Source organism: Staurois parvus, unplaced genomic scaffold (assembly GCF_062004578.1).
Source record: "Staurois parvus isolate SC_StPar_1 unplaced genomic scaffold, SC_StPar_1.0 ptg000056l, whole genome shotgun sequence".
Taxonomy (NCBI): domain Eukaryota; kingdom Metazoa; phylum Chordata; class Amphibia; order Anura; family Ranidae; genus Staurois; species Staurois parvus.
Window position 1 is genome coordinate 2660871 of NW_028317852.1, and position 72089 is coordinate 2732959.

A 72089-nucleotide genomic window follows, 5' to 3' on the forward strand; every position below is an offset into this window, starting at 1 on the left:
GAGCTTCAACTTTTTTAGTAATTTGAGCTACAGTAGCTCTTTTATTGGATTACACTTCGTGGACCACATTTTCCCTCCCCATGCATCAATGAACCTTGGTCTCCTATTACCCATTTGCTGGTTTACTGGTTTTCCTTCCTTGGACCACTTTTGGTAGGTCCTGAGCACTGTAGAACGGGAACATCCCACAAGTGCTGCAGTTTCGGAGTTGCTCTGACTTAGTCATCTAGCCATTACAATTAGGCCCTTGTCAAAGTTGCACAGATACTTAAACTTTTATCTGCCTTCAATACATCAACATAACTAATAGATCTCACTCACTTTCAGATGCCACTGTAACAGAATAATCAATCTTATACCTGTCAAGGTCATAATGTTATGGCTGATCGGTGTATGTAGATAGTCTACTCTTCCCATTTGTCTTCAGGAGACCTACCAGTATATGCTACCACACTGAACATCTGTGCTCAGGTCCTCCTTCTGCTCAGGATATAGACAGTTCACTGGACCAGTGATATTTGATGTCTAATGATGATATAATTTTATATTGGCCATGTTGTCACATCATTATTTTATTTTTCACATTTCACTCCACATTCTTATGTGACAGGATCACTCATATAACACAAAGATAAAGCATTCTTGAATTTGATTTAATGATTTGACATATATACACAAAGGCATATAAACAAAGATTTATTTTTTTTTGCATGCATAAAGTTACTGATATATTACATACCTATAGTCAGTAAAATGTGTTTATAACCTTTTACACTTTTTATCTTTGTTATTACAAAATAGAGCAGTAAAAATCAAAAAATCATAAGACAGCTTTTTTACTACTTACCTTAGCTACAGTATTATCATGGCTATTAACTGATTCATGTCACTATCTACTCAGTTTTGGATACACTATCTACAGTCCCTGAACAGCAGAACTTCAGTTCTGGATCGCCCCACAATTACCCTCACTGTTAGCTATAGATCAGAATGTACTGTCTGCCTAAAGCTGGCCATAAATGGGTAGAATTTCAAATGAAAATTCTTAGGAAAAGGAGGTTCTAAGAAAGTTTGTTCATTTTTCTAATCATCAGTTGACATTTGTTTTCAACTGCAGTGAGAAGAAAATTCAAAGGGGCAGGATGGAAAGTTTTTCTCAAACAAATTTCTAACAGTGTATGTGGTTTACATTCGGCAAAGTCGATTCATTCCAAAATCAAATATTAACAGCAAGCAAAATCTTTTGAACGATATTTGAATGTTCTGAGAATTTTCATATAGCTTTTTCTAAGAATTTCCGTACAAAATTCTATCCCATCTATATCCAGCTTAACACAGGCTACAAAAGAAGCCAAAGTTTTAGAAAGTCACCATACAAAATCATCTGCACCTAAAAAGATATACTTTTTTTTCAGAAAATAGGTAGTTATATATATTTTTTGTAGTTTGACTGTACTGCTAAGAGATGAGATTTTAGTGTTTGAAAGGAAAACCTATCTTGGGAAAAACAGAATGGCTGCCATTGTTGACCTCTCTTCCTAAAATACTAGTTGCTAGGCTTTTTCAAGGGATCAGAAATTACAGTCTCCACATTTATTTCATGGAAGTTGTACTTTGAAGTTTATCTCTTTAGAATAGATTATTACAATGTGCCTGGCCTAAAATGTTTCCAGGATAACACAAACATGCTCCACTAGTTTAGGCCAGGCTAGGTTCACATCAATTGGGTTTATATTTGATTAAAAATTAAAAATGCCCAGCTTTGGAGGTTGTTCAAATAGATCTCTCCAATCTGCTGACAGCAGATTAAAGATGCCCAGAACTTTTGGAACTATTTAGCTCTATTAGTGCGCTCCTCCCTCATGCCACAAAACATTGTTCCAGAGCAGCACATCACTTTTACAGGGTAAAAACAGCTTTACTGTACAACACATGCACAGACACTCCACTCAGAGACTTCTCCCTAACACGTGTCATCCCCTACTGTGGCTTGATCATAGAGCACTATCATTTATTGGCAGTAGGGGTTGAAACGCATAAGAAAGAGGTCTCTGAGTAGAGTGCCTGTGCACATGCTGTACAATAAAGCTGATTTTATCATTCAGAAATGATGTTCAACTATGGTGTCATATATTTTTTTCCTTCCAAAATTGGTTCTAGACTGCATGTGGCTGTGACTGTCAATGATATATTGCATGAAAAAAAATTGATACATGAATTTACATGCACTTACATGAATTTTTCATCGTTTTCTGTGAAGGTTTATAGTGAATGTCAGTCAATGCAATGTATAAATTAAAGAACTTGTTTTGTCATGTGGGTACTATTTTAGCCAGCATTGTTTATGTCATGACAGCTTGGCTTAAACATTTGAAGTGACAATGACCCTTACATCCATAACTGCTCTGGTACATTTATCCAAAACCCAGATTTACAGGTGTTATAGAACAGCTGGTCAAGTAGATGCTGAAATTCTAAGGCTTCAGTGCTAATGTTCTGATTTTGGCATTCTTCTAGAAGTTTTCAAATTCACAGTCAAATTCCGTCAGTCTGCAAATAATATACTTCCACTGACGATCCCTGAAAATATAAAAATGTAAAAAGTCATTTGTACTAAACTCTTTAGGAAAAAAAGAAATAATGGTCGTCTAGAAATAAAAATAAGGGCATTTTTACACTAATCCATTTTTGATGGGTTTTGGGGGTACAAAAAAAGAAGAAAAATGCATGAAAATGTATCTCTTTAAATCCTATGGAAATCTTCACACCAAGGCCCTGTGGGTGCAGTACATTTTTAAATACCCTGCATTTTTTCAAAAGTGCACCAAGAATGTATCTTCCATTGATTCATATAGAAAACGCACCAAAAATACATAAAAAATGCACCTGTGGTGCATTTTTGGAGTTACATGTCAACAGGTGTTTGATTGGAGTCAGGAGTTCAGAAAATGCAGCAAAAACATAAAATAACATAATAAACTCTCACATATTTGTTTACTTATCAATGTGCCTTAGGCCATTTGCACAAGGACATAACAATGTACTGATGTGTATACTCAGGATCCTTTTGACAGAAAGATCCTGAGTGAAATGTTCCATAAAGACCTTGTGTAAATGCGCATAAAAGTGCATATGGGTACACAATGGGAATAGAAAAGAATTACTCCCCTTAAAATAATCACATTTTGTTGCTTTGCAGCTCGAAATGGAGGCAGACACAGTTTTTGTTGTATCCGGCTGTATTTACTCAGTGCAACTTAAAACATCCAAGTGAAATATATAACACAAACATGTCAGAAATAAATAAGAACATTCAAAAACAGAATCAGTGAGTTGAAAAAAGTATCACCCCCTTGTGCCAGTATTTTGTTGAACCACCTTTTGCTTTAATTACAACCTTTAGATTGTTGGGATATGTCTGTACTAACTTTTTACATCTGAAATTTGCAATGTTGGCCCACTCCTCTTTGCAGGCTCAAGTTCAGTTAAATTTGATGGTGACCCATTGTGGACTGCAGTCTTAAAGTCATTCCACAGATGTTCAATGGGTTTAAGTCTGGGCTCTGACTAGGCCACCAAGGACATTCACCCTTTTCTCCTTCAACCACTGTGTGGACATTCTTGCTGTGTGCTTTGGGTCATTGTCATGTCAAGAATTTGACAGTATTTTGCCCCATCCATTTTTCCTTCAATGCTCCTATAAAAGCCACACTTATGGAGAATTTGTGATATTGTTGTCATATGCACACAATGACCACTCTTTGTCATAAATTCCTGCAACTGCTTTGAAGACCTACCTTAGAAGGAAGCCCTCCAGTGTGCACTGTCAATGCTGACAGGGCTTCCAACTTCACCCGGTCTTCCATTGGATTTACGGGCTGCAGCTGTTTAAATGGCCAAGCCGCGATGACGTCAGTCCCACGCCAATGCAGGGGAATCATGGCCACGGCACAGCTCTCTCAATGGATGGCACTGGCTTCTAATATAGTAAATATCTCCTAAATGGTGCATGTTTAGCAGATATTTACTTTACCTAAAGGTAAGCCTTATTATATGCATACAGTCAGGTCCATAAATATTGGGACATCGACACAATTCTAACATTTTTGGCTCTATACACCACCACAATAGATTTTAAATGAAACAAACAAGATGTGCTTTAACTGCAGACTGTCAGCTTTAATTTGAGGGTATTTACATCCAAATCAGGTGAACGGTGTAGGAATTACAACAGTTTGCATATGTGCCTCCCACATGTTAAGGGACCAAAAGTAATGGGACAGAATAATCATAAATCAAACTTTCACTTTTTAATACTTGGTTGCAAATCCTTTGCAGTCAATTACAGCCTGAAGTCTAGAACGCATAGACATCACCAGACGCTGGGTTTCATCCCTGGTGATGCTCTGCCAGGCCTCTACTGCAACTGTCTTCAGTTCCTGTTTGTTCTTAGGGAATTTTCCCTTCAGTTTTGTCTTCAGCAAGTGAAATGCATGCTCAATCGGATTCAGGTCAGGTGATTGACTTGACCATTGCATAACATTCCACTTCTTTCCCTTAAAGTCTGCAGTTAAAGCAAATCTTGTTCGTTTCATTTAAAATCCATTGTGGTGGTGTATAGAGCCAAAAATGTTAGAATTGTGTCGATGTCCCAATATTTATGGACCTGACTGTATCTGTAGGTAAAAGTAAACAAGGGGGGGTGGATTTGCTACCACTTTAGGCTTTTCTAATGCCAGTGTTTGTGTGTGTGAAATATGTCAGCTTGCACACCGCCCTATAGCAGAAATACCACGGGTGCGCAAAAAATATATATATACATGATTTTGCAGTTCCAGGTAGGGGGCGCATGTGCACCGCGTGCCCTACCCACGTCGCCATTCACGGCCTCGTCTGTAAATCACCGGGTCCCGGCCGGTGATTCCCCGCCTGCACCCAGTGATCACAGAGTATCACAGACGGGGTAGAGACCTGTGTACAAACAACACACATCTCTCCCCTGTCAGCTCATGCACACCGCTTTGCATGGCTCTGCATAGCAGAGCCATACAAAGCAGTGTGCTTACAGTGAAACACACACAGCCCACATAGTAAAACATCACAAAGTTAACTCTTTGAGCACCCCACGTGTTAACCTCTTCCTGCCCAGTGCCATTAGTACAGTGTCAGTGCTTTTTATTAGCACTGATCACTGTATTGGTGTCACTGGGGATGTCAGTGACACCAAGTCAGTTCCCCCCAGTGTCAGAATGACCACTGCAGTCCCACAGTCTCGCTATAAGTCGCTGATCGCTGCCATTACTATTAAAAAAACAAAACAATTCCAATATAAATACCGCCATTTGTAGACGCTATAACTTTCACGTAAACCAATTAATTTAAACGTATTGGGATTTTTTTGTAGCAAACACATGTAGCAGAATACATTTTGGCCTAAATTTATGACGAAATTAGATTTTTAAAAATTTTTTTACTTGACATGTTTAATAGCAAAATTTAAAAAATATAGGGGTTTTTTTTTCAAAATTGTCGGTCATGTTTTGTTTATAGTGCAAAACATAACCGCAGAGGCGTTCAAATACCACCAAAAGAAAGCTCTACTTGTGGGGAAAAAAGGGTGTAAATTTCATCTGGGTGCAGAATTGCATGATCACGCAAATGTCAGTTAAAATAACGTAGTGCCATATAGCAAAAAATGGCCTGGTCAGGAAGGGGGTAAATCCTCTGGAGGGAACGTGCCTAATTCTTACAGAGAAGGTTTTCAGTTTCTTTACTGATTCCAAAGACAGATTATAAATTGTCATTGAAATTAGAATTTCTCTAAAGTGTACAGAAGGTAAAAACAACATTTTATTGAATCCCTAGATAAGCATAAGCAGAAGAAGGAATCCATTTTATTCTCTGATTCAATATACAGTATATGACATCCTGTAACCTCTTATCTATGTTAATATTGATGTAACTAACATTTCCCTGAAATAATAACACATTCGATTATGTCACACTGTCTATTAAGACTTTTTAAGCCTTTTTAAAGGAAATCCCCACTTTTGCTTGAATAAAGAAATAACAAATATAAGTGCTACCAATTGCATAAGTGATAATAGAATTTGTAGGCTGTTTTGCAATAAAATATTATTAAAAATTACCTTTACTATGTTTAAATACTTTCTGTGCTCATTTGATTGGTTCACTACATTTTTCTTTAATTTTCTTCTTGTTGAAACTCTGGGGTTGATCATATACTGTACACTGCTCAAAGTTAAAAATTATAAATTAAAGGAACACTTTTTAATCAGAGTATAGCATCAAATAAATTAAACTCCTGGGATATTAATCTGGTCAGTTAAGTAGCAGAGGGGGTTGTTAATCAGTGTCAGCTGCATTGGTGTTAATGAAATTAACAACAGGTACACTAAGTGGGCAACAATGAGACGACCCCCAAAACAGGAATGGTTTTAAAGGTGGAGGCCACTGACATTTTTTTCCCTACTCATCTTTTCTGACTGTTTTTCACTTTCATTTGGCTAGGGTCAGTGTCACTACTGGTAACATGAGGCAATACCTGGACTCTACAGAGGTTGCACAGGCAGTCCAACTCCTCCAGGATGGCTCATCAGTACGTGCCATTGCCAGAATGTTTGCTGTCTCCCAGCACAGTCTCAAGATCATGGAGGAGATTCCAGGAGACAGGTAGTTACTCTAGGAGAGCTGGACAGGGCCATAGAAGGTCCCTAACCTATCAGCACGGCCAGTATCTGCTCCTTAGTGCAAGGAGGAACAGGAGGAGCCCTGCCAGACCTCCAGCAGGTCACTGGTGTGAATGTTTTTGACCAAACAATCAGAAACAGACTTCATGAGAGTGGCCTGAGCGCCCAACATCCTCTAGTGGGCCCTGTGCTCACTGCCCGGCATTATAAAACTCAACTGGCATTTGCCGTTAAACACCAAAATTGGCAGGTCCGACAGTGGTACCCTGTGCTTTTCACAGATGAGAGCAAGTTCACCCTGAGCACATGTGACAGACGTGAAAGGGTCTGGAGAAGCCGTGGAAAATGTTATGCTGCCTGTAACATCGTTCAGCATGACCGTTTTGGTGGTCGGTCAGTGATGGTCTGGGGAAGTATATCTATGGAGGGCAGCACAGACCTCTACAGGCTAGACAATGGCACCCTGACTGCAATTAGGTATCGGACCCTTGTCAGACCCTACACTGGTGCAGTGGATACTGGGTTCCTTCTGGTGCGTGACAATGCTCGGCCTCATGTGGCGAGAGTATTCAGGCAGTTTCCAGAGGATGAAGGAATTAATACCATTGAATGGACCCCACGCTCGCCTGACCTAAATCCAATAGAACACCTCTAGGATATCATGTTTTGGTCCATCCGATGCTGCCAGGTTGCACCTCAGACTCTCCAGGAGCTCAGTGGTGCCCTGGCCCAGATTTGGGCGTAAATACCCCAGGACACCATTCATCATTTCATTAGGAGCATGCCCCGATGTTGTCAGGCATGCATACAAGCACATGGGGCCATACAAACTACTGAGTAACATTTTGAGTTGCTGCAATGAAATTTCAGCAAAGTGGACTAACCTGCTGCATATTTTTTACACTTTGTTTGCCGGTGTGTCTTTGAATTCAGTCCTCTGTAGGTTGATAATTTTCATTTCCATCAAACGAATGATGGGGCATCCTTACGTTCCTAACACATTTTTTTGAGTAGTGTGTATATATATATATATATATATATATATATATATATATGGGCAAAGGTTTGTGGACACTTGAGATGAGAAAATCCACCTAGGTTTGATTTACAGCCAGTTTCGCAAAGTGCACTCAAAATTGGGAGAATCCAAAATTTCACCAAAGCCCATTGAAATCTCTGAAGGTAATAAACAAACTATTCCTTTTGTGGGCTAATAAAATAAAAATAAAAAAGAGGCATAGGATGCAGTGGACCAATGGGAAAAAAACAGCAAAGAGAGGGCCTTTTGATGTGGCTTTGAGGTTAGAGTTGAAGATACACAGATCTCTTAAATTACAGGTGTGTGGGATGTGTTAAATATGTACATGGTTTCATGGAACCACATAATGTTCATTGACAGTCCTAGAGAAAGCATAGTTTGGTGGTGCATGTTTGGCTGTAGACTTGAAGACTTTTTATTGTAGTTTTATCAGCAACGTTGTCCTTCAGCTGCTCACCCCAGATATGTCTGGGCTTGGGGAAAGTTTAAAAAGCTTCCTAAATGCCAAGCCTTTTTCCTCCCCTCCAGCCCCCGCGACCTTCCTCTTCCTGTAGCCAATAATGGTGGCACAGCACTAGCACACATGCAGAAGCCATGTTCTCTCCAAACTGGGTCCCCACAGCTCAGCAGTGTTGGCCTTTTTCAATCTATGTGCTGCCGACAGTACCCTTCTAAACAGCAGTCTCTGCTTGCAAGCAAATAAGCTTTTGCTGTAGATTTTATTTACTTTTAAATGATGGATGGCCTTAAAAAAAATGAGATAGGACAACACACTTTTAGACTAAATAGGCCTCAAATTCAGAGACCCATGGCTTGAGGTTTGCTGCAATAAAATGGATAGCTTTGCACCTGTGACACAGCTACTAAAAAAATCCCAGTGAAAGGACTTTTAGATTGAATAGACTTCAAAGACATGTGGTAGGTGTTTCCCTGCAAAAATGTATATAATTTTGCAGCCTAAACATAGCTACAAAAATTCCTAGTGCGAGAACAACTCACTTTTTACTAAATGGGCCTCAAGTTTATAAACACAAGAAGAATGAGGAGCAGGAGCTGGTCATGGTGGCAGCAATTGAATTGCATTTTTAGTAGGATTGGAAAAAATGTCAGTGGGTATTTTGAAGTCTCATGTAATTGAGGCCTGATGTACAGTATTTTTTTTTTTTTATAAAACTCTGCTAGTCAATGCTGTCTTGGAAAAATGCAGAAGCACTTTTCTGTAATAAGTCCTCCTCTTGTACAGAATGGACATCATACTTGCAGCAGGCCAGGCAAGTATCTCCAGAGCACATTGGGAAAGCTCTGGATAGTTTTGTATCCTTAACACCTAATATTCATGGGATCCTCCATGCTTTTTTATTATATTGATATCAGCCCTGGAACCAATATAGTTAGCGATCATGGGATTCAGACATACACTATGATTGGCCCTCGTAGCCAGTTCTGGCCTCTGTGGCTTGAAAAAATCTGTGCCATGGTGAGGCTGCTGTGCTTGCCAATCTTTGATGTTAACAGCAGTGGAATGTTGGCCACCAGAGGGATCACTACCCCCATCAGGAAACGCAGCAAAGATACATTGTTGAAACATTCTTTCAGTAGTGACAAGAGATCAGCCACTTTGGCCTGTATCAGGGATCCAACAGACTGGACACCCAATTGTAGTCCCTCTCCTTGGTCACCCAATCGTGTGAATCCTTGTTTAGATGCTGGAGAATGAAGGACTTCATATGCCACAAATGTCCAGCGTTTGAGGACCTGGTGTCCTCCTCGTCACCGAGGACAATATTGTTCTCTAACTGCCCACCCCAACCATAATGCCTGAAGTTTGTGAAGTGTAAAAAGCCTGTCTGACTTTCTGTAATCTCCCAAGCCTCTCCCTTGGCTTCCTGATGCCTCTGCATTACCAATATGGAAACTGTGGACAGAGGTTTCTGAAGGCCCTGGAATATTATTATTTTATTATTATACAGTATTTATAAAGCGCCAATAGTTCGCTCAGCGCTGTACATTACAAAGGGGGACAGAACATGTGACAGAACAATAGTGCACGGTCTATCAGTCCACACCGTCTGTGCTTACGGAGGGACACTATAGGGTTGGTGTGGCTTATTTCCACCTGATCACTGCTCACCACTTCAGCTGCCTCCTCAGAGAAGGCCAAAACAGTGCAGGCATCTTTGATGAGCAGCCACTGCAGTGAAAAATCTCCAAACTTATTATCCTATACACATAGATACTGGGTGATTGCTTGCTGCTGCTGTAGTCTCTGAAGCCTACTTAGGGTGCAATTCCTGTCTGTGGGGGTGTCATATATAATTTTTTTGGCAGGCAGCTAGTGTTGGCGCTGTGCTTTTGCCAGGAGAGACATGGCCAATTAAGAGGAAAGTGTGTGAAAACCCTATTGGCATCATGAAACATGTCTTGGAATCCAGGGTATTTTAGGAAGAATTGCACTGCAAAGTTTAGTATATGAACCAGGCAAGGCACATGTGTGAGGTTCCCCAGGAGAGGGACAGACAGCAGGTTTGTTCCATTATCACAATACGACTTTGATGCTTTATAACTGGCATGGGGGTAGAGATCACGGAGCTCCCACTAGTTCCCATCAAACAGTGAGTTTGCATCACAAAGTTTAGTGGCATAGCCCATGCTGTATCTATCCCACTCCCAGGTACTCCAAGTTCAACTCAGTGGCTGTTTCCACCAGTTTGTATAGGAGCAATGCCTAACTGTCATGGAGATGCAAGGCATACTCTGCAACATATTTTTCTTCTGCAACAGGATGGGAAACTTGAGGAGCACATCTTGTTTTGGTCACTACTTCCACTGATCTTCCTGTTGCTGAGTCATGTGTTTGTGCACCACAGTAGTATCCGAGCAGGTGTAAGGGTTTCTGCAACACATGTGATTCTCGCAGAGGCTGCAGTTCACAACGCCACAGATGACAGTACACACAGTCAAAAAGGGCCAATCTGCAGAGGAGATTGGACTGACCTTAGGGGTAACAGTGACCTTTGCCGTGTAGCAATGCCACCAGAAATATTTGGAAGGATGTTGCCTGCTGTTCAACAACTTTTTCCCTCAGTGATCTTTTTGCCTCTCTCCTCCTCTCCACGCTATAGCATCCACATGTGGTCTGCCACCTTATCACCCAACACCTTTTCTTCACTGGAGATTACTTCACATTAAGCTTCAACTGCTGCATATTCTCCATTTGTAGCTGCTCCCTGCCTGTTGTTTCCTGCCTCTAGCTTGACTGAGCCACCTTCTTCTTTTGTGTTCATTCCACTAAACTGTGAGATCCAGCTTAAACATAAGATGGCTCCAAACCTAAATTAGACCTATTAGACACCTGACCATCAGACCTACACTTTATGGTCAAAAATATGTGGACACAGCTTCAAATTATTGAGTTCAGATGTTTCTAGTTTAAAGTACTGTTTATGCTACAGCATACAAAGGCATTTAAAACCTTGTGCAGCAGTTTAAGGAAGACCCCTTTCTGTGCTAGCATGATTGTGGCCCTTTGCACAAAACCAAGTACATAAAGATATGGTTTGGTGGGAAAGAACTTGAGTTGCACAGAGCACTGACCTTAATCATAGTTAGCACCTTTTGCATGAAATGGTATGCGAACTGCAATATCAGACCTTGTTCAAGATCAGTGCCTGACCTCTCATATGCTTCTTTGGCTGAATTGGCACAAATTCCCACAGACACTTTGCTGAAAGCCTTCCCAAAAGAAAGGAGGCTGGCTTGGCTGCAAAGACGGTTTGGGAATTACATGTTCAACAAGCTCAAAAAAGTGTGATGGGTAGGTGTATACAACTTTTGACCATATACCAGGGAATTCATAAAGAGTGTCTAAGATAGGCCAGGGATGTAGTAAACTGTGAGTCAGTAACTGTATTCCCTGACTGTGTCTGCCTTAAAGTGATGAATATGTTCAGATTAGTTGTAGTACCCATTTTATCCCTGCTCCTTGCACTGTCTTAGTAAATATCTGGACAGTATGCTTGCTCAATAGCTAGTTTTGTTTTAGAATACTATTTTGAAAATTACAAATAAGGTATTATTGGAATAGCCGCTGTGTGTAAGAGACTGATCTAACCTCTCCACTCCAGAAAAGGTTGTGGTTGCCCCTCTGATGTAGTAGCCATGAGAATACAGAACCATGTCCACCTCTTCTCCATAATGTCCAGGATAGTCTTGGGTTAACCTGTAAACATAAAATATTATTTAAATATATTATTTTTTATTAAAAAATATGAAAATGTGTAGTGTTTTTTTTACTATATACTTTCTTCAGTTATTTATGTTGTTCAGACCTATAAAAAACATTGTTTAAAATTTTTTATTTTTAATCCAGGTAATTATAAAATGTTGCAAATATATATAATTTATGAATTGAAGCCAGCAAGTGGTGAGCTCCAAGCAACACCTCCAATTTTCTGGGCCTCTTTTTAAGTGTTTTTATTGTCATAATTTAAAGTCATTTATCCATTTTCACATTGAATTTAAATTATTTATAGCCTGCTCCTCTTAATTTGAATAATCTTGAAGTTATTTAAAAAAAACTTGCTTTTTGAAGAATCATATACATTTACTTTCTTGAAATCACTATGTCCTATGAGTAGGTACTGCTGTGTCACATATTTCGCAAGCTCGCCTTAGATCTTCCTCCCAGCACAGGAAGTGGGAAGCAGCAGAAGAACTTTAGCTTGCCTCAGCAGCCAGGGTAGAATATGATTGGCTGGCGGGAGTTAGGACCACCCACCAGAATCAAAGAGCAGGGGAGAGCCACCAGTCAGAGAGTGAGACTGGGAGATGCATTGTGTAGGTTGTGCATTGGGGAGAAGGGTAGAATAGGAGCTGAGCAGTGCAATGTGCCATGAAGGGAGAGTTTGTGGAATTTCCCGGACACTAGCCAGAGGAAAGTACAGGCTTGAGAAGAAGGCCTAGAACATTGCAGGCTTGGATTGCTGAGGCCATTAGTAACAGAGTGGTCTATTCTTCATCTGCCTCCATCCTATCTGGAGGAGCAGCCATTTGAGGCCAGACTGCACCCAGAATGAAAGATGTTGGAGTGATGAGCAGTCTTTGGCCTCCCGGTCTGTGAGATAAATTGTGCATTCACCTGCTAGGAACATTACTGCATGTGAAAGTGGTGGAGCTAATTTAAAAGGGGTTGCTTCATCCATTATTGTAACTACTTTTGGAAACGTTAGAAGATACCCTTTTTCTCAACCTGCTTTAAAAGGTATGTGCTATGTTGATTCCTCTTATTGCTTTTTGCAGTGTCCATCTTCACTCTCCCACTGTACTTTGACAAGGCCCTTTAGTGGCTATAAAGGAGAATGAACACCAACATAATTTACCTCTTTGTGTTATTGTGTTGTATCTCCAATGTTCAATTACTGTATTTGAGTATTTTCAACCACTTCTTTTCCTCAATGCTTGTTGGCAGTTTTAATAAAGCCCATTTATCACCACTGGTGTGTTGGTGTGTTATTGGGTTTGTCCAAAAGGTGGGTCATAACTAGAAACAGTAGAAGAACCCAGGGCCAAAACTTGGGGTGGTGGTGGGGGGGCAGTTGCCCCATGCACCGCATTGAGAGGAACACCACTGCTGACAGTAGTAGTGACAGTGGCATCACTACTCCTGTCAGCAAAGCACTTGGAGCAAGGAGGAGAGAGCCGGGAGGAGGTGCAGACTGTGCGTAGTTGCCAACAGTATCACTTGTTAGCTGCTCGGCCCTGGATTTTTTAAGGCACAGACTGTTACAGCTGCCAACTACTTTCCCCTTCCTCCCTCTTCACCTCTGTGCTTGAGTAAAAGGCTCTGCATGGAGAACACAGCTGCTGGGGAGAATGGTGGGGCATTCTTCCCTGCCAGAGAGAGAGAGGCATGGGCTGTGCCTGCATGGGAGGATGAGTTGAATGGGTGGCTGCTGTCTGGAGCACAGTTTGTTAGTGCAGAGGAGAATCCAGTGTGATCACAGACATCTCTACAGGTCTGATTTTAAATAGTCTGATTTTTAAAAATAGAATTTAAAAACGTGTTGGTTCGAATCCCAACCACGGCACCACCTGCCTGGAGTTTGCCTGTTCTCCCTGTGCCTGTTTGGGTTTCCTCTGAGTACTCCGGTTTCCTCCCACACTACAAAGACATGCTGTTAGGTTAATTAGATCTTGTCTAATTTCCCCTATTATGTGTATGTATGAATGTACGTTAGGGACTTGTACACCCCTTGAGGGTTAGGGACTGATGTGAATGTACAATATACTGTATATGTAAAGCACTGCGTAATTTGACGGCGCTATATAAGTACCTGTTATAAATACAAATAAATAAAGCCTAATTGTGATTTCTTGTCAACATTTAGGTGTTTTTAAATAGTAGTGCAGTGATGAAGGTAGATCATGATGAAATCAATGATTATCATTGTCACTAGGACATTAGGTTGCTATTAGAGATGTCATACGGTCATTATAATGTGTATGAAGATGTGGAAAGTTGCTAAAGTGACATATGCACTGTGAATGTGCCTTTATATACTGTATATTTGTTGGTAATATGAACATGTGGATATTTATTTGGGTTTAATAATATAGTTTATAATAGCTATAATAATTCATCCAAATAAATATGCACATGTTCACATTACCAACAAATAAATATAAAAGTACATTCACAATGCATATGGTCACTTTAGCAACTTTCCATGTCTTCATATGCATTATGATGTTATCTCCAATAGCAACCAGGTTTCCTAATGACAGTAATAATAGATACATGCAGTAGCATTCCCTGAATCCCTTGTAGTTGTCCCAGATCCCTGGTGCTACGATCATTGACATCACAGCAGCATCTCTCCCCAACACTTGTCACCTGTCTCAACAATTAGTACATTTCAGAGCCAAGGAATACTAACCCCATAATTGCCAAGTGTCCCAGATCACCTGGGACAGTCCCATTTTCTAGACAGCTGTCCCACAGCAGCTTTGTCCTGACCTATGTCCCAGAATCCAAGCCATGGAGATGGCTGCAGTACTGTACACCCCTTGGCAATTTAAAGAATAATTCCAAGCATGGCTATATTAAACAAAGTTATATTGTTCCAGCTTGGACCAGAGTAACTTTGTATACTATACATACAGTATAAGCAGCTGATGCCCCAGAGGTTGCAGAGAAAGGGACTAAGAGACTGGGGAATCTGTTCTCAGTCCTTTTCTGTCTCAAAAATGAGGCATCCTAAGGGTTCAAAAACTTTTTTCCCTACCTATATTCATCTTTAAGCATAGGCTCAGACATACTGTATATTTATTAGAAAAACACACGGAAGTATGAGATCTTATCCAGAAAACCAAAATCAGTTTAAGGATCTCATCAACTTCCTTATATTTCCTTCATCTGATATATTGTATTTTGAATTTTGTATGAGGATACTGATTAACTTTTATTGAACATAAATTTGTTTCAGTGACCTCTTGAAATAGCATGTTTTTTTCTAGCAGGAACATATTTTTTTTACAAGTTAACATTCTTAATTTTTATGAGAATTGAGCCCCAGCACATAATAGGACTAGACTCTGTTCCCCTTGCCATTCCTCACTAAGCTTTGGTTCACACTGTACACCGCATGTGAATCGCACAGGAACTGCACCGCATTTCTGGGCAGTTCACATGCAATTCAGTGCAGTGTGATTTGAGCCCTGCATTGCACCAAAGACTGCGCATGCACCTTTTTCACAGTCGTACCGCAATCAGCATGGTTGTTTTGTACCATGCGATCTGGTGCAGGCAAACGCACTGCGTTTGTGACCTGCTTTTGAGGTGTCACTAGCTTTGTATTGACACCTGCAGCAGTTTGCAAGGGAAGTGTTTTGGTATGCAGTATGCACACGGATTGTGGTATTTCCTGCACCACATTAGTGAACCTAGGCTATGAATTAAAAACAGGAAAGCAGTCAACTGGTGAAACCGCAAGAAGCGCATTTACATTCGCAGTCACATTTTATTCCTTTTGGGAAGGTCCTTGGGTGGACCTTGGATGTTTTTTTCCAAATGGTCGATCTCTGTTTCCAGGTATGGACTTTCCAGCTATTAAGTATGTGTTGGAGAAGAGCCACTTCAAAATAAGATGCCTCTTTATAAACTGACAAAGAGAAACAAGGGGTGATTATTAATTTGAAAAAGGACATTGAGTATTTGTATTCAAAGCTTGTCTGAATGTAAGAGGGTCAGCTTGTCAAATTAGGTGTAAGCTCACTAACAGAGCTTGACGTATACTTTTTTCCTCTTAACCCTTTCGCTGCCAGACCCTGTGCTCCACTTTTAAACTCAGGTGGCTGGACCATTTTTGCAATTTTTCCATTGCTTTTTTTATTTTTCCCTTTACAGCTTTCAGAGTTTGTAAAATACCTTCCAAATCATATATTTTCTGAAAGCACATGACCTGTAGAATAAAAATAAGGTGCTACGGATTTTTAAGGCACGGCGATATATATGCGCAAATGTTTATCAAAGCAAAATTTTCTCTAAAAATACACAAAAATCATTATTAGCAGATAAAAACACAGTAGATTTTACAAAATTTCTGGTAAATATAAAAGCTTAAATTGTATTAAGATAATAAATAACAAATATTTGCACATTTTAAATTGTGCCTTTTTGCAAAATGGTGAAAATCACACATGGAAATGTAAAGATTCGAATTTCTCAAAAAATTTGGAGGTTTCCTTGTTCACTTACAGCTTTTAGAGTTTGTAAAATACCCCCCAAATTATATATTTTCTGAAAGCACATGACCAGTGGAATAAAAAGAAGATGCTACAGATTTTTAAGGACCTGCAATATTTGCGCAAATCTTTAACAAAAAATAATTTTGCTAAAAATACACTAAAATCATTGTTAGCAGATAAAACCACAGCAAATTTTACAAAATTCCTGCTAAATTCCTACTAAATGTAAAAGCTTAACCTGTATTGAGTTAATAACAAATATTTGTAAATTTTAAGTTGTGCCTTTTTGCAAAAAGGTAAAAATCGAGTGTACGCACAAATGTAAATATCCAAATTTCTAAAAAAATCTGAAGGTTTTCATTTTTCACTTACAGCTTTCAGGGTTTGTAAAAGATCCTCAAACCACATATTTTCTGGCATCACACCGCTACAACCACTTGCAGTACAATGACGTACTAGGTATTTGATTGTGTGGAAAGGGGTTAAATGCTGTGGCCGTGATGTTTTGCTGCGCGCCCGCAGTAGAGTTGACATGATTTGTAGCAATGCCACTTTACACATTCAAATCTGAGGAAGCGCCGCAAAGGCCCTGTAACTGCGTGCAATGCATATGGTTTCGATGCATTTGTCAGCAAAAATGAAGTTAAAACAGGCTGCTTCCTCAATGCCTATCAGTAGCCTCAGGAGCATGATCCAAATGTGAATCAGGCTTCAGCAGCAAGGCAGATTTAGATGCAAGTTTTTTATTTTTACTATTTTTTACTATTGTATTTTATATTTTTTTAAATATTTTTACTTTTTTTTGGGGGGGGGTTGAAAGGAAATCGGGGGTAACTCATTCGTACACTTCTGCGTAGAAACCAAACAGTTTAAAGGCTGGGGTTAGAAACTGATTGCTTACCATGCACTGGTGCACGAGATTCTGAGTGTACCAGTTTTAGTAAAAAAAAAACCCCAGTGTGCCTCCAAGCAAAGGAAAGGAAGAGCCAAGATTGCCAGTGGGGGAGGGAAAAGAGGAGGATCAGGGCCGCTCTGTGCAATACTACTACACAGAGCAGGTGAGTATAGCATGTTTGTTTTAATTTTTTTTTTAATTACTTTAGTATACACCTGTATATTCAGGCCCTGGAGAATCCTATAAGCAACATTTTGTTGCCTAATTGCTAGTTTGTATTCCCCAGATAAAAAAAAATGTGGTGTTTCAGCTGGATCTGTTCAATCTACAATCTTCAACAGTGCCTCCAAAAACACAAATGTATAGCAGCACTTTGTGCCCTGTCTGTTTTTGTTCTCATTAAACAGGTCTCACTGACCTAAAAAATCTGAATCTCTCTCTGCTCTCAGCAAGTCTACAGTGTATTAAATGGTTCAGAAAAGAAGATTTCTAAATTTCTATGTACTTACCAGCAGCCATATGAGCATCTTTTACTGTAACGGCAGCAGTAAAATTGCCATTCCCTGTCCAGTACTGATTCAAAGTACTGACTCTGAATTCCTGCCACCAAGCCATTGTTAGAACATGTCTGATACCTGAAAATGAAAAATAACAGGATAATAAATACAGGGTCATTTTTCACTTTTTTTCGTGTCACATGGTATGAATGTTATAATGCTATCCCTAATGCTTCACAATTCCAAAGCAGCCATTCAGTACTCCATTTTTATGGAAGACAGACAGTGGAAGCTTTCAGTAATGAGCATAGAAATACTTGTTAATAAAGCTCTCAGTTTGTGTATGATTGTCAGGAATCAACAGCAGGGATGGCCAGATCTGTGTGGCTACACTCAGGAAACATGGAACCAGACTGTGTGTGCTTTAAAGTGAGATTTATTTACAGTGAAACAAAATCAAACCAAATACCAACACACAGCAAAAATATATAAGTGAACAGTGCCAGAATACCTGACTAATAACTAACAAACAGAAAGCCTAACTAAAAACTAAATATATATTTAACACCCTGCCGTGATACTGCTTGCAGGATATTAAATGGACACAAGATGGCAGTGTCCTGCAGCCCAATTGTACAAATCCTGTTGCAAAGCTTTGTGGGATTTGTAGGCTGACTGCAGGGCTCTGCTGTTTGACAGTGGACTAACAAACATTTCCCAGCAGAGCTGGCGTGTGGTCAGAGGCAAATAAATACAAAAGCTCGGGAACCCAGGACAAGAAGTGAGGGGTGAGAGCTGGAGAACAGATGTGGAGAAGTACATGTGGGATATCGGAGGACAGGGGCAGGCTAGTGAAGGGAGAAGGAGCAATTGGTGACCACTGACACCGCTGATGAGTCTGGTGAGCTCTCCTGCGGACCAGTGGTCCAGAGTCGTGCTGTCCGGAGTGATTTCTGAAGGAGGCACTGAAGGAACTCTGGGGGCCCCCATCTGCAGAGAGACCATCAACTACCTGACCAATTCCATGGATCGGGTGAGTCTATTTTATGGTTGCAGCCAGAGGGTTCCTCTGACTACAGCTTTAAGGTGGTGTCAGCAGGGGCTGGGCTTTCAGAGTGGGGCCAGGTAAGACAGGGAACCCAAAAATATATTCATAAATGGCCAAATCTAGAATTAGATCGATCACAATCCACTAGACAATATGATCATGAGCTTGTAGCGGTTTAGTGTGGAACTCGATATAGTTGAATTGATCTATACCTAATAACCTACTAATCAGCATAAAGTAAAAGCATTAATGGGTAGTATTGCAATACCTTTCCTGTGTACTATACTGCCAGAGTGCACCCTAATAATGACTATGCTAAGACCTTGCTCAGTCTTTACAGTGGTGCACATAAACACAGTCCCAGAAAAGTCTGCATGTAGTGGTAAAGGCTGCTAGTCAAATGTCCAGTCCCTGGGTGCTCAGTCTGTACTAGCAACAGGTCAATGGCATAAATGCCCTCTTAACATGTCCCAGTGATGCAGCCACAATTTTCTGACTGTTCAAACATTCTCTGGACCTGCTTGAAGTAGCTCTGGTACTCAGCCCACCGGTATACAATGCTCTGGTCTCTCTGCAACAAGAGTCTGTGTCCTGTCAGTAGCGCAGTCATCAACTTTTGTGCAGTCATATTTGTGCTCTCTGGTCCTCAGCACACAGGACCCTGATCATGTGAGTGTAGACCCAGGTAGGCAGATGTGCTCACTCTGGTCCCCTTGTGGTAAAGATTAAGCTCCTTGGTCTGCAGCACAGGAAATACAACCTTCCCTTTTCATTCTTACTGTCTCCTTGTGGGTACTGTAATTCAATGGTCCATAGTATTCCACAGCATGGCTCCCATTCTGGACTACAACTCCCACAATCCAATGCGGATACATACAAGTCTATGGAGCTCCCTTGGCTTGTCTGCTCCTCCTGCTGGTGGGAGGCAGACAGTGTTGCTAGATCCAGCATGCCAGTTCAGTAAGGGCATAAAGAGCAGCTGCAGCATTATGTTCTAATTTGCTCTCTATTTAGCCAAGCATCTGGTTACATTAAAATTTGCTGTGTAAGAAAAACTTTATGCACATGAGGTGTATGCCAGGTTTGTTGCCCTTCCTTTACTATTTACATTGGCCAAACTATCATTTATCTGCTCCTCCTCTCTCCTTGTCCATTTACAGAGCATATTGCATTCTGTTAACCATTCGCAAAATAACAATCATCTGTAAATGGAAAATTGGAGTAGAGGGGTGGATAAATGGGTGAGCAGCTCTCATAATCACAGAACTGGAAGTATGGCATAAGTTATACTATCTGGCATGAATTAAAAATTACATAGCAGCAGGGGCTGACTGACAACTCATGGGGCCCCTGGGCAATAGTGGATCATGGAGCCCCTTTGTCCTTGCCCAAACTCAAAAAAGCCTATGAAAAAGGTACCAGGGGCATCTCATGGGGCCCCCTACTGACCCCAGGCCCAAGTTTCCAAATGGTCAGTCCACCCCTGGTTAGCAGCAATCCTGAAAGTGGCACACTCCTTATTTTTTTACTACAAGTACTTATATAGCGCTGTCAATTTATGCAGTGCTTTACATATATATTGTACATTCACATCAGTCCCTAACCCTCAAGGGGTGTACAATCTAAGATCCCTAACTCACATCCATACATACACATATTAGGGCCAATTTAGACAGGAGCCAATTAACCTACCAGCATGTCTTTGGAGAGTGGGAGGAAACCGGAGTACCCAGATGAAACCCACGCAGGCACAGGGAGAACATGCAAACTCCGGGCAGGTGGTGCCACCATTGGGATTTGAACCAGTGATCCTAGTACTGCCAGGCGGAAGTGCTAACCATTTAGCCACTGTGCTGTGAGTACACTTTTTTTATACAGCTGATTTTAAGAAAAAAATAGTTGTGTGGAATAGTTGTGTGGAATTCCTCTTTAAAGTTAAGGCAAAGGGTTAGGTATTTAAGGTATGATAATTGTGGAGGGTTAAGTTTCAGGGGTAATATAAAAAGAAACCATAATAGTTTTTGGTCATTTCTCATTTATAATTTATATATTGTATATCTTTATATTTATTCTTTATTATCTGTAAGCAATTTTGATTTAAAAAAATAAAAATGTAATACATTACAAAGGGTTTTCAGATCACTTGGATTATCCAAAGCTGAACAGCTTGCTTTGCAGCTCTCTTTGTTTGATAGAAACCTCAGACTAATTTCTCTGATAAAACCCACATTTTTGGACTGATTTCAGTTTTGTAAACATAGCTAGAAATATAATCATGCAAAGGATGTGGAAATGAGGCTAGAGCTCTACCTATTGGCTGATCAGAACACTTTATAATATGGCTATGCAATCTCATATTTGCCACACTGAAATGAAGATTTAAACAAATTGAATCTCTTAGTCCTGGCTGTGGTACAAAACCACTATACATTTCCTTTAAGTGGTATCTATCGGTTTCCAATCAGAATATCAATCAAATAAAGAGCCAGCAAAACATTTGGTTCTGAGGGGGTTATTAGAGCTGAGGGACCTATCATGTGCACTAATCACAAGTGCCTGACTATGCCCTCCCTTTCTGCCCACCTCCTCCATTCATAGAAACTGTACTATAGGTTCTATGAATGGAACAGGATCAATGAATAGAGGAGACAGACCTTTCATTCATCCATCTGCCAACCATTCATGGAAGTTATAGTACAGCTTCTATGAATGGAGGTGGTGGATGTAAAGGACGGGCATAGCTGGCACGCTTGATGAGTGCATATGACAGGTCCATAAGTTCAATTAACCCCTGCTGCACCAGAAGATAATGGCAGCGGGGGGGGATCAGATAGTATTTTCTTTCACACATACATATATTTGCCAGCTCTTTATTTGAATAATATAATGATTGAAAACGCACAGGTTACACTTAAAGGGATTGCATATTGGTTTTGTACATGTTTTTTTCTTTGTTTATTACAGTCAGGACTAAATAGTTGCATTTTTACAAATATTTATTTTAGTGTGGTAAATATTAACGTGGTGGTGAACACTGCTTCCTCACTTGTATGGAAAGGTAAGCTTATACTAAAGCTCACCTTTAGGTACAAGGAATATCTCCTAAATGTGCACTGTTTAGGAAATATTCACTACTTCTGCAGTCTATGACTGCATGCCATCCCTTCAGAGAGCTGTGCCACGGCCATGGCTCCTGTGCTAATGAGTTGGAGTGATGTCATCATGACTCGGCCATTCAAATGGCTGGAGCCCACAAACCTGGAAAGAAGACTGGGTGAAAATTGAAGCCCTATCAGCATTAGTATTTGGCTGCATGTTCCAGTCGAACGTAAGTTCAACTCGAACATGGGCCGTTTGTGTGTCCGTACAGTTCAGCGGGCTGTTTGCCCACTGTGCCCCACAATGCACTGCACCCTGACAGTGCATTGTGATTGGCCAAAGCCTTGCACTTGACAACAGGTCAGGTGCAAGACTTTGGCCAATCACAGGGAATAATGATGTCACAAGGGGGCAGGGGTGATCCTGCCTGCTTGTGACGTCATAACCCTATTTCGGAACTGTCATCATGGCACAGCTGTCAGACGGCGGGAGCCAGCGTTCAGGACAGAGCTGATTTTTTTTTTTTTTTTTCAAGTTGGCGGTGGCAGCGGGCATGGTGATTGACATTGGATCTACTTTGGGGGACATTTTTAACATTTTTATTGTTAATAAAGGGCTTGTCAAAGACTGTCTCCTGTCTTTTTCTACATTAAACTTTTTTTGTGAAAGGGGTACTGCATACTCATTCACATGGGGGGGGCAGGATCTGGGAGCCCCCTTGTTAAAGGGTCTTCAAGACTCCAATAAGTCCCCCCGCAGACCCCACAATCACCAGCCAGAGTTGTGGGGAAGAGTCCCTTGTCCCCATCAACATAGGGGCAAAGTGCTTTGGGGGGCCCCCTGCCCCAAAGCACCTCCCATGTAGGCTGGAATGGTTCAGGGGGGCGCTCGCTCACCCCCCCCCTTTCCTGACCCGCCAGGCTGCATGCTCAGATAACTGTCTGGTATGAATTTTGCCCCCTCACCATTTTTTTTTTAATTTTGGCTTGGGGGTTCCCCTCAAAATCCGTACTAGACCTGAAGGGCTTAGTATGGATGGGGAGGGGGTGGGCTCACACCTTTTTAAAAAGGTTCTTTTGACATTTAGCTGTCAGCAGAAAACCCCTCTGACAGCTGAAACATCAATGAATATTTCACTACTAAAATACTGCATGACTTAATAATATAACAGTATTTTAGTAACTGAGCAGAATCTTACCGTATACTCAGATGCAGTAAGATACCACTCAGTAAATTGTCCCTGTTCAAAGTTTGCGGTTGAACTTTCGGTAGGTTTGAATGTTCGATCGTGATCCAAACAGGGGGTGTTCAGCCCATCACTAGTCAGCAGTGACAGTATGCCACTAGAGGGTTTCATTTTATGATGCATACTAGCACTTTATACCATTACCTTGCAGGGGAAAAAAATTTTTTGCAACTTTGCTACCACTTTAAATATTGCATATTCGTATTATGCAGTCTTCTGATCAGTAACTTACACTTTAGGTTTTAGGGGAGAAATGTGAACCTCTAACAAGTGTTTAAACATAGATCTAATTGCAAAACTGAAAAATGAAGGAAAGCAGAAAACTATTGCAAACCTTCTTAATTAGACTGGAAATAACTGTATTAGTATTGCTTTAAGCAATTTCTCTCTCTACCGCTAGATGGCAGTAATGGATTAAATGTCTCTTTAATCAGATTACATTTCATAAAGGGTCAAAGCTCCATTCAGAGGAAGTAAGTTAAAACAATTTAATTGCTTAATTAGTAACTGCTCTGGTGCATGGACAGATCATAATTCCCAGGAAGTTGTCCATTCATTTATTATGAAATTACTGTTCTGAATTAATTTGGCCCTGAGAAGAAGGAAAACCATACTTCAGCCGTGTTCTGATTCAGGGGTGGACTGACAACTCATGGGGCCCCCGGGCAATAGGGGATCATGGGGCCCCTGTGTCCTTGCCCAAAGTCAAAAAGCCTATGAAAAAGGTACCAGGGGCATCTCATGGGGCCCCCTACTGACCCCGGGCCCTCCGGGCAGTGCCCTAGTTTCCAAATGGTCAGTCCGCCCCTGTTCTGATTTATACCAATAAAATATTGCTGCGACTGTAAAGTATGTACTTCTCACCTTATACCTGTGCTTATATGGGAGTGAAGTTGCTAATGCAGAGTATCAGGTTCTTTCCTCCTATGGAAGGTCACCTTGATACCAAGTGTCTCTACTTATTGCTTGTAACTACAGCCCAATAATTCGATTCAGACTTTCCACTTTTCTTTTTCTTTTATCCACCTTTTAATGCAATCTATTATTCCACTTTACTGAATCACAAAAGAGTTTTTCGTCAAATTAGCAAAAGAAAAGACTGTGCTCTTGATGAGCCATTAAAACCATGCTGGGAGGATCTATATTCTTTGCAATTATCTTTTCTCCATCTTCAAATGTCTTGCCTGTTCTCAAAAAATTGAAACACTACTGTCATTAAAAACCAATCATTACTTACACTAAACTTCAGAAAGATATAAAAGACTCAGATTAATGTGGCTCTGATTTTATTAATAACTCACTAAAGTAGTATTAAACCCTCAGTTTTTTTTTCTTTTCTTAACACACTGAACACAAAAAAAAAAACAATCCCTAGTAAACTATTGCCTAATTAGTGTACTCCAGCAAACTTGCAATTTACAACTGTCAAAGCTATTGGCTGTTACTCGATTCTTCTTCCCTTAACTTCCAGTCTTCATAGGAAAGAATAAGGGCTAGTTCACTAAATGCAGTTCAGTGCGCTTTTTTTCTTCATCAAAAATGCATGCAGTGTTTTCCATGTATTCCAATGGCCCTAACTCAAACTAGTGCAGTCAGTTCCAGTCAGTTTCCAGTGCAGAAAAAAAGTAGAGCATACTGCATTTTTTCTGCACAGAACCATACTGAAACATAGCAAACTGCATCAAAACTGCACCGGAACTGCGTGTGGTGTGAACTGTAAGCAAAAACATATCTGTAATGCATCCAGAGAACATTTTTTTTGTGTGAACCGGCCCTTAAAGTATGTGTGAACCCTCACCTTGTAAAACAACCCATTCAGTTTAAAATAAAAAGGCAAGGCTATATATATATACTGTATATACATTACAAATACCTTTTTTCTTTTATTTTTATACTTGATCACATGACCCCTGTTCTCAGCCACATAAGGTGCTTAGATAGCTGGGGTTGGAGACTGCAGGGGCCATTTCAGCAGGAAGCAGAGAAACAGTGGTACACTAACCTTCCCAGTGATTAGCTGTGTAGAGGGAGTGTGTCAATACAACTCTGATTATTACAGGTAGGCTCCCGTATGGAAGAAAAAAATATATTTGAAATATATTTTAAACATATTCTTCCCAAATATATTGCCATATATTTGAAATGCTACAATTTTGGTCATATTCAATATATTTCAACATATATTTCAATATATATATATACTGCATGTTGAAATGCGTTTTTATTACAAAGTATATAAAAATATTTTTAAAAATACATTTCAAATATACTGTATGTCTTTAAAAATACAAATCTACATTTTTGGAGTGCATTTACAAATATATGTAAAAATATATGTTAAAATTACTTTTTTTATATTTTAAAAAAAATCTGAAGAATATATTTTTCATAAATTTTTGTAATATATAAAAACGCATTACAACATGCAGTATCCGTGTTGCGATTGATGCGTTTTTCCTACGCGTTTTTGAACATGCATTTTTATGCACTATTGATGCGTTTGCAGGGATTTTTACTTTGGATGGGCGTGGCTTTGATGCGACTTCGGATGGGTATGACTTTGATGCGACTTGAGTGCCAGAGAGTGTAAATGTACAATCCAAACACACACGTTCCTGTGTTAAAAATGGCTGTGTGTATAAGTGGGTCAGGCAGCGACCGTCGGCTGGAACCGAACAAAATCAGCAAGGGAGAATGTCACCAGCCCAACGAGGATCACCAATATGGGTCCAAAAGTTCCTGAAGAGACTCTGAAACATTGCCTTGCTGTAACTGTGTAAATGTGATCGTTCATTAAAACTTTTGGACCCATATTGATGATCCTCGGTGTGCTGGTGACATTCTCCCTTCCAGACAGTATAAAGTCGCATCAAAGTCACACTAATTCAAAGTAGAATCAAAGTCACATCAAAGTTGCACCCATTCAAAGTTGCATCAACTCAATACTTTCCTAATGGCCCATAAAAAAGTCCCTGACCCATTCCACAAAATGCAGTGGCTGAAAACGCATATACGCATAGGAAACTATGTTAAATGGGCTGCAGTGCATTTCTGCAAACCAACAAATGCACTGAAAACCCCTTAAGTGTGAACCTAGGCTGCTTAACCCCTTCGCCTCCCGGCCCTTTAAGGGTTTCAGAAACTGGGAGGGGCGGGGTTTAGGGTCATGTGACCGCCGTGACACACTGTCACAGCGGTCACATGATCGGGAAAAGTCTTGATCGAAAGAGGAGATCGGGACCTTTCCGTCAGTACCGGACATGTGTGCTGGGATCGCACAGGGCACGCACTCTCAGCACATATGTTCTTTTTTAATAGAACGCCAATGTGCGGCCGCTCGGCGTCTAGGCCCAGATGCCGGGAGGCCGCACATTTGCGTTCGGCCGGCGTGAAGAAATTAAAAACCTGGGAGTTTTGGCTGATCACCTCCAGAATGGGATTTTGTGTGCAAGGAATCATACTCATCGCAATTGTGGGCTGTCATCTCTGATCTTGTTGTGTATAGTATTTTATTACCTGATTCTAATAAATTGAAGCTTTGCTTTACTGGCTCTGGTTTCCTCCTCTGGATCTCTTTGATATAAATGAATACAAATTATTTTTGTTTGACACTTGACAGAATGTAATGCTTATAGGTGCCTTAAATCGGGCACTATATACTCAGTCAACAGATTTTCTGGTATGATATGTAATAAATTGTGTAGTGCAAGGCATATGCTTTTTGATTAGAGGAATGATTAGTCTATGATCAGATTGTTTGCCAATAAGGTTCAATGCACCCTTTATATTACCATTTTAGACTATTATAATTCATTAAAGTGGACCTATAAAAATATTTTAATTAAACTGCATTTTGTATTAGTCACCCCCTCTGCTCAAATCTCTCCAAAATATGCCCCTGCTAGTGCTAAGAACTTGTCATGTCTTCATTTGAGACATTTCTGAATGGCAGTTGCAAGCAGCACTGATGCAGCAATAATTGCTTCTGGACTCATTATACAGTGAGGAAGTATTTGAACACCCTGCGATTTTGCAAGTTCTCCCACTTAGAAATTATGGAGGGGTCTGAAATTCACATTTGTAGGTGCATTCCACTCTGAGAGACAGAATTTGAAAAAAATTTCAGGAAATCGCATTGTATGATTTTTAAAGAATTTGTCTTGCACTGCTGAACATAAGTATTTGAACACCTGAGAAAATCAGTGTTAATATTTGGTACAGAAGCCTTTGTTTGCAATTACAGAGGTCAAACGTATCCTGTAGTTCTTGACCAGGTTTGCACACACTGCAACAGGGATTTTGGCCCACTCCTCCACACAGATCTCCTCTAGATCTGTCAGGTTTCGGGGCTGTCGCTGAGCAACACGGAGTTTCAGCTCCCTCGAAAGATGTTCTATTGGATTTAGGTCTGGAGACTGGCTAGGCCACTCCAGAACCTTGATATGCTTCTTACGGAGCCACTCCTTGGTTATCCTGGCTGTGTGCTTCGGGTCGTTGTCATGTTGGAAGACCCAGCCATGACCCATCTTCAATGCTCTGACTGAGGGAAGGAGGTTGTTGCTCAAAATCTCACAATAAATGTCCCCATTCATTCTCTCCTTAATACAGTGCAGTTGTCCTGTCCCCTTCGCAGAAAAGCACCCCCAAAGCATGATGTTACCACCCACTGGACATGTGATGACTTGAGCAGGGAAACGTTCCGTGCAATGGATGATTTGAAACCATGACGGCGTAGTGTTCTACCAACAGTGACCTTTGAAACTGTGGTCCCAGCTCTCTTCATGTCATTGACCAGCTCTTCCCTTGTAGTTCTGGGCTGATTCCTCACCTTTTTTATCATCAGTGATACCCCACAAGGTGAGATCTTGCATGGAGCCCCAGTCCGAGGGAAACTGACAGTCGTCTTTAGCCTCTTCCATTTTCTAACAATTGCTCCAACAGTTGATCTATTTTCACCAAGCTGCTTGGCAATTGCCCCGTAGCCCTTTCCAGCCTTGTGGAGGTCCACATTTTTGTCTCTGGTGTCTTTTGACAGCTCTTTGGTCTTGCCCATGGTAGTAGTTGGCGTCTGACTGACTGTGGGGTGGACAGGTGTCTTTAAAGAGCTCACACAGGTGCTACTAAGTTAGATTAATGAGTGGAGTAGAGGTGGACTCTTTAAAGGCACAGTAACAGGTCTTTGAGAGCCAGAATTCTTGCTGTTTCTTAGGTGTTCAAATACTTATGTTCAGCAGTGCAAGACAAATAAATTCTTTAAAAATCATACAATGTGATTTCCTGAATTTTTTTTTTAATTCTGTCTCTCAGAGTGGGAATGCACCTACCTGCAAAATCGCAGGGTGTTCAAATACTTCTGTTCCTCACTGTATGTCAAGCACATAGGACAGCTGCAAGTCTTCAGGCAGATATTTTACAAGGTACATTGCTACCCACTCACTTCCTATTGAGCAATGCAGTAATGTGCCATAAAGCATACACATGAAGCAGGTACACGGTGCATTGGGGTTGATTTACTAAAACTGGAGACTGCAAATTCTGGTAGAAACCAATCAGCTTCCAGGTTTTTTTTGTCAATACCAAATTGAACACAATGAAGTTAGAAGCAGACTGGCATTCATGCACAGCTGCACCAGAGTTTGCACTCTCCAGTTTTAGTAAATCAACCCCATTGTGTTGTAGTGATATTCTAAATGAAAGGAAAACACAGATACAGTAGCTGCCAATACACTGAGTGTCGTGGTACGCTTTTTTGCCAAAAATGCTTCAGGTGCAGTTTGTGCAATTTGGTGCCTTGCCAGCCCAGCTTTAAAGTGACACTAAACTTTGGTTAAACAAAAAATATTCAAGTATGAATTCTCTCAACCTCCTACAAATCTCCAAATTCCATCTTTTTATTGTTGTGATCCAACATTTATTCTCCATAATTCCACTGCATGTAGGAATGTAGCCACTCTCTCTTGATTGCTCCCAAGATGGATTAGGGACCATGGACTATGGGATTGCAGTGTGCAAATATTTTTACTAAACTGTGTTTTGTAGAAGTTACTCCCTCTGCCCAAATCTCCCCAAAATATGTGCTGTGCACATGACCGCAACTAATATGTACTGTTTGTTCTAAACAAATGGAAGTGAACAGGACAAGAAGAGGTCCAGAAGTTCAAGAGGATGCTACATAAGGAAAAAAAACAGAGTAAAAAAACCATTTCATGAAGAGTATATTACAGGGCCATTAGGTAGTGGATGTGTATTGATTATTATTTTTGGATAATAAGGATACTGTTTAGTGTCACTTCAAAGTAGCACACCATAATTCACTGCTTCCACACCACCCTATAGCATAAATACTGCTACAGGGCAGCACGGGTGCGCAAAATCATGTATATATAAATGTGATTTTGCATCTCCTGGTAGGACACCATTTGTGGCTGCGGCTGTCAAGCATCGGGTCCCGCCCGCTGATTGCCGAGCATCTTCAATGGGGAGGTGAACTGTTTGTAAACAATACAGTTCTCCCTGACAGCTCATGCACATTGCTTTGCATGGCTGTTATCAGTTCCCCTCAGTGTCAGAATGCCTGCAGTCCTGCTATATGTCGCTGATCGCCGTCATTACTAGTAAAAAGAAATAATTAAAAAATCCCAGTTTATATACCGCCATTTGTAAACGCTATAACTTTCACATAAACCAATTAATTTACACGTATTGGGATTTTGTTTTTAGCAAAGACATGTAGCAGAATACATTTTGACCTAAATTTATGATGAAATTTGATTTTTTTTATTTTTTCACTATGTTTAATATCAAAAAGTCATCCTCATTGTATATCAACAGTATGAGATCATCTAAGGCAGATCTTTCCCACAACTGCCTCTAATGACTGCTCTTCTCATGTTTAATGATGTCACCACTGTGCTGCTCATTATTTTTCTCAAGCCCAGATGGAGAGTAATCTGTACCTGAGGACCTGCAGTGCAAGAATCCCCTGCTTCTGTTTTATTCGTTCTGTGGATTTACCCCAACCAGACATCAGAGAGGCAAGTCTGACATCAGGAGGTAAAGCTGCGCTAGATGGAATGAAATAAGAGATGCTGGACTGGAAGCTTGAATTTCTTGAATAAATATCAGCCGCTCGGAAAACATGGGGGGAATGTTCCACAGGAGTGGAATACACCCATTTGAGAAGTATAGGTGAACAGAAAAAACAAACGCCAAACTTTATTCCTGACTGTAAAGTCTCAACCAGTGGAAAAACGATATCCGATGTGTTTTGGGGGCCAAAGAATCTCCCTTGTAGCAACGCTATTATGCAGTCATTGAGCTCTGCATATTCAGCCTTGTTTAAAATATCCATCCATTACAGTCCAAACCAGAACTCTAGTAACCAAACCCGAGCTATGATGAAAAGGGATTCTTTGGCCCCCTAATGCATTGGATACATTTTTTTTTTACTGGTAGTGACTTCACTGTCAAGAATAGAAGATATATGAATATTTAAACTGAGTGTTTGGTGCTTGCTTCCTTCTAATTCTGTATCAAGATGGACACCTGCACATGTGGACAGCGTAGAACAAAGCATGATAAGTGGGTTCTAGAGAGAAGAGCACCTTCACTGTCAAGAATAGAAGATATATGAACATTTAAAGTGAGTGGTGCTTGCTTTCTTCTAGTACTGTATCAAGATGGACACCTGCACATGCGGACAGCGAGGAATAAAGCATGATAAGTGGGTTCTAGAGAGAAGAGCGCCTTCAAAAATGCTACTGCCATGACCACCAATGTGGGATGGGGGGTCAACTTTCACTGTCTTGACCACCAATGCAGGGGGAGTTAACTTTCGCTGCAAATTACCACCAATGCAGGGGGGTGGGAGATTAAATGTTACTGCCGGTGACCACCAGTTTGTGTGTGTGGGGGGAAAGGGGGTTAATATTACTGACACCAATGTGGGGCTATTATTGCAGCCACTGACACATTCTTTTGCAATGGGCTGCCTAACGTGACGCAATGCATTTCAGTGCAAGAAAATGCATTGCTATTGTGTGGCCCTCTGGAAGTGTTGTGAGCCACACTAACACTAACTAAACCCTCTATAACTTCTAAGTTGACCAACACGCCTCTAGAGTGGTAGAGCCACATTCTACACAACACCCAGTGTTTGATTGGCTTAAATGCAATCAATCAAATTCTGTGAGCTGGTTGGCAGTACACTGCAAATATTAGCAACATTATCTTTTTGTCAGTGCATTTTTTTAGGAGTAGAAATTTTTGTACAGGTGTTTCTGTGTTTCAAGTTTTCTGGAGGCTGATATCCTATAACATATAACAATAACCATGTCCATTAACTGTTGCAGCACCTGAAGTTCAAAGCTAGTAGGATGGAGCATCCCTGCAATGAAGATTTCAACATGGGACATGCTTCATTATAGGTAACTGATAAGACCAAAGATGCAGACATATTTTTTAGCTAAACTTCAAATTTTCTTGAGTCTGAGCCTAGCCTCTATATACACTGCACCCATATGTGGAACTCCAAGTATCAACAAAATACTCACTTACTGAACCACAAATGACAGTCTCAAAGACACACATAAATTTTAAAACAAAGGATCATCTTAAAAAAAAAAAACTCTTCCATCCAAAATGATTTTCTGGATGTTCTGCACACATAACATAAACAGAGAACTGACACTTTGTTTGATCCTACCTTAAGGGAGAACTTCATTAGAACAGTTTGTGAAAGCTTAGCAACCACCAACTACTGAGACAAATACTTTGGTCAGGAGAATGTAATATGCAACATTATTATTATTATGCAGGATTTATATAGCACCAACAGTTTATGCATTGCTTTACAACATAAGGGCAGACAGTACAATTACAATACAAATGAGTACAGGAGGGATCAGAGGGCCCTGCTCATTAGAGCTTACAATCTAAGAGGGAGGGTCAATTGATACAAAAGGTAATAACTGTGGGGGATGGGTGGATGGAGAAAATACATGTACAGTTGCTAGGTGGGGGCAGGATAAGCATCTCTGAAGAGATGAGTTTTTAGGGACCATCTAAAAGTGGACAGAATGGAGATAGTCAGACACATTGGGGAAGGGAGTTCCAGAGGATGGGAGCGGCTCTAGAGAAGTCCTAGAGGTGAGCATGGGAAGAGGTGGCAAGGGAGCTAGAGGGCAGGAGGTCTTGGGAGGAACAAAGAGAACAATTTGGTAGGTATTTTGAGACAAGGTTAGTGAGATAGCTGGGGGCAGAGTTGTGGATGGCTTTATATGTTGTTGTGAGTATCTTGAATTTAATTTGTTGGGTAAGTGGAAGCCAGTGGAGGGATTGGCAGAGAGGGGTGGCAGACTCTGAATGGTTGGTAGGGTGGATGAACCTGGCAGCAGCATTCATGATGGACTGGAGGGGGATAGCCTATGTAAAGATAAGCCGGCGAGGAGGGAGTTGCAGTAGTCGAGGCGGGAGTTGACCAAGGAGTGAGTTAGAAGCTTTGTGGTATCATTGGTTAGGAAGAAGTGTATCTTGGAGATGTTGCGGAGGTTGAGGTGGCAAGCTTGGGACAGTGAGGCTGAAATGATATTTCAGAGTCCAGGATTTCACCTAGAACCTTGGCATGCAGGCACGGGTTGATGGTCGAGCTGTTTATTTTGACTTTGATTTTGTGAAGTCAAGAGAAGAGGCAAATAGGGGAGGAAATATTATGAGCTCAGTTTTGGATAGACTGATTTTCAGGAAACTGTATGGCATCCAGTCTGATATGTCTGTTCGTAGATTAGTGATGCATTTGTAGACTGATGGATTGAGCTGAGGGATATAGAGATAGATTTGGGTGTCATCAGCATATAAATGGTATTGAATGGCATGGGGGGCTATCATCTGACCCAAGGAGGAGGTGTAGATTGAGAAAGGGAGGGGTCCAAGAACAGAACCTTGGGGAACCCAAACAGAGAAAGGAAGGAAGCGTAGAAGTGGAAGTAGAATTTTAAGTGATACTAAAGGTGCGGTGGGATAGGTAGGATGAGAACCAGTGAAGAGTACAGTCACAAAGACCAAAGGAGTACAGTTTTGTGAGGAGGAGGGAGTGGTCCACTATGTCAAAAGCAGTAGAGGTCTAGGAGTAGGAGTACAGAATAGTGTCCATTAGTTTTAGCCATTAGTAGATCGTTTCAGAGTTTAAGGAGAGCAGTTTCCATGGAGTGTTGAAGGTGAAATCCAGACTGAAGGGGATCAAGAAGGTTATTCTCAATGAGGTGGTTGCTCAGTTGATTGTAGACCAGGTGTTCAAGGAGTTTGGAGGAATAGGGGAGTAAAGAAATGAGTCTTGGGCTGTACCATAGTGCATACAACAAGGTAGTCAGGAGTATACAACATAAGGTATTGAGCGCAGTGGGCAGGAGTATGTAAAAATATAACATAGCGCATATATGGTAGTTAATAATTATAATGGAATGTAGGGGACAATATTATATGATTATATACAAGAAAGCATGTACAGAGTACAGAGGTCAGAAGTATGTACAACATAACCTTTGAAGTGCAGGGTTTAGGACTATGTATAGCTTAGCCCAAACAGAGCATGGGTCAGGATTTTGAAAATGTAGTATATAGAGTGCAGGGGTCAGGAGTATGTACAACATGGCATATAGAGTGCAGGGGTCAGGAGTATGTACAGCATGGCTTACAGTGTGCAGGGGCTAGGACTTTGTTTAACATATATAGAGTGCAGAGGTCAGGAGGATTTACAGCTTGGGATATAGAATGATGATCAACAATAGGAACATATAACATTGTATAAAGTGCAGGTATCAGGACTAAGTAAGGTACAGCACAGAGTGCAGTTTTCACAAGTAGTTAACATAGTGACCAATACATTGCTGTTCAGCTGGAGGAATTAAATTGACTGGTGTTGGTGGTCTCAAATTTTTTAGTGTGAAAAATTCTGACCCTCTTTATTTTACCAGCATACAGGGGTTAGTATGCTTGCACATAATACCTACCCGGTCCTTCTCATTCTGTCTCAATGGCATTCCCTTCTATCCTGAGTGCTTCTCAGTAGCGTCACCATGGGGATGTGGACCACATCCGGGTAACTCAACCAGAGGGGGTGACATGGTACATTCCATCCTTCACCCCCCTACATAGTGACATGGTACAATCCATTCATAGCCCCCTACATGCTGACATGGTACATTCTATCCATCACCCCCCACAAACTAACATGGTACAATCCATTCATCACCCCCCCTACATACTGACATGGTATATTCCCTCCATCAATCTTCCTCCCCATACTAACATGGCTAGCCTGGGGGGGGGTGATATCATGTTTTATTGTACCAGGTTTTGAACAAACGCTTTTTAGTTAACACAACTCCACTAGTAACTGAATTAAATGCTCCACCTTCTGTAATGCAGTGCTTTACTTTACTAAGAGAGTAATGAGGCTAGGATTTGCTATGCTTTAACTTTACTTAACTTTGCAAACAAGTAGGCTACATATATCCACACTTTGGTAATCTTCAGATATGGAAAAATAAAAAATAGAACTGACAAGACATTGGCTATAATAAGAGACAACACCTTCTCTTGCATAACTTCCCAAACCTATATTTGGTGGAGCCTACCTAGAGAAAGTGACACAGTAAGGGAATGTCCCAAAATTTAAAGGGGAACACAAGTTCATCGTGCCAACACTCAGGCTGGACTTCAAACATGTTGGACTTTGTTCATCTCCACTACATGTTAGGTGATGGGACTAGTAGTTTACATGAACAAGATAAGATTGTTTTATGGTTCCAGGTCAACTCAAAGGAAGTGACACAATAAGGGTGTATCATAATAATGAAAGGGAATCACAAGTTCCACCTGCCAACACCCAGGCTAGACTTTATCTCCACTGTGTGTTATGTGGTGGGATTAACAGTTTACACAAATAATATAACATTTGTTTTCCAGGTCAACTCCACAAGATCTACCCTGTTGAAAATGTCTGGCAAGCTGCAACAAATATTCAATTTTTTCTCCTGAGTTTTTCTATGCTTTAGTATCAATGCACTGCTGTAGAAACAACAAAAAGGCCACTTTCCAAAAAAGGTTCAATGTACAGTACGTATACCAGATGTGAGGTAATGTCAGTGTTGGTTATAAAAACACACAAGGCCCTAGTTGCCATTTTTGTGGTGTGGATAAAAAAACAAGTAATTGATTAGTTTATATCAATTACACAGACACTTTTCTTTAGGTGATATACAGCTGTGCTGTCATCCATTATCCTACAAATTTCATTATATTCATCATATTCCTTTTTCCATAACAGAGCTATATTTCTTTCTTTTCAGAAAGTATTCCTCCATGCAAAGCTACAGTATGTCTCCTCACTGTTTATCTGACTTTTGTACACAAAGAAAGTTCCAGTTGGTCCCTGATATCTCTTGGCAATATAATCACACTAAATGAATTAGTCTAGCTTTCACTCCTGGAAATTGTTTCAGACTCTCCTTGCAAGATCTGTGATCTAAGACGGTTGGCAAGATTACATTAGTGACAGAGAGACATTGTTTCTGTGTATGAGAACCAGTTCTGTGGTGAAATTCCAGTCCACTGAAGCAAACACTTGAAATACCATTTCCATTTGAAATTGTAATATGTTGATAGTACATTTAAGATGGAATATGTAAACACTAACGTTACATGTAAATACAACCCTAATGGGCGATATAATGTAACAGTTTAAACTTTTGTATGGAGGGCGAACAGAATATTTTTCAAAGGTGAGGCTTGGCAAGAAGTATGTGCACAGTTACAATAATTTAATTTAAATAAATAGTAAAAGTATATTTTATAGAAACAACACTCTACAAAAGGTTATTGTGTAGAATAAATGTTTGGGCCCCCCTTTAATGCCCTTTATTTATGCTACTGGCCCACTCCCATTCACCAGGGTGTAAGTCATGGTTAATTTCCATCAGCAGCTCAGTGGAGACCTATGTTGGTTGTACAGGCAGTTTATAGCTAAAGGTGCTTATCCTACTTCACGCGGTGTTAAACCCAAAAACAACATTTTCCTACCTATGTGTTTTCTTTCACAATATTTTTAATGAATAAAGAGAAATGTTATACTGAAAATATAGGAAACAGGCTCCAGGACCAGCATTGGAAAATAGGAGAAGGCCAAAACAGAGGCGCCACATACAAATAGGCCCCGTTTACATCATAAACAATGAGAAAAAAAAAACCTGACAATAAAGAAACAACGAAATGAAGGTGCCCTGAATTCAGTACATTCCATTAGGAAGACAAGGGTAAGTATGGCTCCTTTGGTCCCCATGCTCAAACCAATTCCAGGGCCAAAGTTGCTATCTTGTATGCCCACAGATATGAAATAGAATGCTGCCTCCACCCTGGAACAGGGAAGCAATGTTAGCACTGCAAAAGAAGCCAGGAGGCGATGAACTGTCTCAACAGGATTACTACTGGCACTAAAAAAATAAAGTAAAACATAAAAAGTCAGGAAAAGAAAAGAGCAGGATAAGAATGAGGGGAGAAAAAGTAGAAGGGGGAAAAGGGCCTCAGAAAAGGAGATGGGCCCCACCCCAGGGGATCCAAGGCACCACAGATGGCCAAAATAAGAGTTTTACGAATGTAAAAACAGGTAGGTGGGCTCATCATTGGAAACTGACCTAGGCAGGGTTGCCAGAAAAAATTTCCAAAAACAAATGAATATATTGTAGCTTATAAATGTGCTGGCTGCATTAATTTTTCTTTTTAAATGTTATTTTCTTCTGGTGATCCAACTACTCTAGTTACACAGTTTCTGTCTTAAGGGAGGCCCCACTCTGGATAGAGGAGCAACAGAGACACCATTAGACAACAGCATTGTCAATTTGGGGATGGGTAGTGTTAGATGCATTTGTATATTTAGAAGGACTTGACTAACAGATTCAAATCAAACTCCTGCTAAAACTGGCTACTACAGTGACTACACAGGGATCAGTCAGGTACAATGGTACATTTAGGTTTTGTGCTACCCTAGGCAACAAAAAAATTGGACCCCCTGCCCCCCACTCCCTGCACCAGCATTGGCCACCCACCCGACCCGTTGCCAAGCCCACCCCTGCTATAGAGAGATAGACTGACCTTCACAGCTCTGGACATTTCATTGCCCTCCCCTCTCTACATGCAAATGTCAGGAAGTACCAATTTTTGGATGCGTGCCCCAACCCCCTAAAAAAAAAAAATCGCACTTGACTTCCCTACCCAGCACACACAGTCTACTCTCTCACAGCTCAACATTCTGTGAGAGGGAAAGTGAACTGACTGCATATGCTCAGCTACTCATTTCTGTGCCCTTCCAATTCCATCCTGTAGATCCCCAGCAGCACCACCTCCGGCCAGCATCATCTCCCTCCCCTCCCCCAGGCTGGGCTCCCTCTCTCCTCCACAGACAGCACCCGTCCCTCTGCTCCATTCTGCCCGAATCCCCATACAGACAATGGGCAGGTAAGGTCCGCTCCCAGGTAGCACTCACAGATCAGCGGAGGCTCCTCCTCCTCTCCGACAGATGTGTGCCTTGCAGAGCCGGCTGCTCAGTGATCCCAATTCCTGGGGGTGCGGCTGGATAAAAGAGAGGAGGGGAGGGGTTGGCTAATATCAAACGGGTGGAGCGAGTCTAGCTGGGCTAAGCAGCCCACACATCGTGGCACGGCATCTGCAAGTGAATCGGTCTGGGGAGTAGGACACTGGACACCTTCTCCACCCATCCTCCAGAAGCCTCTCACGGATCGGATCCATTCCCGTGCAGGTGGCGGAGACATGCAAGCCTAGATAATGGCTCCTATGTGTCACTGCTGACGAGGGGGCGGCGCCGCTGTGATCCCCCTGAAAAATGCCTCCCTAGGCAAATGCCTTTTTTGTCTTGTGGCAAATACACCCCTGGCCAGATATGGAACATGCATACTTACATTGGTATAAGCTGGATCAATTTAACTCTGCAAAAAAAAAGCCATACCTGAACTTCAACTTTAAAATTGAACTGTGAGCATACCTTCTGCCATGCTGACTTGTACAGTCTCCTTTCCTGTACTGAAAATGCTTAGTTTGATTTAATTGCACAAAGTGAATTTTTCACACTGTGCTTCAGAAGATGCAGAAAGTCATATAGAGCCCGTCTCCTTTCCTGTCTGGAGGACATTCTGCATCATCATATACCTCTGTCTCTCCAAACCTGACTGTCCCTGTACCACCCCCTTATTCTTTGGATTTCAGTTATTTCAATCATGGAGGCAAAACATTAAATGCAGGCTTTACCTTGGGTGGTCTGCATGCAAATGCAGTCTGCCAAGGAACTTCCAATCCTTTAGACTGACATCCATATATTCATGCACTTTAATGTTGGCATAACTACTCCCAAGAGCCAGTCCACTGCTTAAGGCTAGGTTCACACCTATGCAGGTTGCATTTGACATGTTTCTGCATTATGTTTTGCGTTGCTTTCAGGGGACAGTGAGGCTGAGAGATCCTCCTGTCCAGCAACACTGCCTGTAAGTAGGTCCCTCCCTGGGCCCCCTCCAAGTCTTCACACTCCAGCCTTCACTTTATCTTCCACCAGACACTCTCCTGCTGCTGAGCAGGCTCAGTCATACCTAAGGGCTGTCCTGGCCCCATGCCAAGTCTCCTGCTTGGGGACTGGCCAGAGACCTTTAAGTGTGTAAATCAGCCCCTCCTTACTCCCACCCACTGCCTTCTATAAACTTCTCAAGTTTCTATAGCAGGGGAAGGTATCAGGGAACTGATCTGCAGAGCCCTCAGCCAGGACCTGAATTGACCTGGCTGACTCACACCCAGGCTGACTCATGCCCAGGTTGCTACTAAAATCTTAGCTAGCACCCCCTGGCTAACTAGAGGGGTGCTACACTGGAAAGATTTGTTTTTATTAGCCTGTTGATGGGGGAGAAAATAAAGGAACCTGAGAAGGAAAAATATAAGCAGATTAAACTTTAGCTTTAACAAACCAAAATCAAGAAAATATGGGTTGTTCATTGGGGTTTTACATGCACTCATAGTGTTGAGGATTGAATATCTGATATGCCTGACAATCATTTTCCTCTGAGTCATTGTAGATCTCATCACAACCTTTTAATCTTATTTTTTACTCCCTAGCAGTCTAGAACACAAAGCAGCTAGTCAGAAACACTGTGTAACAGTATCAACCTATTATAGACACAGACAATCATTTTCTATAAATATGGATTACAAGCAGCTAAGAATAGCTAAGAATAGTGGAAAGTGAAACTGTTTAATAATGTACATGGCCTAATGCAAACCCTCAGTAAAATGTATACCTAGTAAATGAGTGTACCTAAAAAAGGTTTAGAAATAGCAAAGCTGTACATGGACATCTATCATTCATGCTAGCCAGCATCTCCTGATGTGCCACCCCAGACCCCAGATTCTCCTTAATCCAGCAGCTCTGGGCAGGGGATCCAGTACCTGCCACTGCAGTGTGATCAGTGCCGGGTAAGAAACGAATCCAGTTTACCACCAGAGTACCTCTTTCTCCTTACTAGCCTAGGGGGGGCAGGTTTACTCACTTGGTCCCTCTCATGTACTGCTGGTGGGTCAATGGTTGCTACCAAGCCCACTAGCTGGGCCGCTCCTTCCCTGCTGCACAGGTGGTCCTTTCTCAGGGGGCCAGTGAAGCCCCAAGCTTTCAGCCTTCCAAGGTCTTCTGCCTGCAGGTGAGCCCCTCTCAATCTGGGCCCTCTCACAGGCTCCTGTCTCTTTTCCTCTCTCACATCTTCCACTCTACCTCTCCAACCACCACTCTGCTCCTGCTGAGCAGACTCAGTTACTCTTAAAGGTTGTTCTGTCCCCTTGCCATGCCTCCTGTTGGGGATTGGCCAGGATCCTCCAATAGTACAAACCAGCCACTCCTCATATCCACCCACTGCTTCTAGACATTTCTCCAAAGTTTCAAAACAGGGCTGGTCTGCAGAGCCTCTCAGCTCTGACCAAATTTTGATCCCTGCTAGCTATCACACCCAGGCTGCTACTCAGCCCTAGCTAACAATTAGAGTCTAGCTCCCCCTAGCTAACTAGGAGGGTGCTAGATGTGAAAGGAAAGGACAACAAATGTCTAAAAGTTCTTTGACAATTGCAGAAAGCTGACACTGATATACCTTTTTTAGTAGCATTTCCTCACTATATTGTAAATTATTATATTTCTGTAATTATTCTTTAGCAATTATTCAGGAGCTGATGGATTTTATAGGGCTCTCCTGCCATACTACTGGTAACCTGCCCTGTAGCTGCACCTAAACAGCTCACCGACCCACTGACAGTGAGAGACAGATTTTATTTCTTACTATTAATTGCCTCAATGGCTCAGAGTAAGAGAGGATAAAGAAAGAGGATACCAAAAAACAACAGCAAAAATCCCTCTGCTCAGTAAAGTCATTAGGAACGATGGGCTACTATTTTCCAGTATATGTATTTCACTGCCACAGGTTAATTTAGAATTCTATATGCACAGATGTTGGTTACCTTTAAATTTTAATTAAACCCTAAGACAAACGTTTGATATATTACAGTTGACCAATTCTCAGATATAATGGCTGCATTCATTTTCTGTTTTTCATTTTTATTTTTGTCTTTTTTACCTGGTGATCCAGCCAGTGATACATTTCCATGTTAGCCTGGCCCCTCTATCTATGGAGGAGCAAAGGAGACATCCTTGGACAGCAGCATCTGGGGAAGGCGGTGTTATATTTTCCTTTTGCTAAATGTTTTCATTAAAAGAATAAAAGCTTATCATTGTAAGAACACCTGTCAGTCTTAAAGTGGAACTATACTGCATCTGAGCACCACAAAGCAACCGTGCTATCTAGAACATTTTTAGTATTCGTGGCAAACTCCACCATCCATCCATGTCTCCATGCTTTATTTTGCTGAGAAATCACTTTGAAAAACACCCCCTAACATTTCTGGTCATGGCCATCTTGAGTAAGGACAGATGATTCATGTAGCATTGACTTCATGGAATCCATCTGCCCTTAGTTCAGACACACAAGCAGGAGGGTGTGCTGAGCTGAGAAAATACTTCCTCCCTTCCAGAAAATACCTGGGATGTTTGACATCGTTTGCCTAGGCAAGAAACCATGAAGTAGCTGAAGAAACATGAAAAAAAACTGTTTAAAACAAGTAAATATGATATATGTTCCTATCTATTTACTAATGCGAGCAGCATAAGGATTAATAATTGTCAATGTTGATTGAGAGAGTGAAGTTCCACTTCAAATGGTTTGTCTCAACCCTCTAACTTCCAATTTTACTGCACAGCTTGACCTGTTAAAGGAAGTTGCAAAATAACAGCAAGATCACGGGTGTAACTTAGAATAACAAACTACTTTGCTAATACTAGTCACAGACTGCATCATATTCTGTATGTCATTTTTTGCTTTTACTACCACTTTAGGTATCTTTGGCCTCTGCCATAGACCAGGTTAGAAGTCTTCAAATATCTGCCATAGGCCAATTTAGAACACTCCAGGTCCAGACTGGCAGCTAGGAAACAACTCTCTTTATTGGCACTGGCTTCCTCCTCCAGGCAAAGGGCCTGGAAGTCATAGACTAGACCTCTCTGGAGCCAAACCCCTCTGGCATTAGCCTTGGAGGGAATGACTGTAGATAAATCTTCACCAGTCAAATCCTGGGAGGCAAAGACTCTTCTAGAAGGTCTTTACAGTATTGATCCTCATGGAATGACCAGGGCAGGATAATGATTCATATGTCTTTTTTTTGTAAAGGTTTTCACTAAATGAATAAAGGCTGATCATTGTAAGCAACCTTGTCAGTGTTAAATCGTTTGTCTCAACCCTCTAACTTCCACTTTTGCCACACATCTTGATTTGTTAAAGGAAATTTAAAAATAACAGCAGGGTCAAGAGGTACAAACTGATGTTACAGGGGGTCCTTAGAAAAACAAATGACTATGGTAATATTAGCAGAAACTGCATCATATATGTCATTTTTCTCCTTTTAGTACTGCTTTAGGTATCCTTAGCCTCTGCCACAGGCCAGGTTAGGAGTCTTCAGACATCTGCCACAAGCCAGTTTAGGACACTCTAGGCCTGGATTGGCAGCTAGAAAGCAACTCTCTTTTTTGACACTGGCTTCCTCCACCAAGCAAAGGGCCTAAAAGTCAAAGACTGGACCAATCCAGACCTAACCCCCCACCCAGGCAGCAGTCTTAAAGAAAAAGACAAGGACAGGATAAATATTCATAATCTAATACCTTGTATCTTCTCATAATATCCACTGGAGAGCACTCAGTGCCAAGCACAAGCATACAATAATTTTGGGTTTAGGAGAAATCAGACATCCAGATAACATAAAACAAAGCTCAGGCTTAATTTAAACCAGGGACAATCCAGCCTAAGGTGTATTTTCACTTTTGCATTCAAATTTGAGAAAACCCTATTATAAGTTTGATGTGTTCCCATTTACACAGCATACCAGAAAAATGAGAAAAAAATTCTTAACTTTTAGATGTTTCTCAGGAGTAGGCCTTGTGGCTGACTCTGTGATTTTTGAACAACATCAGAGTGAGTCTCCTCTCATTAATATAAAATGTAAGAAGCCAAGCTAAACCTAAACATTTACCCGTTGATAGGACAGTGGTAAAAACTAGTTACCACTGCACAGGACAGACAGGCTGATCATTGTAAGCAACCTTGTCAGTGTTAAATGGTTTGTCTCAACCCTCTAACCTCCACTTTTGCTGCACAGCTTCATTTGGTAAAGGAAGTTTAAAAATAACAGCAGGGTCAAAAGGTACAAACTGAAGTTACAGGGGGTACTTAGAAAAACAAATGACTATGGTAATAATAGTCACAGACTGCATCATATATGTCATTTTTCTCCTTTAGTATTGCTTTAGGTATCCTTGGCCTCTGCCACAGACCAGGTTAGGAGTCTTCAGACTGGAAAGATAACAAACACATCTTTCCAGCCCCCTGATTAGAGATGAGCGAATTATTCAAAAATTCGATTCGGCTGATTCGCCGAATTCGCGGAATAAATTCGATTCGAGGCGAATATATTCACTGCGAATTTAACTTATAAAAAGGGTGTTTCTAGGCTTCAGAGAGCCTTTATATTAGTGCAGAACACTGTACCTTTAATTTAAATGCCCTTGGAGTCTGCTGGGGAAGAGAAATAATACTGTCAGTCAGTATGACATGCAGATGAGTGCCGTCGATCTTAGAATCACCGCACACTTCACTCATTTGGGCAGTTACGGGGCCAAAACCAGAGTGTGGAGCCACAGTGTGGCGGTGGAGGCAGCAGCAATGGGAGGCCATACAGCACCCTATGACAAAATGGAACCCACCAGCAGTGTGAGGAGACCTGAAAGTGGCACATGGCAGAGTGTGGCAATGGAGACAGCAGCAATGGGAGGCCGTACAGGGACCCATGACACACTCTGGACCTGGCAGCAGCATGAGGAGGCGGTACAGGGGCCCATGACAGATTACGGGCCTGGCAGCAGCATGAGGAGTCGGTACGGGGGCCCATGGCAGATTACGGGCCTGGCAGCAGCATGAGGAGGCGGTACAGGGGCCCATGGCAGAGTGGCGGAGCGTAAGCAGCTAAAATTGAAGGCCATACAGAGGCCTATGTTAAAAAGTCCCCCCAGCAGCAGCGTGGGGAGACGACTATCAAGAGTCCAATGGCAGAGTGGCGGAGCAGAAGCAGCTTCAATTGAAGGCCATACACAGGCCTAGGTTAAAAAGCGGAAGCCGTCAGCAGCGTGAGCAGACGACAGAGACACATGGCGCAGGGTGGCGGTGGATGCAGCAGTATTCGGAAGCCAAACACAGGCCTCGGTTAAAAAGCGGAAGCCGTCAGCAGCGTGAGCAGACGACAGAGACACATGGCGCAGGGTGGCGGTGGAGGCAGCAGCAATGGAAGGCCATACAGCACCCTATCACAAAATGGAACCACCAACAGTGTAAGGAGACCTGAAAGTGGCACATGGCGCAGGGTGGCGGTGGAGGCAGCAGTATTCGGAAGACATACACAGGACTAGTTTAAAAAGCGGAAGCCGTCAGCAGCGTGAGCAGACGACAGAGGCACATGGCGCAGGGTGGCGGTGGAGGCAGCAGTATTCGGAAGCCATACACAGGCCTAGGTTAAAAAGCGGAAGCCGTGAGCAGCGTGAGCAGACGACAGAGACACATGGCGCAGGGTGGCGGTGGATGCAGCAGTATTCGGAAGCCAAACACAGGCCTCGGTTAAAAAGCGGAAGCCGTCAGCAGTGTGAGCAGACGACAGAGGCACATGGCGCAGGGTGGCGGTGGAGGCAGCAGCAATGGAAGGCCATACAGCACCCTATCACAAAATGGAACCCACCAACAGTGTAAGGAGACCTGAAAGTGGCACATGGCGCAGGGTGGCGGTGGAGGCAGCAGTATTCGGAAGCCAAACACAGGCCTCGGTTAAAAAGCGGAAGCCGTCAGCAGCGTGAGCAGACGACAGAGACACATGGCGCAGGGTGGCGGTGGATGCAGCAGTATTCGGAAGCCAAACACAGGCCTCGGTTAAAAAGCGGAAGCCGTCAGCAGCGTGAGCAGACGACAGAGACACATGGCGCAGGGTGGCGGTGGATGCAGCAGTATTCGGAAGCCAAACACAGGCCTCGGTTAAAAAGCGGAAGCCGTCAGCAGCGTGAGCAGACGACAGAGACACATGGCGCAGGGTGGCGGTGGATGCAGCAGTATTCGGAAGCCATACCCAGCAGCGTGAGCAGACGACAAAGACGCACATGGCAGAGGATGGATCTGGCAGCAGTATGAGAAGGCGGTACAGGGGCCCGTGGCACAGGGATTGTCTACCTCGGTTGGCAGGGTGCTGTCCAAGTAGGCCCAAGCCTGTTGTTTGAGGTCCTGCTCCAGGTCCACCTGATGCTGCTGCTGCTGCGGCTGGTTAGTAGTTTCCTCACTGCGCTGGTGAAGAAAGCTACTCATCATCGACTGCAGACTGAGGCAGCCGCTGCTGGTGGAGCTGCCACTGCTCCTACCACCCCACCCCTCCCCTGCTGCCATGGCAGCGGAACGCAAGCGCACAGGACCCACAGTGTCTGAGGATGGACGTTGGCGCAGAAAGGCAGAGACCAACTGACTACATAGGTGGTTTTTATAGTACTTTATTTTGGCCTCCCTCTCAGCAGGTGTGAAAAAGGCCACCATTTTTGAACGGTAGCGAGGGTCCAACAAGGTGGACAGCCAAAAGTTATCCCTCTGTCTGATGGTTATTATTCGGCTGTCGCTACGCAAGCAAGCGAGCATGCTATGGGCCATTTGTGCCAAGGAATGCGAGGGACTCCCTGCCTCCATCTCCACAGCATACTGCCACGGTGCGTCTGGGTCCTCTGTCTCCTCCTCCTCCTCTACCAGATGCTCCTGCTCCTCCACTCCTGTCCGCTGAGTGGAAAAACCACCCATTTCACTCAATAATTCCTGAGCACCAATGTCCTCCTCTACCTCCTCCTCTTCTTCCTGTCCTGCCCCCACAGGGGTCATGTGGCGTTGAGATCTGTGCGCCACGTCTACCGCACCCTGACCAGCCGTTGTTAACAGCATTTGTTCCAGGACGTGCAACAGAGGAATGACGTCGTTCATCCCATAGTCCTGCCGACTCACGAATAGCGTGGCCTCCTCAAAGGGCCTGAGCAAGCGGCAGGTGTCACGCATGAGCTGCCAATGGCTGACATCTAAGTTACACAGGGGAGTACCTTTATCCGCTTGTAACATCAGGAAATCGGTGATGGCCTTTCGCTGTTCGTAAAGGCGGTCTAAAATATGTAGGGTTGAATTCCACCTTGTTGCAACGTCGCAGATCAGGCGATGCTGTGGAATTCCGTTCTGCCGCTGCAGCTCAAGGAGGGTGTGCTTTGCGGTGTAGGAATGGCTGAAATGCATGCAAAGTTTACGTGACATTTTAAGGATGTCTTGCAGTGGGATGGTGGATTTTAGGAACCGCTTGACAACCAGATTGAACACGTGAGCCATGCATGGCGCATGGCACAACCTTCCTTGACGCAGAGCAGACACCATGTTCTTTCCGTTGTCGGTCAACATGGTTCCGATTTTCAGTTTGCGCGGAGACAGCCATCTGTCGATTTCTCTGTTCATTACACTCAGGAGTTCCTCCCCTGTGTGACTACGTTCGCCAAGGCATACCAGGTGCAGCACAGCGTGACACCGTTGCGCCCTGCACATGTGATATGCCCGTCGGGTAATGGGACTTGGCACGGGGGTGGCGGCTGAGGACACGGCGGAAGAAGAGGTGGTAGAGGCGGACATCTTTGCTGGACCAAGGACGTGCAAACGTGGAGGCAAAAGCGGCGTGACCTGTCCAAGTTGCTGGTGCCGCTGTGCCGGCACCACGTTCACCCAGTGGGCTGTAAATGACATGTACTGTCCCTGACCGTAGTTACAGCTCCACACGTCGGCGCTGCCGTGCACTTTGGCAGAGACCGACATGCTCAAAGACTGGCCCACCATCTCTTCTACATGTGAATGCAGGGCTGGCACTGCCTTTTTGGCGAAGAAATGCCGGCTTGGCACTCTCCACCGCGGCTCGGCACAAGCCATCATTTCTCGGAAAGGTGCTGAGTCCACCACTTGGAAAGGGAGGGACTGCAGCACCAGCAACTTGGACAGGAGGACGTTCAGCTTTTGCACCGTTGGGTGCGTGCTCGCAAACTGTTGTCTCTTGGAAACGGATTCCAAGAAAGACTGCTGACGGAATCCGTGAAGAGGAGTAGCAGGAGAAGGAGCATCTGAACGAGCGGAAGATGCCAACGAGCGACAACTCCCCTCAGCAGAGGTGTTGGAGCCTTGACTGGCTGATAGAGGGCGATTGACGTCGGGTGACGGAGCAAGTAACGGAGCAGGTGATGGAGCGGGGGCTGGGGCAGGCAGAACCGCCGTATCTTTATCACGGTTTTCCCAGGCCACCGAATGGTGACGCTGCATATGCTGACGCAACGCTGTAGTCCCAACATGGGCCCCCTGGCCACGCTTGACTTTCTGGCCACATAGTCGACATACGGCTACGTTTACTTCCTCGGGCGGCTTGACGAAAAATTGCCACACCGCCGAGTAGGAAACTTTGCCCCCGCTACTCCTCACTGGCTGACTGCTACTTCCTCCGTTCACACCGGCACCACTACTGGCCGTGGTGGTAGGCTGCAGTGGAGCTGGTGCTCTACTCCGTGGCCGTTTGCCTCCACTGACACTGCTGCGACCCTGCTGCCTCCTGGGCAACCCACCGACTGTTTTGCTCGCTGGCAAGCTGGCACCCTCTTCTCCTGATGATGCGGAAGCAATAGCCTGATGACGACGAGGCTGCCAAGTGCGATCAGCCTCATCATCATCAATTAGGGTCTCCGCGTCACTACTAGCCCCCTCGGCTGCGTGTGGGTCAGGAGACAGACCTGTCTCTAGACCGGCTACCGAGCCACTCTCCTCGCCAGTACTTCTTCGCCTGGCTGCTGAAGAGGCGGATGTCTCCCCCCGTTCCTGACCGCCCTCTGTTAGCTCTTCCTCACTGTACAGTGGGGCTGAGCCCACAGCATGCGATACTTCGCTTGGTGAGGGAACAGCAAAGGACAGGGGCAGGTCGAGGACACGTGATTTCAGTGGGCTTGCTCCCGGGCCATGCCAACTAACGGTTGTGTCTGATGTACCCACCGACCGTTGGCTGTAGGTGTCAGAGGTGACCTGGGAAGAGGAAGACGACCGAGTCAACCAATCGATGACGGCAGGGTTGTCGGTGGAGACACGACCGCTGGATGACACCGGGAGCACTGGCCTCTGGCTGCGACTAGTGCTGCCTCGACCCCTTCCTCTGCTGCCACGTCTGCTCGCTCCTGAAACATTGCCTCCTCTGCCACTCCTCTGCGTGTTGTCTGACATACTCTTTAATTCAATAAGCACCCCAAAAATAAAACCGGATTTAACTCTTTGAACGTACAATAGTGGTTGTGAAGCAGAAAGTCAGTTTATTTAGCACAATCGGTCAATTGCAGCTTGCCGTTGGCTGGAAACTGTACGTTTATGTCACTGGAATGCACTAATCACCCAAAAAATATTACCGCCAGCCGGCGTCTAAATGGATTTAACTCTTTGAACGTACAATAAGTAACGATTCTGTGTCCCTGAGTAACGATTCTGTGTCCCTGAGTAACGATTCTGTGTCCCTGAGTAACAATTCTGTGTCCCTGAGTAACAATTCTGTGTCCCTGAGTAACGATTCTGTGGCCCTAAAGTCTCTGTGGCCCTAACTCTGTCCCTCAATACACAGAGGTCTGTCTCTCTTGAATGACCGGAGGCTAATGGAGAATTCGAAGATGGCCGCGATTTATAGCTCCACCATTACACAGTGCTGGCTGGCTGGCTGGCTGGCTGGCTGCTGATTGGCTAATGCGATCACATGTCATGATTCATGACTCATGAATGCATTATGGGTCAGCGCGCCTTGTCTGCGCGCCTTCCCAGAGATCCCCGCCCCATCTTCTCTGTCCATTTTCTCCTGTCGCCACACATGTCGCCGCCATTTTTGGGAAAATTCGATTCGTGCATCCGAAGTTTGCTAATCTTCGGATTCGTCGCGAATCGAATTTTTCCAAATCTTCGAAACGAATTCCACTTCGTCATGTTCGATTCGCTCATCTCTACCCCTGATAAATAAAGTGGATTTTGCAGTGCTGGAAATTCTAGAACAGAACATCTAAAATAATGTAAGCTGACATTTTTAAATATTCTTTTAAGTTATGCTATGTGAATGGGGCCAATTAACAAATATAAAGTAGACATTATCCCAATTTGTCTGTAAAAGCGGAAATACATTTTAAGGCAAGGTTCCTACAATTCTAGCAGCATTAGTGAAAAAGCATTAGAAACATTAATAAAGCATATTAAAGTGGTAGTAAACTCTTTAATAATTTTTCCTACAGGTGGGGTTATAATAAAGCTTACCTGTAGGTAAAATTAACATCTAAACATGAAACATTTAGGAGATATTAGCCCTTTTTGATAGCCGGTGCATGTGCTCTGAAGGAATGGCATAGCTGTGCCGTTCCTTTAGAGAACTGTGCTGTGGCCCGGGACTCCCACACGCATGATTGATGTCAGCGCGGATCGGCCAGTCAGCCGGCCAGAGCTTGTGAACCTGGAAGAAAGACCGGGTGAAGATGGAAGCCCCAGGGAGCCATGACAGTGCTCAGATGGAGGGCTTCGTTTCAAGACAAGCCCTTCATAATGTGCTAGAATGCAATGCATACTAGCACATTGTACATTTACCTTGCGGTTTACTACCTCTTTAACATGAAGGACATCAATAAAACTTCAAAGAAGCTAGATTGAGTGGAGGTCCTCATGCACTTAAGGGGGGGGAGGCAGGGTGTTGTATATAGCTGTACACAGTGAAGCAAGAAATTTGTCAAAAGACATCTGGCCCTGAAGATGCCCTGTAAATAGGATGCAGTAAGACTTTCCATACAGCGGTGGACATTGTTAGCAAAGAGCCCCTGTGCAAGTGACACAACGTAACTACTGCCCAACTACAAATGCTTATTCAGTTTGTATAAATCATAAACATGTCCCTTGCTTCTTACATGCGTAATTGAGCAATGTCCATTTGTATGTGCGGTTTGCAGCTCTACAAATTTTAAAGAAGTTTAAAATTTCTATTAGGGTTATAGATTAATTGTGTGCAAGAGCTTTAACCACTTCAATACTGGGCACTTTCACCTTCTTCCTGCCCGGGCCAATTTTCAGCTTTTAGCACTGTTGCACTTTGAATGACCCAAATGACATTTTTATCATTTTTTTTGAGCCGGATAGTGCTTTCTTTTGGTGGCATTTAATCACTGCTGGGTTTTTCATTTGTTTGCTCAGCAAATGTAAAAAGTCCAAATATTTTGAGAAAAAAATGTTTTTCTTAGTTTCTGTTATAACATTTTTCAGATAAGTAATTTTTCTTCTTCGCTGATGTGCACTGATGAGTCAGCACTGATGGGCACTGATGGACACCAAAGAGGCTGCATTGATGTGCACTGATAAGGCTGCACTGATGGGCACTGATAAGGTTGCACTGATGGGCACTGATGAGGTTGCACTGATGGGCACTGATAGGTGACACTGATAGGTGGCACTGATGAGCACTGATATAGACACCCTCCCAGAACTAGATGACCATGACTAGATGACTGTCTTTTGGCTATAGCGCGGTAATAATTTTGTTATTATATAAATGATCATTATAGTTACTAGTATTATTGCTAGTATTATTTCTACTACAGCTATAACTTTTATTCAAAGCAATGGTCCCTAATAGTCTTACTATGCTAACAGTTATCCTGCTCCCTGTTCTTGAATTAGGCGTACTTTATGTTACTAAAAATGACAGTTATTTTCACAGTTGACTTGCCAGGTGCTACAGAGATGATTGTCAGAGGGCCCCATCAATAATTTACTATTGGGCCCCATAATTTATATTACACTCCTGATAGAACCATCATAATATTTCGCACAGTTTTAGATGGTTGCTTCAATTGGTTGATGTTATCCTGGCTGGCATGCACTTTGTTTAATTACATGGAGCAAACACCAAAGCTGTAAAGTTACCAAAAGCAGCCAATCAAATTTCAGCTTTCTTCAGTACAGAAGAATTAAAATCATGAAAGTTGGTATTCCAAAGGCTGCAATGGCTAAGTGTGCTCATAAATGGACAGGTATCCCCCTGAGGACACAGGCAGGGTGATATGCTCATGTTTGAGTGAGGGACGTGAGTTCAGGGACCTGCAGTAATCCTTGCCTAACTATATCTAACCTTTACTTACTCCCTGTTGTGCTTCAGCCATTCTGTCTGGGCTCCATAATCTGTGTAAATTACAGGGGATATCTGAATACTCAACCACATGCATAAATCACGACACTAAGGTTGGCTACCAAAGGTGAAAAGCAGTGCATCCATAGTTACAGAGCTTAATTTAATGACTGTATGTTACAGAAGTGTATTTTCCTTACACTCTAATAACCATTTTTCTATTGGCTAATTACTATTTGTTAAATTATATATTTTACTATTGTAATGGGATAACCTAAGATTTAGAAAACAGTCAATCCAAGATCAAAAGATTACAAAATACAACAAATATAATTATCTTACAATTCTCTTAAATGTTTTCTTAAAGAGATCAGTCAGCACTTTAGCCTATAGCAGTTCTAAGTAAAATCTATGTTTCCCATTTGCTAAATAAACGCCATGATGGCAGGGTGCTTATATTGCTAATAATATATACAATATGTCTATGTTGCTGATAATGTGTATATTACATATGTAGAGTATGCGTTTATTTAAATACAGAATAAACAAAGTTGTTATAAAGGTTCTTAAAGTGCAATTAAGATAACACCATGCCTCCCTTACATCATTAAGGGCTCGTTCACACTAGGCTGTTTTGCCAACGCTTGCCAAACGCCCCTATAGCTTTTGGCAAGCGTTGGTCCGGCGTTTGCGGAGCGTTATTAACGCTCGGCAAACGCTCCGCAAACGCCGCATGCGCGGTTTAGCGGCGGTTGCTAGGCGTTTGCCGAGCGTTAATAATGCCCCACAAACGCCTATAATGCAGTTTGAGTGGTGTTACCGCTCCGCAAACGCCCCACAACCGCGTCGCAACCGCACCGCAAACGCCAGCCGGGCGTTTGCGGAGCGGCACCATAGACGAGAATAGGAGGCTTCAAAGCCTCCTGACTCGTCCAGAGGCGTCCGTTTTGCCGCGACGCAACGCGACGCGACGCAAACGCTCCCGTTAGAACAGCACCATGTGCTGTAATGTGCAGAATTGGCAGAGGCGTTTGGGAAGCGGTAAAAACGCTTACCAAACGCCTCTCTGCCGCCTGCACACAAGGCTAGTGTGAACATAGCCTAATGGAGTTCTTGAGGAATTAATGACAATTGGACAGAAGGTTTATTCACACTCATTTTTAAAGCAAACTGATGTCTGGCTGTTAAATATGCAGCACTTAGCAAAAATAAATGGAGTAGCCAATCCAAAGCACTGGTCTTCATATTTTATTAAAGATCTTCCTCTTTTCTTTTTTTGCACTATACATTTTACTGTGTTGTCGCCCCTCTATTATATCTCTGTTATATCTATGAACTGCTGGACAAAAGCCATGGTTATGTAATCTCATTTTTTATATTATGTAATCTCATACCATGGGGACTACATGTGAAAAAAGGATTCTGAACAATTAATGTGCAATTAACCCCTTCAGGGTATATCACTGTAGTATAATAAAATGTGAGCCCATATTTCAGGAAAGGGACTATATTTACAGTCTTGTGGTACAGCAACAAGCAGTAAAACATAACCCACGGTTGTGGCTTTACCACAGGTTTACTTTAAATCAGGGAATTGGTTTTATTGAATTACAATTATTCAATAAGATATACTGCAACATGTTGTCTGTTACTGGGTACTTAGCTAAAGACACTTTGTCAAACTTTCCCAAGACTCCCCCAAATACTCCTAATTTGTCTATTCTGCATTCTATGACTCATTATAATCATGTAAGATACTGATGCCCTTTTAACACACACTTATCACTTGGAAACAGGTTAGGATAAAAAAAATTCTCAACCTTGCCACTACGCGTTTTTGCCATTGTTCCTTCCAATATATCTGCACAAGCTACAGACAGAATAATCACTGTTTGCATTTTCAGGTATTGAATAATTACTAACTAATGTTTCACGTTGAAGAGTGTGGCTGTCTGATCAGCTACTTGAATGGAGACTACAATGTAAAAATGGACTAATCATGTAACCCACCTTCATTTTATTGCAACATGTCAAAAACAAGCCAGTTGATCTGAAACTTCTCATGGGCATGAAGCCATAGCTAAGCCATACAGTATGTGCACTGGATGCTGGGGGGTATTCATTGAATTGTACATCTAAGTAATCCTTACATATCTGGACCCTTACAATTATTCAGCTACTACTACACATAGACAGTGGTGTATTTAGGTTTCATGCTGCCCTAGGCAACACAAAAATTGGCTCCCCCCCACGGACATTGACCAAAAACACCCCAGCCCCCCCCCCCATCTGAAAGAGCCTTCCACTACCACCGGGAAACCCACCACCCCATCCCGGCAAGAGATAAGACACTCACCTTCACAGTTCCGGACATCTCCAGGAACAAGAGTCGGGTTCTTCATACACCATCAAGCAGCCTGCAGCCTCTCTCAGATCCCACCTGGTCCCCGTGCTGTGTGTGTCCCTTCTTCCATTCCTTCTGCCCCCTGAAAACTGCTGCTGCCCCCATGAAAAATGCTGCCCTAGGCAAATGCCTTGTTTGCCTTGTGGTGCCTTTTTACTAATATATTCTATCAAGTTTTCCGAATAAAACCTTAACTGGAAATAAATCAGATGAAACACCATATGTTTCTTTGTTTCTGTTACAATAAGAACTAATGTAGCCATGTAACCAAGATTATCTCTCAAACATGACTGCAGTGTGACTATCACTTTAAAATAGTAAAGCAGAACAAATAGAGTACAACTTATGAATTCCAAGACCCTCTTGTTTTGCCAAAATAATTTAGAGCTCTATCTCTGTAATCTCTTACCATTCCATTCCAGCTCTGTTGATTTCTTCCCACCAACATTCTGTAGGTTCCCCAAACTCAAAAGGTGTTGGCATACATCCATAGTTCCATTGTCTATCAGATCCTTCTTTTTTGCTAAATGTGCTCCTTATTGCAACTACGACCTGTCCGTGTGGGCACTGGAAATTGAATCCTTGCCTGAAAAGATTAACCCAATGATCATCTGAGTCGTCGTGGTGTGAGTAATAATAATAATCATGTTGTGCCCACGTTGCCACCACCAGCTGCAGCAGAACACCAAACAGTATCAGCATCATGTTGTCTTTGCTGCTGGCGCAGACTGTGGGACTTACTTTATGATCTTGCTCTTTTTTATCCAATGGAACATTTGGTTTCCAGATGTTCAGTATCATGAGCCAAGTGCAGTGTGTCACAGCTTAGCAAACGAAAAAAAAATGGATGTTAAATCTTAACAGAAGGTAGGATTTTACAGTTGTGAAAGGCATTAAAATGCGTTCTTGTTAAAACAAAAAGATTTATTGTAACCTAAAAGGTAAAACAAGGGACTTTACCAATAATTCTTTTATACCCCTATATTATGTATTGTACTATAAGGGAAAAGTAGTAGCATGCCATAGCTCACTGAAATTTCTTCTACAGTTTTCAGGCCAGAATACCCTTTAGATTTTCATATTAACGAAGCTGAAAAATATTGTGTGCTGATACAAAATCTGGACATCTAAGTAAAAGCTTGGATACAAACCACAGCAAAGGGATATCTAAGGACACTCATAAAACACCTAGGAACTGTACACAGACTACAAACACTGAATGGCGCTGAGAGTGCCATAATACATATCTGGCACAATGCCTAGGACAGTAGGCTAAGAGTGGAAGACAGTTTTTGCATTCACTTTCATCTATTTTACTTTTAGTAGATGAAAATCAAATATAATGCTGTCTCCAATACTGTATGTTGATTTCCATAGTACCTACTGTATATTTCCAGACTCACGATTTTTCCTCTACACACAGTGAACAGCTTCCTCCCCAATATCCATGCCAACAATGAATTACCTTATTCCTTTTATTACTGGCAAGGTTTCATTCCTCTGTATTGCATGCAGTGCTTCATGTGATATTAAAAGCAGAACCTCATATCTCTGTTGCACAATGCTTCTTACCCCTGTACCACACACTGTACCTCAAATATCTGTAGTGCCCCATACTTCTGCATTATATACAGTGCTTAATGCCTGTCTGTTCCACACAGAGCTTCACACCCCTCAGTTACACACAGTCCCTGGATTGCATAACGACTGGTACAGAGAGATTTTGCAAAAGTGTCTCTCATGTGTTCTAAAAGTGTTTCAGCATGCAGCACCATGTGGCTCTCTAGAAGCTGTACTTGAATGTGGCGCATTCTGGGCCACTTTTAGAATGCATGCCAGACACTTTCACCAAATCTGTCTTTGTACGCCAAAAGAAAGTTGGTCTTAATTACCTCCACTTTTGTATAATACGAGCTGTCGGTATTTTATTTTGATTTTGGCATATGTGTTGCGCTACAATGTAGAAGTGGAGCAAATCAGAACTGCCTAAATTTGGCGCACAAGTTGCTGTCAAAACCAAAACTGTTGCGGGTGTTTTTTGAATTTGATGCAACACATTAACAAGAGCAATTATTGCCAGAATAGTGGCGCAGCTGCTTTATTGAATTCCCATGTGTGTCTCATACTTTATGTGTTTTACACATAGTGCCTTATGTATCTGTATGACACACAGTGTGATTCCACCATATCAAACAAAGTGCTTAATACATCTCTGACACATAGCGCCTCATAACTCTTTATCACACACAGTGGCACATGCCATCTCTAGTGTGTGTGTATTTCACACAGTGCTTCATACTTTTGCTTCATGTTGTATATATAGTGTCTCATTACCCTGTATTGCATGCATTTCCTTGCTTCTCTATTGTTTTAGTGCTTCATACATCTCTATTGCACACAATGTCTCATACCTCTGTCATGCAGTGTCTCCTTTCTCTGTATTACACATATATGTATAGGGGGAATTAACAAAGGGAAATGCCTTGGTTCTATGCACGGGCGGACTGACCATTTGGAAACTCGGGCACTGCCGGAGGGCCCGGGGTCAGTAAGGGGCCTCATGAGATGCCCCTGGTATCTTTCATAGGCTTTTTTGGGTGTGGTTTGAGTGTGGGCGAAGATACAGGGGTCCCATAATCCCCTGGTGCACGGGGGCCCCATGAGTTGTCAGTCCACCCCTGGTTCTATGTAATATTGCATTAGCCATGCCCAATCATGTTAAAAGTGCTAAGCGACAGTTTCTATAAATGTCAGATCAGGTACCCCAAATGCAGCACTTGCACCAATTTTGTAATATAAAAAGGAGTTCTAAAATATACACCATTACCACAGTGGTATTAATACTGTATTCAGGAGGGATGGACTGTGTCGATCAGCACTGCAGTGAGGAGGGAAGGAAGTGTATGGATAGCCACTAAGGCTCAGCAATGCAGAAAGTAGGAGAAGAAGAAATTTTAGTAAGTGTGCTTGAATTTAGTACAACATCACCCACATGTGGGAAATTATTGAATTATCGTATTCATTTGTAGCAGGAAGCACTGATTAAAGAATATATAAACCCAACATTTCTTTTTCCTGATTTGTGCCTGCTGTACCATGTACTTGCATGAAAAACGTTTCCTGTTCTCTTTGTATCGCTTCCTTTATGTGAAATCCCTGGTGTTCCTGCCAGTCCCTCTAATTTCCTATTAAAAACTGACCACACTGTGCATGAGAGCACAGCGTAGTCAGGGTTCTGGCTGTGTTGAGAACTGAATTACTCTCTCCAATGATCAGACTTCTGCTGACACCCCCCCACCCCCACAGCCATTCCTTGGGAAGATCATTGTCATCCTGTTTCTCCTCCCCAGCTCAAGCAGCTGAAAAAAGAGGGACTGTGATCAATTATAAAAAAGGGGAAAAGGGTATTTAGAAATTTGTTTTATATGTATACAAAAATGTTTGCCTTTTGATTTCTATTTTAACCTGAATGGCTTGCATTACAAGGTGAGGGTTCACATATACAGTACTTTAAACAGGCATACAGAAATCTATACATTTTTGCTGCATGCCAGTCCTTGTTAATTCACCCCCACAGTGTCTTAAAACTCTATTAATCACAGTGCCCAAAAATTCTCTATTATATACAGTGCCTCTCTCTTCACTGTCACATGCTGTTCAGGCAGAGGTCCCTAATGACTTCTCTGTGGACAAAATCTGCTTAGGTCTAGAAATATTATTACAACATATCCAGTTATTGTTTCATACAACTTTATACAAATTTTATGAACAAGTTTGCCCTTATGTGAGCCTAAGCACCTTCAGATTTTTGTACAAGTTTATACTCATAAATTGAACTGCTTTAACCACTTGCCTACCGGGCACTTATACCCCCTTCCTTACCAGGCCAATTTTCAGCTTTCAGTGCTGCCGCACTTTGATTGACAATTACGCGGTCATGCAACATTGTACCCATATGAAATTTTGATCATTTTTTTCTCACAAATAGAGCTTTCTTTTGGTGGTATTTAATCGCCACTGGGCGCTTTACTTTTTGCGCTATAAATTAAAAAATGTGCAAAAAATTTGAAAAAAAAAAAAAAGTTTATTTGTTTCTTTTATAAAATTTTTCAAACAGGTATTTTTTCTCCTTCACTGATTTGCGTTGATGAGGCGGCACTGATGGGCACTGATAGGCGGCACTGATGGGCACTGATAGGCAGCACTAAAGGGCACTGATAGGCAGTACTAATGAGGTGGCACGGATAGGCGGCACTGATAGACAGCACTAAGTAGGGGTCACGGATAGGCGGCACTGATATGCAGCACTGATAGGCGGCACTGATAGGTGACACTGATGATGGGTACTGATAGACGGCACTGACTGGCATCACTTCTGGGCACTGACTGGCGGCACTGACTGGCACAACCCCTGGGCACTGACTGGTGGCACTGACTGGCAGCACTGCTGGGCTGCACTGGTGGGTGGCACTGGTGGACAGCACTGGTGGGTGGGCACAGGTGGGTGGCACTGGTGGGCACAGGTGGGTGGCACTGGTGGGCACAGGTGGGTGGGCACAGGTGGGTGGGCACAGGTGGGTGGCACTGCTGGGCACATGTAGGTGGCACTTCTGGGCACAGGTAGGTGGCACTGCAGAGTGGCACAGGTGGGTGCACTGCTGGGCACAGGTGGGGGCACTGCTGGGAATGGGTGGGCGGGGCTAGTGGGCGCACTGCTGATCGGAACTTGCGGGGGTCACTGCTGGGCACCGATCATCAGGGCACTGATCATCAGTGCCCTGATGATCGGTGCCGATCCCCGCTCTGACAACTGCCGGTTCTCGGCAGTACTTTCCTCACGATCTGACAGCGTGAGGAAAGTGCAGCCGAGAACCGGCACTTGCATTTCCCTGTGATCAGCGTGTCATTGGACACCGCTGATCACGTGGTAAAAGGCCGGTGGGATCGGCCTTTCACCACATCACGTGATCAGCTGTGTCCGTAGGACACAGTGATCACGGAGATCGCCGGGTGCGCGCCCCCTGGGGCGCGCAGGAGAGCGCGTTCTGGGAGGACGTCATATGACGTCCACTCAGAACTGGCCGGCCGCGGTGAAGCCGTCTTTCGGCTATGCGCGGTCGGCAAGTGGTTAAGCAAAGTTCTTTTGGACATTATCACAATTGCTAATCTCAGATCTTGTGTTTTACAAAGCCATTGTAAATACAATTTACTAAAAAAAAATCAGAATATAGATACACTCAAAGTTTAAAGCAAGCCAAAACTTTTTATTTTGTTTTGGATAGAGAAGAAATGGTTAAAATGCATGTCAATGTTTTTTGCTGTTGGTGGCCTCACTAGGTAGGTCACACCACATTTACTCTCCTATTTTTATAGGGCAGGAAGTAAAGGGAAATCTAAAAGCGACACATTTGCAAAACAAATTATTTTTTATTGGTAGGGTGGGGTAGACTAAAACCATTGTTAACTTATTATTTCTGCCTGTCTCAATCTAATTTTGACTAGAGGTATACCTAAAGCTGCTTACATAAAATCTGCACAATTAACTTGAACAGTACAAAATTATTACATCAGTGGTTCATATAGTGAACTCGGTGTAGTTATTCACCCTGAGGTCATCACAGAGGACAAGGGGGCACTCTTTACGTCTGGAGGAAAAGAAATTTAATCTCCAAACACGGAAAGGTTTCTTCACAGTGAGAGCTGTGAAAATGTGGAATAGACTCCCTCAAGAGTTGGTTCTGGCCAGCTCAGTGGATTGCTTTAAAAAAGGACTGGATTATTTCTTAGATACACAGAATATAACTGGATACTAACATTTATAGGTAAAGTTGATCCAGGGAATATCCGATTGCCTCTCGGGAGATCTGGAAGGAACTTTTTTCCCAGCAGGAGCAAATTGGATCATGCTTTGCTGGTTTTTTGTTTGCCTTCCTCTGGATCAACTGTGGGTATAGGATTATAACTTTTTTTTTTTTTTAATGGTTGAACTGGATGGACTTTTGTCTTTTTTCAGCCAGACTAACTGTGTAACTATGTAAAATTAAATATCTGCCAATAAAATATAGAAAATTGGAAGAAGACACTGTAATGATTGGAAGAGATTATATGCAAATAGCTTTACAATAAATAGTACTTATGTTCAATGATTTATACAACATCATTTAAACAGTATAAATACAACAGGACCTCAAACCTGAAAAATCCAAATCTATACTAAATCCAAAGTAATTTAAAGAATATGTAAACCCAACATTTCATATTCCTGGTATATGCCTGCTGTACCATGTACTTGTATAAAAAAGTATCCTGTTTGTATTGCTTCCTTTGTGTGAAATCCCTGCCAGTACCTCTGCTTTCCTATTAAAAACTGACCACACTAGGCAGGACTGTGGTCAGTTATCTAGCTATGCAAAGAACTCAGCCTGCTCTCCTGAACTGATCAGACTTGCCTTTACTTGCCCCTCATCCCCTGCATAGACTTTCATTGGGAAGATCAGTGTACTGCTGTTTTTACTGCTTTCTACAGTTCTCAATGCAACTGAGAACAGAGAGTATGAGATCACTTCTAAAAAAAAGGGGGGAGAAAGTGTATATATTGTTATTTATATCTATACGCAAATGCTTTAGCTTTCATTTCTATTTTAAACTGAATGGGTTGTTTTACAAGGTAAGGGTTTACAATCACTTTAATGCAACAATTGTAAATGATCTGCTTAAAAGGATGGGTGCATTTTGATAGTTCATTTTCAAGATAAGAATTATGAAATTGTGAAGATGAGTCATGTGTAGGATAGCATACTCTCTAAATTGAGCCTGTCTCCCACTTTGCAGCAAATAAAACCTTCTAATTGGAAATCAGCCTACCCCATCTGCCTAGCCTTGGCTAAATTTGTTTAAAATCATTTTCATTTTACTAAGCCCATTTCCTTAAGAGAGCACGGCTAACTTTGTACCTAAAAGGCACACTTGTACATTATAGTGTACTTTAAAGCCCTTTTTATAGGTTTGGATAGAGTAAAGAAGGGTTTAAATAGCCTAATACAGCAATAACAAATCCTGTTAGTGATTTAACCACTTCCATGCCGCCCTATAGCAGAAATACTGCTACAGGGTGGCACAGGTGCGCAAAATCATGTATATATACGTGATTTGCGCTCCCACAGTTTTTGCAGGCTGGGGGGGGCGCACGTGCGCCCCCCGCAACCTGTGGCTGCATTGATTTCATACCCAAGGGATCAATCATCACCAGTGATGGTTGGCCTAAGTCAGATGATCAATCCCTGTCCTATCAGGGATCTTCCTGTACCTGTGTTTACAGTTACACAGGTACAGGAAATTATGACATCTCCTCTCTCTGGGCACATTCCATCCCAGAGAGAGAAGAATCAGTGAGTAAAACAGCACATTTACACAGTTAGAACACTTTAGGACCCATTTAACCCCTTGATAGCCCCCCCCCCAGTTAATCCCTTCACTGTCCTGTCACCAGTGTCATTAGTACAGTGTACAGATTTTTTGCTGATCACTGTATTGGTGTCGCCGGTGACTTCAGATAGCGCTAGCGTCAGTGAGCGTCAGTTAACATCCCTCCCAGATAGCGTCAGATTTCCTGTCAGTACACCAGTAATCACATTTAACCCTTTGATTGCCAGGAACACGCTCACATACACAATAAACCACCATTGTTAGTATAGTGTCTGAACGGATTAATATCTTTAATCAGATCAGCACTATACCAGCGTGCACATTAGTATAGTGTCCCCAAAAACATCAGCCCCGGCACCTGCCAGCACCTGCGTTTAGCCCCTACGCTTAACCCCCCTCCCCCCTTCTACCCCAGCAAGTGCAGTGTCAGTAGGTCACTGTCACTTGATACATTGCACACAAAACTGCAGTTTTCGCAGAATCAGGCCTGATCTCTGTTAGCACTTGCCGGGAAAATGTTTTGTAGCTGTTCAAGCAATCACTGACAGCCAGGTGCTCTTTTCCCCGTGAGTCGCACTAGGTACCTATAAATTTAGGGGCCAAAATGTCGATGGAAAGGTACTTTAGTGAAGAGGCCTACAGGATTCTGAGCATGTCAGCCCCAAAATACAAGCTGTCCACCATACTGCCCCGTACTACATCTCTGACCTAATATCCAAGTACCGCCCAGCACGCACACTCCGCTCCTCACAAGACCTCCTTCTCTCTAGTTCCCTGGTCTCCTCCTCCCATGCCCACCTCCAGGACTTCTCCAGGGTGTCACCCATCCTCTGGAACTCCCTGCCCCAACCCATCAGATTATCACCTACTCTCCTTTAGGCGCACCCTGAAAACCCATCTCTTCAGAGAAGCCTACCCCACCCCCTGCTAACTTGCCGACCTCCTCCACTCTTCCTACCTCTCCATCCCCCACAGCTATCTCCTCCTGTGCCGCCACGCCCTCCCTCCTAGATTGTAAGCTCGAAAGAGCAGGGCCCTCGATCCCCTCATGTTTTGCATTGTATTGGTATTGTTCTGTCACATGTTCTGTCCCCCTTTGTAATGTACAGCGCTGAGCGAACTATTGGCGCTTTATAAATACTGTATAATAATAATAATAATAATACAAACCTGTAGACAGCAACAGCACCCTGACAGATAGCTCAGACAATGGAGAAGAGGTCCCTGCTAAGATCAGGTGTACCCGACTCCATTCCCAGGTTGCTGAGATGTTACAAATGCATGAGGACTCTCATATGCAGCAGAGTGCCAGTACTACTGCCGCTCTACCTTTTGGTGAACTGGCGAGCACCAGTGGCCTAGTACATCCTGGTCTTTCACATACCAGCACTGCAGTATTATTTGGTGATGTCCCATAAGTGCAGCACAAGATGGTGCAGTGCTGAGCACAAGTAGTGTCCCGCAGCCACCAAGAATTCGCACACAGGTCCGTATACGTACTTCACTTCTCTGGTCCTTTGGTATGCTACACCACACCCTACATCCGCTTTTGCAGTGATGATGAATACAGAGGCATAACTAGGACCTTCAGGACCCCAATGCAAGAAACCATGAAGTACCCCCCTGACGCCAAGCTGGGATTATTCCCACTGATCACAGGACTCTTTATTCCCAATAAGGTGCCCTTTATTATGGTCTGCAGCCGGACCCCTCCCTGCTGCCTTGGGCCCCTCACGGTAGCAGAACACCAGTGCAACCTATGCAACACTGATAGTTCCACCATTGCTGTCATTAGTTTTTTATTTTTATTTTTTTTAACGTTTTACTATTTTATTTATTTTTCTTTGCAATTTTACATTTATAATTTTTTTACAATTATTTTAGAATCCCCATTGAGGGCTTTGGTGAGATATCTGGGGTCTAAACAGATCTCTGATGTTTCTCCTTTGAGACAGAGAAAGGAGATTGAGGACACAACCCTTAATCTCCATCTCTGCAGCCTCAGCTGCACAGAATGAATGGACAGGAAAAGCTCTGTACAAAGCTTCCTGTTAATTCACAAATGGAAGCATAGTAAACACAGTTTACTCAGTTATGAATGAACAGAGTCAGTGATTGGTACCAATTACTGATTCTATTCATTCAGACAAGGAATGGGCCAGTTAATGACATACAGTATTTACCGGCCCCTTCCCCACTCTCCATCCTGACACAGCCCCACAGCAGCCAGCACGAGAGGGGAGGAGGGAAGCCAGCGAGCTTCACTGGAAAGGAGGGCCAGGGGATCACACAGAGGCCTGGGGGCAGCAGGACCTTGATAGGACCACTAAAAGGCTGCAGAAAGAAAACTGAAAGCATTGGTTCTTCTATAAGCCGGCCCCCTTTCCAGGAGTACAGTGGAGCTGCAGAGGCACCCTTGAGCATAGGGCTGGGTGACAACTGCAACCCCTGTGACCCCTGTAGGTACACCCCTGGATGAACAGACTGTCATGAAAAGGCGCTGTTTGGGATGCTTTTCCAACAGTTTAGTTAGACAGTGTTGATCTTCCATGAATGTACATGTCTAACATGGCATCTTGTCATGGCATGGCTGGATAGTTATTAGCATACCCATACCCTTCTATTACTGCCTTTCTAGTAGAGGAAATTGCCCATAATTCAGGGCTGGAAGAATAAGCAGCTTGACCAAGGCTAATTGTCTGATGGCCACTCTCGAAGAGGAATTCCTGTCACCTGCTGTTCCACATCTGCACATGTTCTCTATGTATTGACCTCTTTACAGCTGAGAGTGCATAGTGTGAGGTCCACTCCCTTGTGCTTTCCCATCAAACACAAAAAATGGCTGGTGTGAATCTATAGAGCAGTCTCAAGGAGGTCTTCCCCCAGGTGTCTTTGCAGGAGTACAGCCCTTTGGTGGAAGGTATTCTTTGGTATCCTTTCAAGTTTTACAGAAATGTACTTCTACACTTATTGTACACTGCTACATGCCAGGGATTCTTTAAAGTGCTGATAACCTGTTATACAAACAAAAGAATCTATCTACGGTCAATGCTCTAGATTATGGTATGAAGCTGACTATAAATCATCCTTGTAGATCCAATCCATGACAGACTAAGGGACACCACCTACCCGCTGAATGGCAATGGAATGTATATTTTACCCTAAAGTTCCGCTTGTGCAGATGGTTTTATCTGCAGCTAAATTCCTGTAAATACTAATATCTTCACCATCTGAACAGCCCTGAGTTTGAACCTAAGCAAAAAAACTGAAAAATTTCACCCTCTCTGATTCCAGTAATGTCTTAGTCACACACCCTGGAGCACAAGAAGGAGGTTGCACAGCCAAGAATCAGGCAACAAGAGGCTGCAGTCCTTCTGAGAAATCTCATGAGATGCCTTTGATTCTATAAAAATCAGCATCTACAGCCTAAACTATACGGTATAGAATAAAGAATGTTTTGAAGCCCCCTCAGATTTTTTTTGTCCCTCACAGATTTTTTTTTTAAATTGCTGTTTTAATGTAAATTAGCTTTGTATTGCCTATGGTTTGGTTTAAGTCTGAAGTAAACTTTATTGCAAGAGAGAATACAATCCTTTGTTACAAGGTTAATGAAGTTAGGAATAGCTCAGCAAAGCTAAATCGTAAAGCTATTATATAAGATTTCTGCTGCTAGGGTTACCAATAAAACAACATATTCTTTAACACGCAACCGAGTTCAGATTTCTGTAACTTTCACATTGTTCCTGTTATAGTTAGTGCACAACCCTGTGGGACCCAAGATCAAAAGATATGAAATGCACAGACCATTTGCACATGTTTAGTTCACATACTGTATCTACATCATCTCCTGCCAACTCAACAAATTACATTGAACTCCTATTACATACTATAGCTGTTTCTTTGTCCTGGAGTCATTTGTCCATGCTATAATGTAATTCTGTGAAAATGCTACTCAAGGTAAATTACTATGCATTTTCTAGTGCCTCTGGATTGCCTGGTAAATGTCAAATCAAAATCTGAAAGCTGACATATAGGAAATATGTAACGCCATCATAAACATGTAATTGCACACAACACTGTGTGAGGAAGTAAACTTCACTGACTCTTTATCTCTTATCATATTCAGATTTTTTGGTTGTATTTGTAGCGCTCACCCCCGAAGGGGCCACTGGAAATGAGCCAGGTCTTACTTACCTGTTCAGAGGCTGCCAGGCCCAGGTATCAGATTTAGAACTAACCAACTGTCTAGGAGATGTCTTGTATATTTATTTAATTGCTTAAACAAGAGAGAATGATGAGGGTGCATGATAGTTCAAAACTCAAGACAGGTACAGGAGAACAGCCACCCAAGCACAAATCCTTCAGTAGCAGCTTTTTTCTGAAGGTACTGTAGAAGGGTTAGACAGCTAATCTAAGACTCTGTATGAACAGTCCCAGTCTTTACAGCAACATGTGGAATTCAACCCCTAAAGCACATGCTCACTAGGAGTCCTAGGCAATTGCCCTACTCACAATGTCCAAGGACTTCTGTCACCAACCAGTTTCCATGCAACTCTCTTCAGAGGATAGGGATCCTTTTCCAGCCCAGCTCCCTGAGGTAGTGCCCTTTAGCAAATGTTCAGGTTTTTCCAGGCCCTCAGTCGAGCACATGCTGAGGCCTAGCAACAGCTCTTCAGTACACAGGCTGGCTTCCAGGGGCAACAATCCCAGGAGAAGACCCCTCTGAACAAGCCTCCAAAACATTTATCTTCTCCCCCAGGCAACCTTCTGGGTACACCCTCTGAGGAAATGGCTGAGGTCAGATAAATATTCTTAACCAAGTGGCTGACCCTCCTACTCAGGCAGGCAGGAGCAATCAACAACCAAGCTTAGGGAAACCTGGCCAGACCAAGAAAATAGATTGTTCCTCCACTGAGTACAGCAGAGCCAAAAACTACATTTAAACAAGAAGTATGGGATGTTTTTTTTCCCCAAATTATACTTACCTAGGTGGATGCAGCATTGGTCCGATGCTGCATCTGTCCCCAGCCGGGGATTGTGCTGGGCTGTGGAGGGGGAGGGGGCAGCTGGCTTAGGCTCTCAGCAGATTGCTAAGAGGCTCAGCTAGGTGCCGCTCCAAACTCTGGGGTGGATCCCGACTTCAGGATCTTTCTCCAGCCTGGACCGGCTGAGTGACGTCAGTTGATAGTGGGCTTCAGCTCTCTGTCAGCTGAAAATGGGTCACAGTAGTGCAGAATGAACTGCACTCCTGTGATCAACAGGAGAGGTACAGCCAAAAGAGCTTTGGCTGTACTTCTCCTTTAACCTGTTGGGTGCGGAGTGCTAGATCTTTAAGATCCAAGATGTATATTGCTTATATCTGCTATAAATTAGGCTCTAATTCTGCAAAAATGTTTAGGGAACTAACCTTTCATATAATAATTCCATGCAGAACATTATCATATGGTGTTTGCCAGTATTTCTTGTGACCCTTGTATTCTGTACTATGATTTGATTTAATTTAATTTGATGTTGCCCTTGATTTATCACCGATGGCACTCTAAACTCAGAGCAAGCTAAAGTCTGCCACTATTATTGCAGGTTATTTTAGCGTGGTGTTATCTTAGTAAACCTTAAAGAAGAACTCCAGGATGGGCAAAAAAATCACCCGTTAGTACACTCCTACACAAAACACTTTTAAACAGTTAATAAAATTTTGAAAATCCTTCCCATTTAGTAGAAATGTCTTATTGAATTTTCATGACCTCATCTCTGTAATTCAAAAGATAACAGCACCTACTCTGCCAAGGTAACAGCAGAAATGACATCATATCATCTCCTCTCTCTTTGCAGTCAAAGGAAACTACAGTTCCCATCAACCACAGGGAATTGTAGTGAATGTGGGTGAGTACACTAGGCCTGTACATATTGCATGGGTCTTAGAGTCTCGGCCTGCCAACCACTGCAAGTGGGACTGAATTACATCACTGCTTCCTGGAAAAAGAACTGGAGAAGGGATGTGCCAAGAACAGTGGCTGGGGGAAGAGGAGGCATATCAGCCACTGGTCTTACAAACAGGAAACCAAAGATTTGAAATTTAATAGGCTATTTCAGAGCAACTACTGAGTGAAGCAGAAGATGGATGACATATTCAGTGAAGGTAAAAAAAATCAACAAAAAGGACATGTAAAGACGTTATTGCCCAGGGTTTTTCTTTAAGAATCATTGCAGCTTTATGAATCAGGGTCCCTTATATTTCTTCCCTTGTAAGACTCCAGTCTTCTTCCCCCTCTATGTGTTCAGGATTCTCTGATTTCTATTCTGTGTGCTGGATAGACGCCCTTAATTAATACCATTCACCCATTGCATATCTTACCATGCACAAAACCCTAAACTACCTGTACATAAAAAAAAGTTCAGATGTCTACAGACTGTTATATTAAAGTGGTTCCAGCATTTTTTGCTTCAAGTTAAGTTCATGCTTATTTATTACTACTAAAAGAGATCACAGTTCTTCTCCAACAATGATTTATTTTTCCTTTCTCTCCAGATGCCCAGCATCATCTTTCCTCAGACAACATCCAGGACCAGCATCTATTTTGGGGACTGTTACTGACCCAGATGTGACCTTACCTTACCTTGTCTACACTGAACAAAGTAATAATTGTTGGGAACTGGGGAAATGCCTCACTATTGCCTGCAGCAGGCAAATGCATTATTTCTTCCAGAAACTACTTATGATTAAAAAAATGATGCTGTTTCTCAATATTGTGACATGATAGTGATAAGTTATTTTGAGGTACAGTATATCTAAAGCCAAATTGTTTTTGTTTCAGATATTTTGTTTTAGATGATACCAGGACTTCTTTTTGGACTTCAGGTCTCTCCAGCACATTGGTCTCTGTTGCTCAGGAAGAATGCAGGTTACCTTGATACAAGTGAAGATACTGTTCTTATATGAATGCATTATACATACTGTATGTTCTACCTATTCCTGCACCCTTGTCTACCTTTTTCTTCGGCTTCAGCTTAATTGATCCCAACATTTGTGTGAAGAAACCACAGAATACAGTCCCATTATGGACTTTTTTATATAATGGACTCATTGTCATTTGCTATGTAGATTTTTCATGCACATATTCATGTGCACTAAGTATGCATACTGTATGTACGTATACATATATTTGTGTTCTACCAAAATGTAAATAACTTTAATGACTAAACCAAAAGCCTATCCTAACCAACTCAGGTAATTAAAATAACTGAATTAACCAATTAAGTGAAATACTATAACTAATCCATTCAATTTTATACTGGATGTGTAAACCCCCAATAAAAACCTTGAATCAGCACAGATGAAATGTTACAGGGAACAAAGCAGGGAAGTAGGATGAAGGTGACAGAGTTGCATACACCAACCATTGGCAAATTAAGCTGCTCATATTGTACACACTGAAAGTAATTTCATGTTCTCCAATCAGATAATGCCTCTGTGGTATGAAGAAGACACAAGCAGATGCCTCCATACAGGTGATTGGATACAGCAGCCACCAAAAACAGAACAAAAACACATAAACACTTTAAGGGAAATCCTGCCCCATCCTATGGGGTTCCTTCCTCTATGTGATACAGTCCCCTTTATTCCATTAATAAGTTTAACCTCAGTATAAAGAAACGTTCAGTTTTTCATACTTAGCGATTCAATAAACATTAGCAAATTGACATCCAATGAGGCTGATTTGTGAACCTCACAGTTCAATACTGATTGCTAAGTACCTATTTAAAGTGTATAGTATTTGAAATATTAACTTTGTGGTTAAGTCTAGCAGCTAATGTCCATAGTGGCCTTGCAATGGTCCAGATGAGTCATTTCTATGTGTCATCATATTGGATTATAAACTCATTCTGCAGTGATGTGGGTTTAATTACGACATGCCACATCTACAGTTCCAGGTTTATTCAAAAAGACTGCAAGTGCAATGGACAATGATTATTTTTATAAATGGAAGAAACTAAAATCACAACAACAGTAAAGTAAGTGCCTTTTTAGTGAGCTTATTTGAGTCATGTTATTTTCTATATAAAAAAGGGGGGGGTGCAGCGCTACATAACTTAGCAAAATGATAAGTCAAACACAGATAATAAACAATAAAACAGTGACTATGTGTTAATAAGGCCACTGAATGGTGGCTATGAAGTGAGGGAAGTGAAACAGTCCAATGGAGGAGTGCTCTTAAGATCCAGGATGATCCTCAGACGTCCAGTATTAGGAACCGTCAGGTGATAAAAAATGTAAAGACTGCACACTCACCAGATACGCAATCTTTATGCGCATTTGTGTGAAATATCACTGGACCTCCTCTGTCATCATCCTGGTCTGGTCAGATCTGGTCAGCATATCCTCCCTTGCCTGGTACCCGGATAGATGCAGCTATTCCATGGATCTGGCTGGCTCCCACCAGAACTCAAATAAATAGAAAAGGCCACATAGTGTGATATCCTCAGGTATCTTTATTGTAGGCAAAGGATAGCAGGAAAACCAACATGCAAAGTATTACTGACCCAGATACAAATCAAAGATGGCCGCAGGGGCCCCTCGTGGTGCCGGCGGTGAGGCGTCCAACCTGCTGTAGCTCTCCCTGACGCGTTTCGAGCGAAGGCAAGGTAAGCTGCACCCCTATGAGTACGAGCCTTCGCTCGAAACGCGTCAGAGAGAGCTACAGCAGGTTGGACGCCTCACCGCCGGCACCACGAGGGGCCCCGGTGGCCATCTTTGATTTGTATCTGGGTCAGTAATACTTTGCATGTTGGTTTTCCTGCTATCCTTTGCCTACAATAAAGATACCTGAGGATATCACACTATGTGGCCTTTTCTATTTATTTGAGTTCTGGTGGGAGCCAGCCAGATCCATGGAATAGCTGCATCTATCCGGGTACCAGGCAAGGGAGGATATGCTGACCAGATCTGACCAGACCAGGATGATGACACAGGAGGTCCGGTGATATTTCACACAAATGCGCATAAAGATTGCGTATCTGGTGAGTGCGCAGTCTTTACATTTTTTATCACCTGACGGTTCCTAATACTGGACGTCTGAGGATCATCCTGGATCTTAAGAGCACTCCTCCATTGGACTGTTTCACTTCCCTCACTTCATAGACACCATTCAGTGGCCTTATTAACACATAGTCACTGTTTTATTGTTTATTATCTGTGTTTGACTTATCATTTTGCTAAGTTATGTAGCGCTGCACCCCCCCCCCCTTTTTTATATTTATGTCCTTGAAGGTTTGATACGGTGCCTTTTTGGTGTACAGCCGCTGCTCATTATATCTATTTCAAGCGCTCACTTATTTCTGTTTTTCTTGATGTTATTTTCTATAATGTAGATTTCAGTATCTCATATTATAGTAACAAAAAAGCTACAGTTGATCATCCAGAGGAAGACAAAACACCATATAAATCATTCCGGATAATTCCCCAGATCAACATTTCTTACAAATCTAAGCAGCCATTTTTATAAACACATTCAGTTTTTTTTAAGCAATATAGGTGTCCGTTTGTGAACCAGCGGTAATAGATCGCTGCTCAGTTCTCCGGCATTCTCGGAGAACACAGTTCTCCTGTGAATGCAGTTTATGAAGCAGTTCTCCGAACGAAGGGAGAACGGTCTCCAAACGCTGGAGAACGGTCTACAAACTCTGGAAAACGGCTCATTTTACTATAATCTCACGAGATTACAGTAAAAGATCAGTTTACTAAGCAGAGGTAAATTATCTCTGCTTAGTTTTTAGTCCCTCTGATTCTCCAGCTCTGGGCTGGAGAATCTGGAGGGAGAACACAGATCTCCAGAGAAGGGCTGACATGATCTCCTGAGTGTCATAAACTGTGAATGACCAGAGAATAGCTGAGATCTGTTGAATCGCAGCTATTCTCTGTGTCATAAACGGACACCATAATAAGTTCATTAGAAAAAATTACTGTGGAAGACTGTTCCATATTTTCACAGCTTTTACTGTAAAGGACCTTTTCCTTGTACATAGGTTAGACTTTTTTTCCTCTATTCTCAAACAGTGGCCTTTCACTTTGCGGTGACCTTTAAGTGTACAATTCTCCACTGAGCTGACTATTTGGACTATTTGAGTATTTATACAAGGTAATCAAATGCCCCTTAATTAAATTCCTCTTCTTATTGGTAAATAATTTAAGATTAGTAAATCTTTTCTCATAGCGAGGTCCTCTATGCCTCTTATTAATTTATTTGGCCTTCTCTACAATTTATATTATTATTGATAAGTGCCTATAACTGAATTGCATAATCAAGACAATGTCTAACTAATGCTTTGTACAGGACAAAGATTATCTCTCTCATTCCTGAGTTTATGCTTCTATTAATACAAGAAACTAACTTGCTCACTCGAGAAGCTGCAGATTAGCATGACATGCTGGTATTAAGCCTATGACCTACCATGACAGCCAAATCCTTTTCCACCATTTATTCATCCATGTTTTACTTCGCTTAGTTTGTATGATGCTTGCATGTTTAGCCCCTAAGTGCATAACTTTATATTCAATATTAAACATTTAAAACTGTTCCTCAGCGTCCAAACTAAATCAACGTCCTCAGTTTATAACCACAAGGGACCTCTTATTTCTTCATTGCTCACTATGTGCTCATTTTCCAGGTCTTCAAAGTGATGTCATCCTCTTCCTCAAAAAAATGTATATAGACCGCACATAGTGCATAACCTTTATCACATGAGTAATAACTATACTAAATTACACTCACATAAAAGTGCTCAAAATGTGCCAAAAACTCCACCAAGTGTCAACATGTGATAGCCGTAATTCCTACTCTTATCCTTTGGGTATAAATCGCTTGCTTTAAAATGAATTTTCAACACGTGAATTCTTCCTCAAAAATTCTCCTCGTGGATGACCATACCCTCCAAGAAGTGTAAAATTCATAGACGTAGACTCCTTTCAAACCAACATCGCTCTTGTCACTTCCGTCACAATGCCGGTATACAAATCAAATAGAATCGGCAACCATCACGTAGCAAATCAAAACAATCCAATTTATTAAGTGTAAAAGTGT

At 42.3% G+C, this 72089-nt stretch overlaps 1 protein-coding gene across 1 annotated transcript; it reads right to left on the reverse strand.

Annotated features, from left to right (window-relative positions):
- Window positions 1-632: 632 nt before the first annotated feature.
- On the reverse strand, window positions 633-54331 carry DPT (dermatopontin). Its single transcript, XM_089668251.1, has 4 exons — window positions 53996-54331; window positions 17899-18024; window positions 11861-11968; window positions 633-2580 (listed from the first exon to the last, which is right to left on the reverse strand). The coding sequence occupies exons 1-4, from the start codon at window positions 54289-54291 to the stop codon at window positions 2514-2516; spliced, it is 597 nt and encodes a 198-aa protein (XP_089524377.1). The 5' UTR covers window positions 54292-54331; the 3' UTR covers window positions 633-2513.
- Between the last annotated feature and the right edge of the window lie 17758 nt (window positions 54332-72089).

Excerpts from the sequence above, each read along its gene's own strand:
- DPT (XM_089668251.1), bottom strand. The coding sequence starts at position 54,291 with ATGATGCTGATACTGTTTGGTGTTCTGCTGCAGCTGGTGGTGGCAACG. Across the intron at positions 18,025-53,995 it reads AACAGAGCTGGAATGGAATG|GTATCAGACATGTTCTAACA; the intron begins GTAAGAGATTAC and ends TTTCATTTTCAG. Across the intron at positions 11,969-17,898 it reads AGATGCTCATATGGCTGCTG|GTTAACCCAAGACTATCCTG; the intron begins GTAAGTACATAG and ends TTATGTTTACAG.